At 35.0% G+C, this 72,089-nt stretch overlaps 3 protein-coding genes and 2 pseudogenes across 3 annotated transcripts; 1 reads left to right on the top strand and 4 right to left on the bottom strand.

Annotated features, from left to right (window-relative positions):
• The first annotated feature begins 17,872 nt into the window (after positions 1-17,872).
• On the top strand, positions 17,873-18,783 carry LOC125136724 (olfactory receptor 4F21-like; annotated as a pseudogene).
• Positions 18,784-28,302: 9,519 nt separating this feature from the next.
• LOC125135813 (olfactory receptor 4F4) lies at positions 28,303-29,434 on the bottom strand. Its single transcript, XM_047796254.1, has one exon. The coding sequence runs from the start codon at positions 29,378-29,380 to the stop codon at positions 28,463-28,465; it is 918 nt and encodes a 305-aa protein (XP_047652210.1). The 5' UTR covers positions 29,381-29,434; the 3' UTR covers positions 28,303-28,462.
• A 5,084-nt stretch (positions 29,435-34,518) lies between these two features.
• On the bottom strand, positions 34,519-35,484 carry LOC125136723 (olfactory receptor 4F6-like). The gene has a single exon (XM_047797519.1). It carries the CDS (start codon positions 35,482-35,484, stop codon positions 34,519-34,521), a length of 966 nt encoding a protein of 321 aa, XP_047653475.1.
• Positions 35,485-46,056: 10,572 nt separating this feature from the next.
• Positions 46,057-46,996, bottom strand: LOC125136722 (olfactory receptor 4F21-like; annotated as a pseudogene).
• Positions 46,997-58,457: 11,461 nt separating this feature from the next.
• Positions 58,458-59,393, bottom strand: LOC125134884 (olfactory receptor 4F15-like). The gene has a single exon (XM_047794377.1). It carries the CDS (start codon positions 59,391-59,393, stop codon positions 58,458-58,460), a length of 936 nt encoding a protein of 311 aa, XP_047650333.1.
• Between the last annotated feature and the right edge of the window lie 12,696 nt (positions 59,394-72,089).

Genomic DNA, 72,089 nt, shown 5'->3' with positions numbered 1-72,089 from the left:
TGTTAACATCATGCCTGTTTAAGTGTTCTGTATTTCCCATTTCTCTTGCTCTGCTTGGCTTTCAGTCTTTTGGTGATGGGTAAAAGGTAGAAAACAGCTTTCAAATTTGTGGTTATTTACACAGTCTAATTCACAAATTTTGTTTTCATGCTTTGTTCCATATGTTGAATGAATGTTCTTGACTTTCTTATCTAGCCAAGTAGATCCTGTATGGCAAATCCTTTTGCTGTAAAGTCCCAAATTATAAATAGTTTGGATTTGTGAATATATGGTCTCTGATACAAACACTCACTTCTGCTGTGGTAGTGTCCAAATAGCTGTAGACTACACATAAATGAAGAGGTATTGCTGAGCTCTAATAAATATTCATTTGCAAAAACAAGAGGACAGGCCAAATTCGAGTTATTCCCTATGTGGATCTGGCTTTTTGAGCTATCAGTCTTTGTCTTAAAACGAGTGTCTGAAATAAAGGCAGTATAGCATTACATAAAATTTGCAGTTAAAATTTAGAGATTTTGGTGCTAATAGCACCACTTCACTTGCTGTCTTATCTTCCCTAAGTCACTTAAACTCTCGAATTTCGATTTTTTTCAGAGACCTCCACAGAACTCCACAGAATTTATGGTTATGACTAAGTAATATGATATTGAAAAGATTTTATTAATTTAAAAGTTAGCCTGGGTACCTTTCCTGGCTTATAATTATTTGCTTGACATCTATTAGCTTTAAAATAAAATTTGCTTTTTCCTGTAGTGCACATTAAACTTACCTTTTCTTTGTTCTCTTTCTCTCTCTGTCTCTCTTTCTCTCTCTCTCTCTCTCTCTCTCTCCACACACACACACACACACAATTATCTTTTGATATGTCTCCATTATCTTGTCTTTTATTAGTATTGTGTATGTACTTTGACTTTGTATCTACTGCCAAATTAAAGATTTAATAGTTTACTTCCTTCTTCAGTGTGTTGGTAAAAGTAATAATGGGAAATGTATATAGAGTTCATACTATGTGTCAAGCACTGCTCTTTGCTTTACTTGTATTAACTCATTTAATCCTCTCAGCAGTCTTTGATATAGATGCTATTAACGTCCCTATTTTACAGATTTGTAGATGAAGGTATGGAGAGGCTAAATAACTTGTCATGTTGCTAAATGGTAAATTTGAATTAAATCTGGGCAGTCTGCTTCTGGAGCCTGACTTTTACATCATTATGTTTTTTTTCTTATAAAGTTGGTTTAAAATTGATCCCTGAATAGTGCTAGATTTCCCTTCTTCATTTAGGGCCAATATGATTATATTATGTTTCCCCTCTATTTCTGCAGTTCCTTGTTGATGCAGAACAATTCTAAGTTAAATAAATTATATTATGAATACAGTGGAATTATATATACATATAGGTCAGATATTATATAACAAATGTTTAATAACATGGAAAGTTGCTCAAGATAGATTAATAATTGATTTAAAACTGGATTTAAAACTTGCTCTATTTTTAAAATACTGTATGTATATAAGCCAAAATGTTAGTAGTTATATTTCTTCCTGGGGGTGTGATTTAGGTTGTTTTAGTATCTTCTTATACTTATTTGTAATTTTAAAATTTTTTATAACAAAATATTGTAATAATTAAAGAAGCTACTAAAATAGCCAGATACATTAAAAAAATCTCTTAAACTCTGCACTTTTGTTTACAGATTTTTGATATTGAGCCTTGATAAAAGCATTTTGCTGGCCTATGTAAATCATAATCACCAGTGTTAATTTATCTTCATCATTAGGCTGTAAAAAAGAAATTCTAACAGTCATAATTTTTAGTATCAAAAATTGCATTGCCTTTCTCCTAGTATGTACTCTGGTGAACCTGGAGATCATTGTACATTTATCATCCTTTATGGTAAGAAATTATATCTAAGTGGTTTGCAGAGCCTTCATTCATTGAATGAGTTTGTTACCACTGGAGATACTAGGATGCCTTTACATGCAATTGCTGGACCCTTTAAAAATGGAGTCCATGGCAATTCCTACTTATTTGCAAATTCTTGAGAAAATACACTTTGGACTAACTGATTCCAGTTTTAACTTAGGGTCTTCGTTGTTGAAAATAGGAATGAGACCAACTGGTGTTGTCACTAAGAATGTCCTGCAGCCTGACAGGCATTGAAAGACAGTCACACTAAAGAAAGTTACACTCCTCTTAGCATTTTGCAAAAGTAGTTAAATATGGTAATATTTACATGGGAAACTATAGCAACTTAGTGTATTTGATCTATGTATCTCCTAATGGTATCTGATTGTCTACTTATGCAGTGTTCTAGGAACTATGGATACAGGGTATATAAATGTTACAAACCATCCTTAATTTTGGAAATTTACACTTCAAGATTGAATTGGTTCTTTGTAGATGGAAAGATAGTCTATATTCATTGGAAGTTAATGGAAAGGAGATGGAGAATGAGATGAGAAAATGCTTCCTTGGAGTTCCGTTGTGGTGTAGGAGGTTAAAGATCTGGTATTGCCTCTGCAGTGGCTCTGGTCACTGCTGAGGTGCAGTTTCAATCCCTGGCCTAGTGCAGTGAATAGGAGTGGCTGAGATTCAGTCTCTGGCCCAGGACCTTCCATATGCCACAAGTGTGGCAAAAACTAAAAAAAATTAATAAAATACAAAGTAAAGAAAATGCTTCCTTCATGTGGATGTTTCTGCAAGTTTGAATAACTTTAATTTGAGACTTACATTTGACTTTTTTACTAGGCTAGGAGATTGGAGATGGCACAGATACTGAAGTTTGTGTGTGAGTGACAATGCCCCACTGAAAGGAGTAATAGTATAAAGCCCTCACAAAGGTGTTTGCTGCTATGATTACAGCCACCCCCATAGGACTTTGAAAAATTCAAGGGACTCATTATAGAATGCCAAAATTAGTTACTAACATCAAAGAAAGAATATTGGAATTGACATGGATATAAATTATGTGAAGATAATCTGTCTGACATTTCCAGGCTGTCCATCTTATAGCTCCAGATGTTTTCAAGTAGAATCTTGATTTGAGTCTATGTGAATTCATCCGTGTAAGGACAAATTTGCCACTGTTCAAAATTCAAATTGCCAGGGAAATTTTAGAAGAATCCCTTAGAATTCCCCTAGAACTTGCCACAATAATCTTGGCAAAACTCTAAAGATTTTGTGGAGCCACAGTCTTCCCAAAATGTGAGAGCCCAGTGGAATGCTTCCAAATTGATATCCTAGGGTTACTTCCTGCAATGTGATACCGATTTCTTTTTAAAGGTTTGTTTTTATAATGGTCAAACTCTTTCTCTGCTAAAGATCTGTGGCTCTGACATTGGCAAAAATTTCCTCAGTTTTATGTTCCTTACTTGTGGAATTACAAGGCTCTCATTCAGGAGCTCTGCAAAGCATTATCACTTTCACAAAAACTCCACCATCCATACCATCTCTCATCTTCTGGCCTAATAGAAAAGGCATATAAAATTCTAAAGTTAAAATTAGTAAAATTTCAGAAATGTTTGAGTTTGCCTTGTTCATAGTCTCTCTCCTTGTGGGTTAGTAACTGCTGATCTATGCATCTAAGAATATCATGTGATCATAGACTCTACTCTGTTGCAAGCAGGCATGCCCAAATACTACAAGGAACTCATGTAATACACTTAGTCTTATCATCCGTAAATATGAACATCTTTCCTTATTTGCACAAGGAACCTTTCATGACCTAAAACCTGGAGAATTTTCCAGAGGAATCACTAATTCACTTTTTTCTGGCATCATGCAAGAGGAGGATTATTAATTGGAAAACACAGTTAGAAATTTGTAATTAACATTAGCCAAACTTTAAATGACTCTGTGACAGCTCTTGAGGTTCAATAGGCAAGTCTGAACATTTTAGCCTATATCATAACGGACAACCAAATAGCTTTAACTTTCTATTAGCTAGCCAAGTAAGTTATGCTTATTCGATTGCCAAGACTAGGATAAATGTGTGAGCCAGGCTGAACAATTAATTTCAACTGAAGATGATGGCTTACAAAGGTAGATAAATAGATTCAGGGGTATGTTATTTTAGCCTGTATTTGGTAATTTAAAATTATGTCTCTGATCACTAATGGATTTTGCAAAGTTTAATCATTATTCTGCTCTTGAGTTTCTGTGCATTGCATCTGCAAGTAATTTCCAAAGTTTTAAATGCTGCTGTGCAGACTCGGTCACATTACATGATCCAACACTCATCACTTGACAAAAGGAGCATGGAGCTCAGTCCCTGACTGGACTTGAGACTGTTTTTGTGTTGACAATGCCATCTAGAAATCTTGACAATGATGAGATCAAGAGTGACACTACTTTTATTTCCCACCTTCTGCTTTGGCCAGAGTCATTAGTTTTCTAAGACCGAGAATGGAACAGCAATCTTCATCAATTTTGTAACTACAGCCAGGGAGTATCTTGTGATTCACACAAAGCTTCCTTCTCCACAAATCTCACTTTGCCTGCATTAACTCTTGCCTTGACATCAGCCAATCCAAAGTTTTGCACCTGTTTCTGATCGGCTGCTTTAATAACTTTTGAGATCAACTCATAAGCCATAAGAAGCCTGCCTGTCATTTCCCCTAATCAAGTGCTATTTTGGAATTGGTCTGTTTTCTTCCTTGTTACAGAAATGTTTACTGATATCATAGAAGGTTTTCTTTATTTGAGTAGATTTCTACAAAAATCCTTAAATTTACTAATGAATATTTTAAGTAATTTTATTAAGGAAATTCCTAAACTGAGACTGTAAAATTATTATATCATATATTTCAGTCTTATAAACAAAACCGCTTAGTAAAAAAGTCCTCAGAATGTGAAAAAATTTTTAACACTTGCAATGTGAATTTTGAAATGCATCTTTAAAAAACATAGTTAGGAGGGGAGTTCCCGTCGTGGCGCAGTGGTTAACGAATCCGACTAGGAACCATGAGGTTGCAGGTTCGATCCCTGCCTTTGCTCAGGGGGTTAACGATCCGGCGTGCCGTGAGCTGTGGTGTAGGTTGCAGACGCGGTTCGGATCCCTGCTGTTGCTGTGGCTCTGGCATAGGCCGGCGGATACAGCTCCGATTCGACCCCTAGCCTGGGGAACCTCAATATGCCGCAGGAGCTGACCAAGAAATGGCAAAAAGACAAAAAAAAAGGAGGGTAGGTAGCTATTTCTTTCATTTTCTCAGATTGTAAATTATTGTGCCATTAGCCTCCAACCAAGATTCAAAGGAGTCTAGACAGTTTCTCCTAGTGTGTATCTACACCTTAGTCCTTGCCTCTTATCTTTATTTGATCTGTAACACTAAAGTATCAACTTGAGTCTGGTTGAGATAAAAGTGTACTATTTTATTGAAATTATTTAAATTTTTAAATTTTTATTTTTTTAAATACAATATCCTGAAACTTTCAAGTTAATTATTTTAATGAATAACTCAATTTGTGATAACACAATTCAGTTAGTGGTTAAGGCCCTTAAAATACAGTGTATTCAAAGTCAATTATCCTAGAATGACAAAGGCAACTAGATCATTACAAAGCAAATTAAAAATCTTCTCACAATTTCATAAAGACAGTCTTTCTAGTTTCCTTTCTCTCATGTAATTATCCTTCAAAGACAAGTTCATTGTTTTTATCTAAAGATGTAGTCCCCATCTAAGAAGGAAAAAATGTAGTCAGCATTTTTTCAGCTGCATTCTCACCACTTCTTATCAATAGTCTTGGAATTTACCCAATTGCCTTTGCCAGAAAAGGATTTTTGTTGATTTTAATGATAAACTGAGAAAGATTCTGTCAGTTAGTTTATGTTGTAAGTCAGTCATGCCTAATGACTTACTTAGCAATTTAGTTTTACCCTTTTTGTTTTCCCTCATGTCAGTTATTACCTTCCATATCTTCAAAGTATTTAAATATAGGTCTGTTTATATTATCTTTTTTACATTGTTTCTACATTTTATCTCTATAAATTCTATGTAGTTGGCTGCACCCCTACTGGTTTTTAATTTTTTATAGGTCACTAACTTTGAATGGGAAGAAATAACCCCCAAGTAAGATATCCATTATTTGTGATATTCGAGGCCCATAGGAAAGGAAAGGGGAGAAAACTGTGTTTATAAATAGTTATTCCTATAGCTGTATCAAGCTCCAAAAGACAGAGTATTTCAGTTATTTCTTCTAGGCAAGAGAAAGAGCAAAAGAGGAGAAAAAATAAATTTATCTTTCCATATTACATTTTTACAATTTGTTCTATGGTTTTTGGATAGATTCTTATACTCCCTGTATAATCACTTTTTCTTTATGACTTTTAATAGCATTATTTTTTTCTTAATGATCTGGCAGTTTATAGAAGGGGCATTACTTTACCAAGTAATTATATCCATGTCTGGAGCAAATTATTTCTGCCCTCTCAAGGTGTTGTGACAACTTTTTTATAGGATTGTTCTTCCTAGACCACACTTCAATAATCAACTTCTGCTTGTGCGAGTGTTTGAAGTGAAGGCTCTGTTAAAACAACTTGACAATGTTTCTGTTTATCTCTATTATAAAGGGATCAAGTAAAGAAACCTGGCTCATTCTGGGTCAGCCTCAGGACTCCGTTGAGTATTCATAACTTTATTTCATGAAGAATACACTCAAAGCAAATCACCTGTGGACAAGACTTCCAGTATTTTTGTAGAACTTATTTCTCTGCATGAGTCTATTATATTTGGCCATTGGCTGGCCCAGAGGAAGATTTGTTTCTTCTCCTTTATAAACCCGTCATTTGATTGCATGGGAGGAAAGACTGGGCTTTTAAAATTCAAACTATCAGGTCTTGCTCTGTGTAACGGAAATACTTTCTGTTTGGAAAAATTGAGAATGACTCGGAAGTGGGCAAAGAGATGATTGGGTACCCTTTCAACGGAATACTAGGTATTGTCTAGTGGAACCTATGGGATTACATGTCTCTATAGGAATATGTGTCCTTGTCTTTCACTAGGGTATTTTATAATCCTTTAGAAATAGAATTTAACTTGTAGAAAACTGATGGTAATGCATGTTTGTTTAAGCAGTTAACAAAATGATTTTTTGTTCATGCAATGCAAAATACATTTTCAGTACAGAATATAAAGTTTCTGTAAGTCAAATCCCCACATTTGAACTGGTTTAATATCTTACTATTTCCCGCATTAAATAGTACTTTTATAAGTGTCCTGATTTTACCCTTTTGAAAAGTAGTCTTTTTTACCTCTGGGTTGACTTGGCCAGTTAGTCCTGCAGTCACCTGTGCAGACCTAAATGAGTGACATGACCTACACCTGGCCAGCTTACATGAAGTAGACCACTAAGAGCCTAGCCGTAGGTTAATGTTTTGCCTACGCTTCTACCTGGTACTGCCAACCCAATCAGCAAAATCTCAAAGACTGTTTTCTCAATATTGGGCAGAACCAGATCATGAACTTTTTGACTTCTAACAGACTTCTTCTTGTCTTTAGTCTACTTTTCTCCACTTTTTTTCCCAGAACTACTAGTCTTTGATTCTTATTATGTTGTTGGATGGGATTTAATGCACCTGTTTCCAATCACACTTTTTTTCCTTTTGCCAATTTTTTTTATCTTTACAAACACCAACAAAATGAAATTTGAGACTAGTTAGATGTGAAGACAAATGTTTTTAAGACTTCTGCGGGGAGCCAAGAAAATGAAGGGACTCAAAACAAGGACCTTGCCTGATGGCAAAAAACCCACAAAAACCTGAAGGCAGATTCCTAACCAAGGAAGGGAGCTCACCTGAATGGTTCAAGCCGAAGGTGGGCCTCTAGTCAGGATGAAAGCCTGCCTGCATGGTACAAGCTGAGGGCAGGCCTCAGGTTACACAGCTCTCATTTTGATGTTGATGGTGAAGAATTGGGGCTTTCCTGGGAAAACAATTTCCATGTTTGCGCCAGAGAACGTGGATTGTTTCTAGGGCGACCTAGTCTTTCCTGCTGTTTTGTTTGTTATTCAGTTTTCCTCAGTCTTTCCTGATTATTTGCTTATTATTCTTATTTTCCATTCTTATTTTCCTGTGGTGATTTGTGATTTAACAAAGTTACAACAATACTATAATAGAAATTTCATCCTGAAGGACTTTTCCCTATTCACATCCAACTTAATTAATATATAGTGTTTATCTACTAACTAGTTACAGTAAACTTCAGAGTTAGGGTTTTAATGAGGTTTGTAGAAGTTAGACATATATTATTCTTGATCAAAAGAAACCCAGCTGTGAGTTTTGTCCTTGATTTTAGAAGCTTCTAAGCGGTAGCTAATTAGGTTGATTTATATTTTCTTTATACTGTCCTTCTTGCATAACCGCTTAAAGATCTACATTAGTCTAAAAACAAGATTTGTAAATGCCATATTTTTGTGTCTGTAACCTCTTCAGCTTGTGGAAATTGGCTGGCCATGAGATGGTTTGTGCTGAGTCTCCTCTTTCCCACATGATAGGCTACACCTGTTTGTCCTTGAATTGTACTCATTAAATTTAGTTAAGTTGAAGATTTTAAAATGTGATGTATTGCTACTGTACCATGTGATCAAAAACCAAAGCCTAATAGTTAATCAATGCACTTTTAACACTATGATGTAATCTGTAGTGAAAAACTGTCTATATAATCAAACACTTATGCTAATGAAATTTGAGCAGTGCAGCACCCTGAAAGAAGGGACAAAGAGGCTGTCTCCATATGTACATTCTCTGACACCATGTCCCTCTCCCATAGGGAAAAAGTGTACACTCCCTGGCCACAGGAGCTGGCTTCTGGCAGATTTCTACACTAAGGACTCCCTCAATAAATTTTAGGTTTTTTTAATTATTATTATTCATGCCTTATACAACCTTTGTTAACTTAGAGTAGTGTGGTGGTACAGCTTGTGCACTTTCAACATTCATGCAATTTTTTTTTTTTTCCCCACAATTGGTCACCTATGGTTCAGGGTGGTCATTGCTTAAGATGTAGTTTTACTCCTAAGAATTTATTACTCTTCAGAATTTATTTCTATTTTCTGAGGTGCAATTTTAAAAGGTATTGTATGTTTGTATTCCTTTTCTAACGTTTCTTTGCTGCTATACAGAAATGCGACTGACTTCTGAATGTTAATCTTATATCCTGCTACTTTGCTGAATTTATTAATCAGTTCAAGCAGTTTTTGGGTTGAATCCTTAGGGTTTTCTATGTATAGTATCATGTCGTCTGCATACAGTGACAGTTTTATCTCTTCTCTTCCTATATGGATGCCTTTTATATCTTGTGTTTGTCTAATTGCTGTGGCTAGGACTTCCAAAATGATGTTGAAGAGCAGTGGTGAGAGTGGGCATCCCTGTCTTGTTCCAGATTGATGTGGAAGGCTTTCAGTTTTTCCCCCATTGAGGATTACACTTTGTTGTGGGTTTATCATTAAATGGCTTTGATTATATTCAGGAATGTTCCCTCTATACCCACTTTGGCGAGGGTCTTGATCATGAATGGATGTTGGACTTTGTCAAATGCTTTTTCTGCGTCTTTTGAGACCTATTTTCTTTTCTCAATTCCTGAAACTACTTTTAGATATGGAGAGTTTGATAAAAGTTCATAAGGAAAAAAGGTACTGCTTGTCACAGCATTGTGTGACCTTGGATCCTTCTCTAGTAATTTCATGAATTTCCTTTTCCTTATCTCAATAATGCTTGTGGCAAACTTATGGAAAAAAAATCCAGAACAAAACAAAACAAATCAGCTCTATGCCAAATTCGAGCTTGACTACAGAGGCAGGCAGCTGTAACTGATAATTCCATAGAAGATTCAGTATAGTGGAATACTACTCAGCTGTAAAAATGAATGCCATTTGTAGCAACATGGATGGAACTAGAGCCTCTCATGCTAAGTGAAGTAAGTCAGAAAGGTAAATACCATATGATATCACTTATATCTGGAATCTAATGAGTGGCACAAATAAACCTTTCCACAGAAAAAAAATCATGGACTTGGAGAACAAACTTGTGGTTGCCAAGGGGGAGGGAGAGGGAGTGGGATGAATTGGGAGTCTGGGGTTAATGGATGCAAACTATTGCATTTGGAGTGGATAAGCAATGAGATTTTGCTGTATAGCACAGGGAACTATATCCAGTCACTTGTGATGGAACATGATGGAGGATAATGTGAGAAAAAGAATATAAATATATGTGTGTGTATACACACACGCACACAAACACACACGTGACAGGGTCACTTTGCTGTACAGTAGAAATCGACAGAATACTGTAAACTAACTATAATGGAAAAAAAAAATCATAAAAGAGGTTGCCTCTAAGTTTTCAGTGTACCTGCGGTTCAGTGCTAAAGCGGTATGCTCTATTACCCTCTGTTGGAATTTGCTATCTGAGTTGCAGATGCTGTATTTTGAAAAAAAGGGCTTTTTGGTGTTTGAATTGACTTAACTTTGCAGAACTGCAGTGAGAATAGTGGACTCGGGGGGACTGAAGTTTTCAGGCTAGCAAGAAAACAAAACTTAATGGTTATGGGTTTACTTATCACAGAAGTAGGAAGTAGTTTAACAGCATCAGTGAACAACTTTTTCTCTTTTTCGGCTGCATCTATAGCATTGGAATTTGCAGGCTAGATATCAAATCTGAACCCTAGCTGTGATCTTAGGCCACAGCTGTGGCAGTGCCGGATCCTTAACCCATTGTGTCATAGTGGGAAGTGGGAACTCCCCAAAGTTTACTTCTAATTACAAACAGATTTTATTATAACTTAATTGGAAAACTGCACTTCTTTGTGACAGATGGTTTCCAAGAATAACTGCTTAAATGGTTACATTTATGTCTTACTTCTTTTCAATAACCATCAATAAAGACAGATAATCATAAAATTAAGAAAATAGATTATATATGTATTTTCCAGCTTTATTGATATATCATTAATAACGTAAATTTAATGTATGCAATGTCATGATTAATATACACACAAATCAATATATGTAGTATAGTACATTAATAGAATGGAAGATAAAAATTATGTGATTATCTCAATAAAGAAAAAACATTTGACAATGTTAATGATAGAAACTCTCAACAAATTGGGTATAGAAAGAATGTGCATAAACTTAATGAAGGCCATAAATGACAAACACGCTGTAAAGAATATATAATGATGAAAAGTTGAAATCTTTTCCTCTAAGATCAGGGACAAAACAAGGGTACCCACTCTTGCCAGTCCTATGCAACATAATATTAGAAGTTCTAGGCACAGTAATTGGGCAAGAGAAAGAAACAAAAGGCACCAAATCAGAACAAAGAAGTAAATTGCATTATTTATAGATGGTATAATCTTACTTACAGAAAACCCCAAAGATTCACTCCAAAATACTGAGAATTGATAAATACATTTAGTGAAGTGGAAGGATATACCACTGACATTAAAAAAAAAAAAAACCTTATGTTTCCATACACTAACAATCATCTGGAGTTCCTGTCTTGGCACAGCAGAAACGAATCTGACTAGGAAACATGAGGTTGCAGGTTTGATCCCTGGCATCGCTCAGTGGGTTAAGGACCCAGGGTTGCCATGAGCTGTGGTTAGGTTGCAGATGCGGCTTGGATTTAGCATTGCTGTGGCTCTGGTGTAGGCCAGTGGCTACAGCTCCAATTAGACCCCTAGCCTGGGAACCTCCATATGCTGTGGGTGCGGCCCTAAAAAGACAAAAGACAAAAAAAAAATCTGAAAAATAAAGAAAATAATCTTATTTACAATAGCATCATAAAAATAAGACACTTAGGAAAATTTAACTTACAGAGGTGAAACATCTGTATACTGAAAACTACAATATTTTGAGGAAAGAAATTGAAAAAGACAGATAAATGGAATGATATCTGATGTTCACGGATAGGAAGAATTAATGTTTTAAAATGCCCATCTAAATACTGAATCTATCTATGGATTCGATACAATCTCTATCAAAATTCCAAAGGCATTTTTTAATATAAATAGGAAAACAATTCTAAAATTCATATGGAACCACAAAAGACCCTAAATAGACAAAGCAATCTTGAGAAAGAAGAACAAACCTGGAGATATCATGTTTCCTGATTTTAAATTTTATTACAAATCTATAGTAATAAAAATAGTATGCTCCTGGCATAAAAGCAGATACATGGACTGATGGAACAGAATCAAGAGCCCAGAAATATACCCAGTGCATGTACAGTCAACTAATACCTGACAAGGGAGCCATTGACACTTAAAGGGGAAATGTGGTCTCTTTAATAAATTGTGTTGGTAAAACTGGATATTCACATGCGAAAGAATGAAATTGGACCATTACAGAAGTTAACTCAAAATGGGTTAGAAAGTGAAATGTTAAATCCCAAATGTTAAAACTACTAGAAGAAAATATGGATAAAAATCTTTTTTAACATTGGTCTGGGCAACGATATTTGATATGGCCCCAAATCTACAAGAACCAATTCAAAAATAAACAAATAGGACTACTTCAAATCAAAGAGCTTCTGCACAGCAAAATAAAAAGTCAACCAAAAGGAAAAGTAAGAATTTATAGAATGGGAAAATATTTACTAACTTTCTATCAGATAAAGGGTTAATATTCAAAATATGTAAAGATCTCACACAACCCAATAGCAAAACAAAGAATCCAATCAAAAAATGAGCAAAGCTGCGTCCATGTTGCTGCAAATGGCTTTATTTCATATATATATAATACTGATATGTGTGTGTGTGTGTGTGTGTATACACACTTTTTTGGAATCTTTTCTCTTAAAATTTATTACAAAATATTGAGTATAGTTCCCTGTTTTATACAGTGGGAACTTGATTATCTATTTTATATATAGTGTATATATATATATTATATATAGTATAGTATATATTATATATACTATATCTAGATATACTATATCTTTTCTCCCTTGCTTACAATCTTATGAGACAATTCCCTTGGCCTGATGACCTCAGCCTGAGTATCTCAGAACTAATGCATCACTTGGTCACTACCTTCTCCTAAAGCTAATTAGCTATCTCTGTCAAAACTAAAGTGTTTTATATAGCTTCTTCTCTTAGGGAGAATGTGTGGAAGGATGTGGGCAATACTTGTGCACAAGAGAAAATTTAGTTTGTGGAACTTCTCTGACTCCCTGACCTATGCTGCCATCTGAAATCTTTTGATATATTAGGTAGGTGGTAGTGGAGGGGTTGCTAGACCATAATCCACCACAAGAAGAATCTCCTTCTTAGGTTCCCATACTTCCAGAGAGGGAGGCTATAACAGAATTAGCTGGAGCAGAAATTGTATAAGAATGAAGAGTTGGAAAAAATTGTGTAGAGAAAGGCATATGAAAGAAAATGAGGCTATTTTTTTCCAGTTTATTGAGAAATAATTGAAATACACCATTGTATAGGTTTACACTTTGATTTATATATACTGTGAAATGATTACCACCATAGGTTTAGTTAACAGTTATCATCTCATATAGGTAGAACAAAAAGGAAGGGAAAAAATTCTTGTGCTAAGAATTAACAGCTTTCCTATATATCATTCAGGACTGTTAACTATAGTCATCCTGTTGTAGTGAAGTTGATTTTTCTAATGGGAATTCATATTGGAGAATCAAGATAGAAGAGAAAGAGTAGTTACCATAAGCTTACAATTGCTGTCTCTATTTTAAGATCTCTGATCAGTATTCTGTTTTCTGCATATGTCAGGTCATTTTGACTTCTTTTGCTGTGTTGCCTGGAATGTAATTTGGTTAAACAATTTCATTGTGACCTCTGACCCCCATGGATCTCTCTCTTGTTTGAGACTCTGTTCTTTTTCTTATGCCAAATGAATGTGCTACTCAAAAATTCTATTAAGTTCCTGAGTGTTTCTTAATGATGTCAAACAATATTCCATCTAGCTTTTATCCAAGTTCATGATACCCATCAAAAGAAATTCTCACAGTTGCTTGGAAGTTTTATTTATCTCTTAAATGTTTATAGATTTCTACCACTTTACAGATTTTGTGCACGTAGCATACTGCCTTATTTTCCATATTGACTTCCCTCAAGTTTTTCTCCTATATAAATTGAACTTCTCATTTCTGATTTTTCTTTCTCCTCTTTGTCACCATTTATTACTCTCCCTCTTGATTCTCTCTTTACTGTTTGATTTCATCTGTTCTCTTTAATGGCAGCAAAGATATCTAAATCCATGCCTTTTTCTTAGTCCTTATCTTTTTGATCTCTTTATAGCAATGTGACAGCCATTACTTTCTTTGATGTTCCTTTTCTCCTTTACTTTTTGTTTGTTGTGCACAGAAAGTTTTCCTTTAAAGGTAGATAATATTTAAAAATAGTGATAATAGTATATAACAAGGTATGTTGTTCCTTTTTGGGCCAGTATGTTTCTTCTTCATTAATTTTCTTTTGGTCTCTGTATATGTTATCCTTTAAATGATTTTTTTTCTCATTAGTTCAAATTTTATATGACTTTCAAATTTTTGTCTCTACTGGCATCTTTCTTGCCTGTCCTTATTATGGATTTTTAGTGAATAAATGCCTCCTGACTTTGTGAATCTTTCACTGGAACAAAACCTTCATATATTTTTGGTTCTTTCCCTAGTCTGATAAGCAACAGCCTTTCTTCCTTTTGCTCAACTTATAGCAATAATATATGGATTTAAGTCTAGCTCTGTCACTGGTACCTATAAGATGTTGGTTAATTTAAGTGTGTGTCAAACGTTTATGTATGGAGGATCTGTAGGATCGAATATTCTTCTACGTAAAATAGGATTCTTTTATTACAGCTTTATTGAGATATAATTGGCATATAACATTATGCAAGTTTCAGGTGTACGTATTTTTGAGGGTATTTCTTCTTTAAAATTCATAGTAGTAATTGTTTTAGATCATTAACAGACATATGCATGATGTAGTCAAATAGCAATGAATTTGGAATCAGAAGGCTTGTTTTTTTTTTTTTTTAATCTTCTCCGAACTTGAGATTCCTCACCAGAATGAAAATAATCCCTACTATTTAGATGATATCCATCCAACAGGTCATTATAAAAAGTCAATATATGAAAGTACTTAGTAAATATGTTCCATATAAATAATGTATAATTTTTTCCAGCTCTAAAATTCTATCATTAAATATTTCAGAAACTTTTAAAATATGGCAAAAAAAAATGCCTGTATTTTCTTTTCTGACTTTAAGAATAGCATGGAAGATGACTAAATATATAATGAAGGGTGGAAGATAGAAACTGTAAGTTCATTGTTATGCTGGCTGCTGCTCTTGGAACTATTGCTTCTCTCTCTCTCCTTTTACATGCTCTTATTAATTTCTAGGTTGAATAATGGACGGTTATAAGCCTTGCCAATGAGGCTTCCCTACTTCCCAACTGGAAAATCAATATCAAGAACACCAGACTTCTCTTGGGAGTGATGGGGAAAATGTGTTAAGACTCAGTTTTTGAATTCGGAAACTTCCTTTATACTTGATGGAAAAATATGTTAGGGCTAGAGAAGAAAAGAAACTGTGGAAAGTCATGGTCCTGAAAAAAACGGCTTTACTTCTGGGAAGTGTTATGGACTAAACAATCAAGAAAACATTGCTGCTTATTTCATTCTGTATTTTAGGAAACATACAAATCAGAAGAAATGGTCATTATTCCCTGCAAACTTACAATATATTTAGAGAGAGACAATGTATAAAATTGAAAGAAGAAATAGGTGGCAAAGGATTTGTTCCCTAAGAGAAGCATCATTTATTACTCTTCTAAGAATACCTTCCTCTCTCCTCTCAGCTAATTTTTTTCAAGCTCATATGAAGTTCTTTCTCCTCTATAAGCTTTCTCTGAATTTCCCAGTGGATTCTTTTATGTCCTTCCTGGCCAACAAAAAACCATCTAGAGCTTCTTCTATGAGGCTGTATATTGTTTTTTTTTTTTTTTTTAAATCGGGGAATTATTATTTTTCAGTGAAAATCTAAGTTTTCTGACTTCTGAAATAAGAGATGGGAAGAGACTAATATAAAATTGGAATTACTAAGGAATTTTCATGGAGGAAATAGGATTTTGATTTATCTTTAAAGGCTGATTAGTAATTGGAAATGTTCTGTATTGAACTATCCAATGCATAACCACTACATATACGTGACTATTGCATACTTAAAATGTGGCTAGTACAACTGAGGAAATCAATTTATAGATTTCATTTAATAATGAAACTAGTAGATTAGTGGCTACGTCTTAGCTACATGCACTGTGTGGCTACCTGTTCTGGATTAAATGTAGATATAAGGTTTGGCCTTGATCTTTCTATCTTCATCACTTTATTATTTTCTGGTGTGAATGAATCCAAAGCCATTATGTAGACTAGAAAACCTAGACTCTTGGTCTGTATAATCACTAATGAAGTTTGTAAGATAATAGACTTACGATAATTTCACAAATCATGCACAACAGAGGTATGTATGTGGACATATATAAACACACATATTAAAAGGCATAGCTTTGGGATTAATTTTTTTTCCTATTGTTGGGTTTCTCTTTCCCTGAAAGTTCTAGGTCTGAGGCTGTTTGTATATTTATCACCTTTTTTTCTCTTTTTTTTACCATCCCTTTATTGTTTATGTTGCAACCTCCCATTTTTTACTCAACTCATTTCACCTTTTAGAAGCATATCTAAATATTAGGGGAGCAGGAGGGCTTGAGATATAGAAGTGTTTGACTCACAGGCAAGAGAATATATTTTTTATATGGTAACTGCAAAAATGGGTAAGAACTAGAGACGTTCATGTAATGGCCCAGAGTGAAGGTCAGGAAAGAGTCAGACTTGGCATCTATTCTAGATACGTGGGAAGTTTGAATCAGAGAGATGAGATAAGAAGGAAAAAAGGGGGTAAGGGAGAGGGAGGGAAGGAGAGAAGAGGGACAATGGTTAAATGACAACTATGGCATTAGCGAGCATTTCTTCATCTCCAAAAAAATTCCAAAAGCTTAGGGCTTCAGTAGCTATAACCAAGATTCACAGACCTCAAAGGTCGTGAAGAATCTCATTAGATGGATCAAATTTGCTTCCTTAAATTCCTTGGCCTCTCATAATAGCCCTCCCATAGCACATACACACAACTTTGCACATCCTGGGCCACGTCCTGGCCACTAACCACTCTACTAAGTACTTTCACTTGTACTCCTCGGTGCCCATGCAGATGCCCTGTGCCATGAATATCTCATGGACCCTTTCCTGGGACCTGTCATGCTCTAGAGTCACCTCTGGGCCCCATGCCTGGTTCTCTTATGCTTACCTTTACTCTGTGGGCTTTGTGTGAATTGCAAATGTGATTGTAAGTAGTGGTATAAGATAGATTACAAAAAGCATCATATGCCAGAGATGAGGTGATGTTAAGAAGTGAGACAACTTGAATGGCTAAAGCATTGTTTTATGAACAGATTAAAAGTAGAACCAGTGATTTCTGACAAATGACATCTCCACTCTTCCTTTTTTTTTTCTCTTTGTATTGCACTGTGCAAGGACTGCCCCTTCCAATCCTTGCTATGTACATCTACTATGTTTTCATATATGTTTTGCCCTCTTGTTTGTAGATGTCCTGGAGGATGTGGTGAAAGGCATATAGTATGTGAAAGTGACTCAACTGCTTTAGGTGACCACAGGTAATATATTTATTTAGTGATGATATGGCCCTGAGAAGGATTTGATAAGATATGTAGTCTTCTCAGTGTTGAGATCCTTATATAATTAATCATTATAATATGGAACATCATTAACACTTACTTTAGTTTCTTTCTCATTATCTTTATCTGTACAACATTCCAGCTGATAGAGAAATGGATGGAGCAAGTCATTCTGTTCCTGGGCCTCACCAACTCCTGGGAGAGACAACTTCTTTTTCTGTTCTCCTCCTTTTTGTGTGGTCTGGCATGATGGGAAATGCCTTTATTTTACTTATGTTGACTTCTGACCCTCACTTACACTCCCCCATGTACTTTCTGTTGGCCAATCTCTCCTTTATTGATCTGGGAGTTTCTTCTGCCATTTCTCCCAAGATGATATATGATCTTTTCAGAAAGCGTAAAGTAATTTCCTTCAGTGCTGCATCACTCAAATCTTCTTCATCCATGCTATTGCTGGTGTGGAGATGGTGCTTCTCATAGCCATGGCCTTTGACAGATATGCTTCCATATGCAAGCCTCTTCACTATATGACTATTATGAGCAGAAAATGTGTATTTGCTTCTGGTTGCTGCATGGATAATTGGCTTGACTCATTCTGTGGTTCAACTGACTTTTGTTGTAAAACTGCCATTCTGTGGCCCAAATGTACTAGACAGCTTTTACTGTGACCTTCCTTGGTTCATCAAACTTACCTGCACAGATACCTACAGGCTAGAGTTCATTGTCACAGTCAACAACGGATTTATATCCCTGGGATCACTCTTCATATTGGTTATCTCCTATGTTTTTATCTTGATCATTGTTTGGAAACACTCTTCAGGTGTTTCATTCAAGGCCCTCTCCACTTTGTCAACTCATGTCATGGTAGTGATTTTGTTTTTTGGTCCTTGTATTTTTGTTTATATCTGGCCTCGTCCCACATCCCACCTAGACAAATTCCTTGCTATTTTTGATTCAGTTCTCACTCCTTTTTTAAACTCATTTATCTACACATTCAGGAACAAAGAAATGAAAGTAGCCATGAGGAAAGTATGTAGTCAATTTATTAATTATAGAAGGATTTCTTAAATGCCAAAATATTATGAAGTTTCCTTACTAAATTGGAGTAACATTAAATTTCTATTATTTCAGTATCAGAAGTTTCCAAGTACCATGTTAACATTTAGATGCCCCAGATTAAAATAACATGGTTCTTTAAAAAATATTAACTGAGAACTTGTGTTATAGCCTGTGGTTGGAGGAAGGATGTGGCATGGTAAAAAGTTTCTTCTGGAGAATGCCAATGCTTGTCTCTTAGGAGATATTATTTTGATGAATTTACTATGGTCTGTGCTTCTAAAATCAGTCTTTTCAGTGTCAGAGTAGATTATATAAGGGAATGCTGATTGACAGTAAGTAAATTGATAATAGATGAAATATATACATATTTTATATGTATATACACCTATCTATTTCAATATGCCAATTTATAAATTGACAACAAAAAATCATTTAAGTGGCCTGAACTTCGACATAAGTGTAACTCATTCTTTCACTGCAGGGAAATTTCTGGAAGTCAAGCAATGATATGAACATCAGTGGACAGCTAATCATAACAAGAGGAGTTAGCTGGATTATTCAGATATTTAATCATATCAGATTTTGATACTTAATGCCTATATATTCACACTAGGACTTGCCTGTCATCACATTTGGAAAAATAAGATCCTTAAGCCAGCCCTTTTATCTGGATGATATTGGCTAGTTATCACCAATTTACCATTTGAGTTTTGTCTATACATACAGGCTGTCTAATCCCTATGTACATACAGATGCATTCTTATTTCTACATGTAATTAGCCAGGTTCTTCCTTTTCCTTCAGCTGACATGACCATTCCTGTTGCATTTGAATGATTTGAGTCATTGCAAACTAAATTTTACTTTGGGAGCTGTGTTACATATGACTATATTCTCTTCTATAGGAGTGAGGAATTTCCATCAACAGATTTAGAAATATCAGTTCACATCCATTTCAACAAAGAATGAATGCTTAGGAGTTCCTATCGTGGCATAGCGGAAATGAATCCGAGTAGGAACCGTGAGGTTGAGGGTTCAATCCCTGGCCGTGCTCAGGGGCTAGGGATCCGGTGGTGCCATGAGCCATGGTGTAGGTTGCACATGCGGCTTGGATCTGGCGTTGCTGTGGCTGTGGTGTAGGATGGTGGCTACTGCTCTGATTAGACCCCTAGCCTGGGAGGGAACCTACATGTGCCGTGGGTGTGGCCCTAAAAAGACAAAAAGACAAAAAAAAAAGAAGAAGAATGAATGCTTATTCTCAAAGATGCACTGCAGATATCACTGATCCGAATACATCCGAATACATACTCCATACATCTTAACCAGTTTACCAATACTTCTTTGGTCTTATAAATGGCCCTTATTTACTTCTTAACTTATCTTGCATAAATTTAAGTTGTGGTTCTGTCATTTACAGTCAGAAGGGTATTGACAAATTACATCTTAGATTCTAAGGACACTACATTTTCAGTTACTTCTGATGTGAAATACCTGTTGTTATTTCTTTAAGAAAATACTATGTTTTCTTCAACAATAGAAGATGTACTCATTATGTAAGGTTTATATGGAAATTAGAGATTAGACTGAAAATAACCCATAAAATCACCATCTGGATATAATTATTAGTAATATTTTGGTATATTTATTTCTAGTGTTTTTCTATGCCAAAATGTAAATATATATCTATAAAATTGGGATTTTATAGTCTCTACATTTTTATCCTTTATCTTTTTCTGAGAATTTCCTTCCGATATTAAATATCATAGAACAAAATCATCTTAAATGCATATGTAATATTGCAGTTATGACATTATCATAATTATATTTGTTATTCCTCTTTTGGTCAAGTAATATTATCTTAAATTTTTTGCTCTGCCTCAAAAAGTTTTTTCATATACATCTTTTATAGATTGATGTATTTGGAATTAATAAAGTATAATAATAAACTCTTATCTCCCCAAAGAGTTATAGTGTATATCTATTGCAAAGCAGTGGGTTTGATCATTTAATAAAAAATCTTTATGAATTTAAAAGAAAAAAAGATAAAACATTTAAAAAATTCTTTGTTTTTTAATACTTGTGCTTTTTCACACATTATTAATTTGAACTCTTTGAATTACATGTGTCAGAATCCAATAAAAACAAGCTTAAAATAATTAAAACAAAAGTTTCCAAGTGTCTCATAAATCAGATCTGGACACATGCCCACCCTAGTGGTAGGGGCCAAGGTTACCTGGTTGACAAGTCCAGAGAACTACATGAAATTCAGAAGGGGCATTTTGCAAATGAATGAGGTGGGGTACAGCATCAATGAAAGGGGAAAAGTGATTCTGGTCAGGTAAAAAAAAAAAAAAGTCCGTTATATTTTTTCTTATTGAAATAGAAATTAATAACTGTTGCTGTGGTGTTCCCCTTTTCATCCTCATAGGTGGAATATTAGTTCCATCATATTGTTTTACCCATTCCACATGTATGATAAAGATATCAACACCATTATTATCACATTTGTGTTCAGAATGCTTCCCCCAGTTTGTTGTTTTAATTTTACTTACTGTATTCTGAAGCATTAAAGTTGTACTTTTGTGATTCCAATCCCATGGAGTTTTTAAATTTGACTTTATAGTTTTATTCTTAGTCCTTTTCCATTCCAATATCTAGTGAATATTCATGGATATGTATTTCTTTTTTTAATTTAAAATGATTTTTTGCTTTATTACTTTTTTAACAGACATATGTTTCTGAAATATTTTATTCATCTGGATTTTTTTTGGTGCAAATAATAGGAGATGCCCTTGATGGAAACTGTGAAATAGGTGAGTGAGTTAGCAATGCAGATGTCAAGGGGAAGGGCATCCCAGTCAGAGGTACAGCCAGTACAAAGGCTGGTGTTTTCAAGAAACATCAAGATGCCCAGTGTGACTTCATCAGCATATAAAGTGTGGGAGAATAGTAGGAGAATATTCAAGGAGTTAAAGGGAGGGCAAAGCATGTGGGGTTCTGCAGAATAGTGTAAAGGAGTTAGTTGGCTTTTACTCTGAGGAAGTGGGGTTACCACTGGAGTGTTCTGAGAAGAGAGATGAGATAATATTACTAATATTTAAAATTTTTTTCTGTTTTTTAACTATATATATTTACTTTAAATATTTTTATAATTTTTTGTGAGGAGAACATTTATTATATGAACAATATCAAGTATATTAAAAATAAAAGCACATATAAGGGTATTCAAGTGAAAAGATTATATTATTATAATTATAATCTGTATTATTTTTATGTTAGACAAAAAGCAATCCAATTTTTACTTATTTATTTATTATTATACTTGATTTTAATTTTCTGTCAATTTTACTGTATAGCAAAGTGACATTATATATATATATATATATATATACACACACACACACACACACACACAGATACACACACTCTTTTTTCTTGGGAAGCAACCCACTTTTAATAGTTAATGCAACTATGCTTATTTCTGTACTTTAGGGTTAAACAAACAAAAGTTCTTTAGAGACATTTTTGAAGAGTAACTTCAAAAATGTTTCAAGAATAAGACAGAGGAAAGTTAAAAGAGCTGATTATTGAACTGGACAGATCTCTGATGGTTGCTTGCGTTTAAATGATCTTTCAGTTTATGCTATGCTTTCACACAGGGAACAGAGAGCATGTGTTTCTGACTTTTTTAAACATTTTTTATTCTATTTTATTTTTATTTCCCCAATACATTATTTTTTCCTACTGTACAGCATAATGACCCCAGTTACACATTTATATGCATACATTCTTTTTTCTCACATTATCAATCTCTGTCATAAGTGACTATTCATAGTTCCCAGTGCAACACAGCAGGACCTCATTGCTAATTGATTGCAAAGGCAATAGTCTGCATCTATTAACCCCAAGCTCCCAATCCATATCACTCCCTCCCCCCACCCCCCTGGCAACTGCAAGACACATAATATTGTTAAGCTTTAAAAAAAAAAAAAGTACTTTTATGTTTGGTGTCCTGCTGAGAATAGTCTGGGGAAGGGTGGTGCAGTGGTCTCCACATTAACAAGTTGGTAGTCAGCTGCAGAAATTAAGGGAAGAAAGAGATAGTGCCTTGGGTAGCAATGTGCATGGTAAGATGTCAGTGGTAAGATTTTGAAGAGTTAGCTAATAGGATTCTCCAGTTGATTGGATTTGAGAAAGGACTCCAAGTTGTTTTTACTTAAACAACTGGAAGGATGTTTTGTCATCACTTAAGATGGAGGAGTAGGTAAAAGCAAGACACATTGTACACATTACATCTAGATGGTTATTGGATGTACAAATGGAAATGTAAAGTAGGCATGTGAATAAGTAAGTCTGATATACCTTAGCAAGAGATTGTCATATAGATGTTATTTACAGGTGTGGTACTAGGTGAGATAAACTAGAGTATGAATATGGGTAAAAAGACATGGAATTAATAAAATACCTGAGCCCTGCCATTCTCAAACATTAAGAATTCAGAAAGAAAGTAAATAATAATTAATTAAGACTTCTAAGAAAGAGCATTCAGTGATGCAGAAGAAAAACCTGGGCTTTGTGATGCCTGGGAATCTAAGTAATGAAATAGTGTATGAACATTGGGATAAATAACCAGGTTAAAAGAAGAGGACAAGGAATTCATCTTTAGATTTAGATAAGGAGATCAAGAGATGGCTGATAAAGTGATAATGGTTGTATTAGGGGTAAGTTTTTTTTTTTTTTTTTTTTTATCTTCTTCCAGGGCCACACTCACGGCATATGGAGGTTCCTAGGCTAGGGGTCCGATTGGAGCTATAGCCAATGGCCTACGCCAGAGCCACAGTAATGCCAGAAATTAATATGGAACCACAAAAGACCCAGAATTGCCAAAGCAATTCTGAGGAACCAAAACCAAGCAGGAGGCATCACTCTCCCAGACTTCAGGCAATATTACAAAGCCACAGTCATCAAGACAGTGTGGTACTGGTACCAAAACAGACATACAGACCAATGGAACAGAAGCGAGAACCCAGAAATAAACCCAGACAGCTATGGCCAATTAATCTTTGACAAGGGAGGCAAGAACAGAAAACGGGAAAAAAAGACAGTCTTCAGCAAATGGTGCTGGGAAACCTGGACAGCTGCATGCAAATCAATGAAACTAGGACACACCCTCACACCATGCACCAACATAGACTCAAAATGGCTGAAAGACTTAAGTATAAGACAAGACACCATCAAACTCCTGGAAGAGAACATAGGTAAAAACATTCTCTGACATCAGTACTACAAATGTTTTCCCAGGTCAGTCTTCCAAAGCCACAGAAATAAAAGCAAAAATAAACCAATGGGACGTAATCAAACTGACAAGCTTTGGCGTGGCCCAGAAAACCAAAAAGAAAACAAAAAGACAACTTACAGAATGGGAGAAAATAGTTTCAAATGATGCAACTGACAAGGGCCTAATCTCTAAAATATGCAAGCAACTTATACAGCTCAACAGCAAAAAAGCCAACAACCCAAAGGAAAAATGGGCAAAGGACCTGAATAGACATTTCTCCAAGGAAGATATACAGATGGCCAACAAGCACATGAAAAAATGCACAACATCCTGATTATTAGAGAAATGCAAATCAAAAACTACCATGAGATATCACCTCACACCAGTCAGAATGGCCATCATTAATAAGTCCTCAAATAACAAACGCTGGAGGGGTTGCAGAGAAAAGGGAACCCTCTTGCACTGTTGGTGGGAATGTAAGCTGGTACAACCACTATGGAGATCGGTATGGAGGTACCCTAGATATCTATGCATAGGACTACCATATGACACAGTAATTCCTCTCTTGGGCATACATCTGGACAAAACATTGCTTGAAAAAGGCCCATGTACCCGCATGTTCATTGCAGCACTATTCACAATAGTTCAGACACGGAAACAACCCAAATGTCCATTGACAGATGATTGGATTAGAATAATGTGGTACCTATACACAATGGAATACTACTCGTCCATAAACGAGAACGAAATAATGCCATTTGCAGCAACATGAATGGAACTAGAGACTCTCACCCTGAGTGAAGTAAGTCAGAAAGAGAAAGACAGATAGCATGTGACATCACATATCTGGAATCTAATATACAGGACAAAGTAAACTTTCCACAGAAAGGAAAATCATGGACTTGGAGAATAGACTTGTGCTTGCCAAGGGGGAGGGGGAGGGAGTGGGATGGATTGGGAGCTGGGGGTTGATAGATGCAAACTGTTGCCTTTGGAGTGGATTAGCAATGGGATCCTGCAGTGTAGCACTGGGAAGTATGTCTTGCCACTTATGATGGAGCCTGATAATGTGACAAAAAGTATGTGTACATGTATGTATAACTGGGTCACCATGCTGTATAGTAGAAAGAAAATTGTATTTGGGAAGTAACAATAAAAAAATTAATTGAGTCAAAAATTGAATTTTATTTGTGGTTTGACATGAAATATCTTTTTATTTCCATATTATAGACAACTCACGCACACCGGAGTGCACGCAGACACACACACAGATACCATTAAATCAACTGTTTTGGTTTGAACTGCACTTTTAGAGATTGCTGCTTTTAATTTAATTTAAAATTATGTGAACACATACATGATTTCAAAGTCAAAAGTACAAAATAGGACATCTTCAGAATAGTTTAGCATTTATTCCTGTCCATTACTTGCTTTCCTTCTTCCTTCTAAGAAAACATTTAAAATTTTTTTGTTTCTCATGATGTATATATCTATAATTATATATACATATAAGTCTAAATATATGTATATCAATTTTAACACAAAAATTAGCATGCTAGTGTCATTCTTCCCACTTTAGTGTTTTCACTTTACACATGCCATATAGATTCCTCCAGGGCAGTATTTAGAGGTACTCTTCAACATTTTAGTAGTTGCTTTATGTTCTACAGTGTATAGTTTATGCAATTAATTTAGGTAGTTCTTACTGGTTGTCATTTGAATAATTTCTGTTCTTTTGCTATTAAAAACAATGCTTCAACAATGTAACCTCGTACCTTGGTTATTTGGTATTTTCACAAATGTATCCTTAAGGTAGAATTAGGATTTCTGTGTCAAAAGCTAGTAATATTATAATATTTGTGGATATTATCTTGCTGTGATGTTATATTATTTTGTATACTCATAAATAATACCTATGAGGAGTTCCCCTCCTAACTCAGCAGTTAAGGAACCCGAGTAGCATCCATGAGGACGTGGGTTTGATCCCTGTCCTCGCTTAATGGGTTAAGGATCTGGCATTGCTGTGGGCTGTGATGTAGGTCACAGATGAGGCTCCGATTCTGCGTTGCTTTGGCTGTGTCATAGGCCGGCGGCTACAGCTCCGATTCAACCCCTAGCCTGGGAACCTCCATATGCCACGTGGTGCAGCCCTAAAGAGACAAAAAGACAAATAAATAAATAAAAAATAAAATAATGCATGTGAGCTCCCCTTCTGTACAACTTAACCAATAGGCCTTCTTTAATATTGATATCAGATATTTGATGCTTGAGAAGTCAAAACTGCTATTTCAGCTTAGTTTTACTCTTCATAATATCTTAACATGACAGATTAAACATTTTTTTATATTTGAATTTTATTTTTATCTTCTTGTATATGAAGTGTAAATTCATACATTTTTCCAATTTTTCTATGTACATTGGTGTCTTTTTAGAAGTTTTTTTTAAACTATAGCTCTTTTCCTTGTGATGTGAGTTGTAAATCATTCCTCTAGAATCTGTTTCATCTTTTTTACTTTCTCAGTTTTAGCATGCATTTAAAATATTAATTTTTTGTATTCAATATTATAAGTGTTTATCATTCATAAACTAAGATATAAACTTATATTTTCTTATAATAGATGTATAGTTTTTAAAAATTATTCTTTTATTCACTTAGAAATTGTCCTGGCACATGGTGTAGTGAATAGATACTATATATCTTTTCCCGTATTTCTATCCAGTTATTCCACCAACACATTAATAGGCCCTTTTCCCACTGATTTATTATCTCATGTACTAATTTTCTTATGTGTTTTTAACTTATTTATGGGATTGTTGTTCTTTTTTCCTCCTGCAGTAAACAGTTTTAACTCTCTTATTATCTGATCCTCTTTATCTGTTGCTTCAAGCCACATCTTAAAACACTATATTCATTTTTTACTTAAAATATTTAATCTCCAGTTTTAACTTGGTTGGGTAATTCTATCTAGAGAGAAGAGTTATTTATTAGCATCATTTTTCAAGCTTTTTTCAACTGTATTTTCTTCTACTTCTACCTTGAATTTTTGGCATGTTTTCTTAGGATGGTGGAATATACTGCATGATTACACACTTCAGACTTGCAAATAAATATACAGATTTCCATTACAATTGTTAATATTTTATCGTGTCATATTCCTCAAGAACATTGGGATAAAAGTTGAGAACTCTTGCTTGTTGACATATAGGTTTTATATAATAATAATAGTACTTATATTTATTAAGTCCTGAAAATATGCCATAAAATTCATTATTTATCTGATTAAAATCTATTATCTCATTATCCCTCCTAAGATAAGTATTATTATCTCTCTTCTCCACATGTAGAAACTGAATCTTAGGAAAGCTAATGTACTTAAAGTTATGATTAGCTAAGGTGTAAGTAGAGTTGAACCCATCTCTTTTTGACTTCAAAGCTTATATTCATAAAAGCTAACAATAAAAAATGATATGGATGGATCCAAAGGAAACATTTTGTACCAATAAGTTGAGAGACTCAAATCTCTCTAAATATTTTTTAATGCTTATGGGCTATTGTTGTATACTGCAAGATGTCATGTTGCCTACAAGGCAAATTTTATGCTGGCAGACTCACTCTTCCTGTCATTCTTGATAATATATTCATGGATTATGGGTTGTTACAGTGACAGTAGTGGGGCTGTTATAAATGGGAGGTGTTTCTTTTTTAAACCTCTTAAAAGTTGACATATATATATATATATATATATATATATATATATATATATATATATATATAAAATCTCCTTATTACCAAGCGTGTTTTTTTTTTTTTTAGTTAGGTTTATTGCAGTTGCTTCCATCAGGTTTTTAATGAAAATGAACCAAATACAAATTTAAGAAACAATCATAAGTCAACCTAGTTTCTGTTACCCTTAGAAACATTCAGGAAGGCACAGGAGTATAGGAATACTAAGATATTTATGCATTTCATTGTTCTAAGAATTAGTGAGATCATATTTTGTAAGTATAATATTAACTGCATCTGAATTCAAAAATAGAACAATTACAGAATTCCCACTGTGGTGCAATGGGTTAAAAATCCAACTGTGATGCTCAGGTTGCTACAGAGGCATAGGTTTGATCCTGGACCCAGCACAGTTGGTCAAAGTATCCAGCATTGCTACAGCCATGGCTCATATTCAGTGCCTGGCCTGGGAACTTTCATAAGTTGTGTGGCCATAAAAGGAAAAAAAAAATAACGATTACAGGATTATCAAAGAATACATTGAGGCTGTGTATGTGAATGTGCTTCGACAATTGCTAAGGAATAGGAAAATAGAAGGTATAATTTTCATGAAATTTACGAAGTAATTTACTCACTTCAATATATACAGTGTCATTATCCTAGATTAGTCTTAACAGTTATAGGAGATCTAAGGCTTTATCCTCGAATTCATATTCCATTTTCTGAGCTGTTTCATTGCAGTCTTCATGTCTTTGTTCCTCAGTGTGTATATAATTGGGTTTAAGAGAGGAGTGACCACAGAATAAAACACAGCAAGGAATTTATCTAATGACTTAATGGGGAATGGCCAGGCATAAGTGAAGATACATGGTCCAAAGAACAAAAGAACTACTGTGATATGAGCAGTCAAAGTAGACAGGGCCTTGGATGACTTCTGTGAAGGGAGATGCTGGATGGTCACTAGGATGACAGTGTATGAGATGATTAGGAGAACAAAAGAACACACAGTGAGCACACCACTGTTAGCAATGACCATGATATCCAACCAATAGGTGTCTGTACAAGCAAGTTTGATGACCCTAGGAAGGTCGCAGTAAAAGCTATCAACCTCATTGGGACCACAGAAAGGTAAGTTCACTGCAAAGGCCAGCTGGCTCACTGAGTGGAGGAAGCCAGTTCCCCATGCAGCAGCAACAATGCCAACACATACATTGCCACACATAACTGTGGTGTAGCGAAGGGGTTTACAGATGGCCACATATCTGTCAAAGGCCATGGCTATAAGGATCACCAGCTCACTCCCACCAAAGAAGTGAAGGAGAAATATCTGAGCAAGGCAGCCCTTGAATGAGATAACCTTGCATTTACTGAAGAAGTCAGCAATCATCTTGGGGGCTGTGACTGAAGACAGGCACAGATCAATGAGTGAGAGGTTGGCCAACAGGAAATACATGGGGGAGTGAAGGTGAGAATCAGAAGCCACAGTTAGGACAATAAGAAGGTTTCCAAATACAATTCCTACATAGAATACCAAAAAGAACACAAATAGAAAAGTCTGGAGTTCCTGAGAATTGGAGAGTCCCAGAAAAATGAACTCAGTCACCATGGAGTGATTTGTTTCACTTATTGATTCATGCCAGGAAATAGTTGCTGTAGTTACCTTAGAGAAGGGAGTGAGAAGAAGTGAGAATTACTGTATTTAAATTCAAAGCCTCATTTTGTGTCATTCTGCTCACACTCACAATGACATTCTGTGGTTTGTTATATAAAGGCTTTCAGAGTGCACACCATTTTATCCCACATTCCACATCCAAACGCAGCATTTTATCCCACACTCATTCCCTGAATACAGTTTATAGTCCAGTTATCCAAGTCACAGTGTTTCCACTTATGTTAGGCTTACTCCTCATAAAATATTTTCTTCATGTTACCCTCTCCACCAGATTTGTCCATATCATCACCCTGCATTTATATCCTTTTTCCTTGAACTTCATAACAGTTCATATTCTGTGGACCATATTTTAGCTCTTAAATACATACAAAATTGTATGATATTCATATTTACAAAGGCTTTTTATGCTATACATTTTTGAGAGGGTATTTTAGTGGCTTAGTTGTCCATTACCATAATTTTGTGTACAGTTATTGGAAACTTTTCTATCAAATTAAAACAAATCCTCATTCACAGTTTTGCTGAGTGAGGTACTTGCAGTCTGTGGGTTATGTATGTATCTGTAGATCTTGAATTCATCCTTTTTAATACTTATTTTTACCATTTTTAAAACATGAATACCATTATACTCCTTCTTGTGGTTATTATGAATTTCAAATTAAGTAGTAAATATAAAGTATTTTGCACAGTTTTTTCTATTTAGTAATTGCACATAGATTTATATAATTATTGGTAGTAAAATTTATCACTTCTGATTCATAGAAGAACCCTGGTTCCTCCAGTCATTTAAAAATTTACTTGTATTCTAATAAATAGCAATCATAGCAAGATTTCTCTTTCCTGTATTCCTCTGTTCCCTACTATTCTAATAATCTATAAGTATTGAATGTGGGGCACAATTCCAAAATATTTTTCATAATCTGTCAGAAGCTTGGATAGCAGCATAAGAGCTAAGACAGATGTAAAGATTCAGGCTTATGGAAGTTTAAATTTCTGAGGAGTCTAAAGAGAAGTTATAAGAATTTATATCTGATAGAATTTATAGCTAAGAATGGCAATATGAAAATGCCTAGAAGATAAAGTCAAAATAAAATGAATTAGAGGTGAAAATATAACAAAAATTATATTTAAAAAATGACAGAAAGAGGTTAAAAGGAAAAGAATGAAGAAAAAGTGGAGGAAAATGTTTGCTGAGAGCAACGTGAAGGAGCTTTAATAGGAGATGAAATTGAAAAAGGAATCTGGAATGCCTCTTATAGGATTAGTGTATTATTATGTAGACATTGAAGAACTATGGAGGAATTATGAATAATTGTTTGATATACTTCTAACAAGTGGTAAATAGTTAATACATAATATCCATTATTAAGGTAGTAATATCAGGACATGTCTCAACATGAAGTGGGAAATTAAACAAGAGGATAATGCCAGTATGTTTATTCTGAGTGATTGTGAGCATTGACGTGGCTTTAATTCTGATAATAATAAGCAGAAGAACTAGTATGGCAATTTGTACTATACAGAGAACTTTTAGAAACAAGGATAACATTTGAAGAAGGTAAAGGGTGATGATAATGACATGTAGAGATATTGTTGGGATATCTTTATAAGTTAATATCTGCTATGTCACAGCCTGAAAAGTGGTTGTTGGACATGAGGTGAGAAGGCTGTTACCTTGTATACTGAGGAGAGCAAGTGAGTACTCACTCTGTCTAGAAGTTTTGAAGTAAGTGAAGTAGAAAATGGATTGGTATCCTGAAGGAGAAGCATGGCCACGAGAATACTTGTAGGATGAAGGATAGGAGTTGAAAGGCAAGTAAAGCGTAAAAGAGAGGAGTGGAAATTGATGGGTGTCAGAGAGAGAAGAAGCAATAGAGTGTTACTCATCAAATTTCTTGGGGGAGTCGTACTATTACTCTTCAGTACTTACCTAATTAGTTATCCCATGGCCCTTGCATATTATATTTTTTCTTCCTTATCCATCTCTTAGCCCTATCCATATTAAATATCCGTATAAAACTCCATGTTACTCTTTTTAACGTCCCATAAATATTTAGCAATTCTGACTTTATTTCTGAGTATAAAAAGAAATCTAATAGTAAAACAAGTCATAAACACTCATTTTAGTCCCCCTCTGCTTATTAGCACAGTAATAAATATAGTAATCATCAACAATAAAGAGAATGGGATTTCTATTGTGAGACCATTTCTGACATGACTCGTTGGTGGGCATGTTTCTTTAGAATCAAGGAATGCAATTTAGAAATGAACCTGGATATCTACTGATGTGAAACCATTTCATTTTATTTAAAGAGAACAAACTTGATAGTTCTCTTTCTATATGTTATATAACAAGGATAATGAATTTCCAAAAGATTCTCGTTTGTAGCAAAATGATTTTCTACCATGGTAACAAGTAAGAATTCAGATATGGTATTCTTTAGCAAAAGGAATCCCTTGCTTGCTTAGTTAAGACATCTCATTTCCTAAGTATATGCTACTGAGGATAAAATGATAACATGGAGTCCTCAGAGTGGGACCGTTTGCTACGTAAGCACAGGGTCCCCTTTCTAAGCTTATCTCTGACTCTTCAAAAATTATTTAAGAAATAATTAGAAGAATTGTATTGCTTCTAAGTTACACATTAGGTTTATTGAATAAATCCTACACGTTGGTGTAATCAAAATCTTACACATTGGTGGTAGCAACCAGGAAAAGTCAGCTAAAATTGAACCAAAAAAACCTTCTCCATGCACACTAGATTTAGCTTAGGAAGTCAACCATTAGACTGCTATATGTTTGTCTTAAACATCTTTTCCCCCTTTTTAAAGATAAACACCTTAAGGCTATAAATTTCACTGAGATTGAAGTCATGAGACTTGAAGGTTCTAGCAAAAATCCACTGTGTGAACTTGGGTATGTCATTCAGAATCTCTGGCCTCTAGGTTTCCTGTTTTAAAAATTAGTTCCTTGTATATTGTATGAAAAGCTCTCAAAACAAAAATTGTACCTTTATGTGAAAGAAAAGCCCCCAAACTAGGTTTCACTGCAGTTGTAGGAAGGAGGGTAATAATGTAGAAAATAGAACACCAGATTTGGAGAAATATGGGGAAAAGGACCACCAAAAAAAGGACCATCTGGAGAAGAGCCTTATACTTATAATGCTTGTATAACACTAAGTTGTATAACACAAGAGGGACTATCCTTGTTAATATTATTCGTATTAACTCTTCTACGTATTTAAGCCAACCTCATGATTGTTCCATTTTTCCTGAAAATACACATGCTATTGATAGAAGCATCTCATTGTCCATAAAATGCTATGACTTGGTTAGTTTTGCTAATATATTTCATTTTCACATTCCACCTACCTCCTTCATTACTGGAAAAGACTATAGCAATTTTTAGAGCAAAGAAATGTGCTGATTTTCCTTTTTTTCCCAACTTTCTCATGAAGTGTAAAATTTCAAAGAGAATAAAATCCATATACATTGTCCTGCTTAGTAAATCATTTGGTTAATTTAGAGCCATTTATGAAAATGATCAGAGGCAGGTAAGGAGATCTTGGAAGTAGCCTGAACTTGAGGTACTGAGATCTACTCTTATAGTCTCACAAGTTTTCCCGTGAGGAAATACACAAAACCTTTCTGAGCTAAGGGCTATTGTCACAGTTTGTGGGCTCACTTAGGTATTTGTATGGCCTTCACTGAATCTAAAGGAAAATGATAAAGAATCATAGTAAAACAAGATAAAGCTGTGAAATTAAAATCCATACATGTTAAAACAGTAAACAATAATGCTTTAGATTTTGTAAAAAGGGGATAGCTAAGAATTTGTGGAGAAAATATAGCAAAAATACTTTGACCAATAATGAGAAAGTCCCACTTCTGATCACTTATCATTTTATTGAGCAGCTTCAATTACCATACAGTGGTTAAAACTAAGACGAATTACCACAATTAATGTCCCTTGAATTAGACATAGAAAGACACCCAAGCAATCTCTCAGTTATGCTCTTTAATCACCAGATCTTCCAGATTTTACCTGGAAGGTGTCAATCATCTTCTTTGTCCTAAGCACCTAGTTTAAGAATGAGCACATCAAATAAGATCTGATTGGATTATCCTCCTCTAGGAAATAAATCCCTTCAAATACTTCTAAAATTGTAGTTTTTTTTTTTTTTTTTTTCCTTTCCTAGGGCCACTTCCTGTGGCATATGGAGGTTCCCAGGCTAGGGGGCTAATTGGAACTGTAGCCGCTGGCCTACACCAGAGCCACAGCAATGCAGGATCCAAGCCGTGTCTGCAACCTACACCACAGCTCACAGCAACGTCAGATCCTTAACCCACTGAGCAAGGCCAGGGATTGAACCCACAACCTCACGGTTCCTAGTCAGATTCATTAACCACTGAGCCACGACGGGAACTCCTAAAATTGTAGATTTTTTAAAGACTGAATCAAGGAGTATTTTGAACAATATTGAAAAAATGGAACATAGGCAAATTTTGCTTTATAGAAGGTTTTAGAGTCTATTTATAAAAATAACATTGTGCAAAACACCTTAACAATCAAATCCTGAAAACAGTTCTTAAGATTTTAACATAGTGATAGTGTTGATCTTCCTATTTGTCTAACTTAAAGTACAATTAGGATGGACATTGTTTCCTCCTCAATTTTAATGTCTGCTGGTTTATATAAACCCATATTCTATCCATTGGATTCACATAATTTCCATAAGATATATTAATTAATTTCTATTTATACTTACTATCAGTTGATGGTACTGATGAAGTTAAATTACATGTATATACATATATACATTTATTTGTAAATATAAAATATCCATGTGAAAATCAAATGTAGCCATTGGTGGTAACTACAATTTAGATTTGTAGTTTAGGTAGAAATATAACATTTTATTCTTATGATTAACAAAAATTGTTGCAACTCTATGTAATTAAATTCCTTGATTCAATACTTCCTTTTCCACAGACTTGTCAAAGGCAATAATGAAAATGTACACATTTTATAGTGTTCATAGTGGTCATGAGGGTCGGGATGGACCATGACATTCATCTTCTGCTCTTATCGATGAAATCTGTTGTCATCTCCCTAGAACTTATGACCTGTCGACTTAGCCTTCTCATTGCTACTTTCATATCTCTGTTCCTTAAAGTGTATATGGCAGGATTTAAAACTGGGGTGACAGCAAAGTCCACAATGGCCAAAAATGTATCCAGTGACTTAGTAGGGAAAGGCCACACATAGAGAAACATGCAAGGAAGGAAAAACAAAAACACCACAGTGATGTGAGTTGACAGAGTGAAGAACGCTTTGGATAAATCCTTTGAAGAATGTTGTCGGACAGTGACCAGAATAAAGATGTATGATACAATTAAGAGAAAGAAGGTGCCCATAGATATGAAGCCACTGTTGGCTGTGACCACAAATTCTATTGCATAATTATCTACGCATGCAAGTTTAATAACCCAAGGAAAATCACAGTAAAAGCTCCCCACATTATTAGGTCCACAGAAAGGTAAATTTATGACAAAGGCAAACTGAAAGACAGCATGAGTCACTCCAGTTATCCAAGCAGCCACTACCAAAAGCATGCACATTTGGGGATTCATTATAGTTAGATAATGGAGAGGCTTGCAGATTGCTGTGTATCTGTCATATGCCATGACTATGAGCAGAACCATCTCAACTCCTCCTGTAACATGGATAAAGAACATTTGTATCATGCAGTTGTGGAAGGAAATGGTCTTACAATCACTGAAAAGATCAGAGATCATCCTAGGAAGTGTGGTAGACGAAAGGCCCAGGTCGATGAGTGACAGGTTGGCCAGCAGAATATACATGGGGGAGTGTAAATGAGAATCAGAAATCACTGTGAACACAATAAAGAGGTTTCCCAGAATAATTCCCACATAAAATGTAGAGAATAAGAGAAAAAGTAAAAACTGCATTCCTAAGGATTTTGTAAGTCCCACTAACACAAATTCAGTTACCACAGAACTATTTGTTTGGTCCATTGAATTGTAAAGAAAGGAAGACTCTCAAGTGATCTGAAACAAAAGAAAGAAGGAATCAGTTTGGAGGTACTGAAAATGTTATGTTAAATGTTGATAATTTAAAATTGTACTTTTACTTAATTGATAATAGACTATATACAAAATAATGTGAACCTATGGTATAAATCATTTAGTACAGCAAAACTGCACTCAGAGGCAATATATTGCTTTAAATTCTCCTTTTTATTCAAATGCTTGAAATAATCAGACAGCTTATGGAGTCTGAAAAGAATGTAAAACATAAACTCAAAAAATTCAAGTAAAAAGTAATTTAAAACAAAAATATTCAATTTCAGAAAGTTGGAAGAGTGTATATGACCATTATAAAGTGGTTTAAAAAATAAAAAATAGACAACCTTTTAAAAATATAATCAGGAAAAATTAAAGTTAGAAATGGGTATAGAAATGAAGAATAATAAAGATACCTCTGAAAGCTGTTTCCAGCATGTGCTTAAAACAGTCTACCCCAAACCACCACAAAAATCATACTTGAATTTGAAACACTATAGAAAGACAAAAAGTTGATCTGTTCATAGTATAAAAAGAGAGTTCAAATGATTTAATAAAACCTCTAAAGCCTAATATATAGTGATAATAAATAATAATGATAATAGACAATGGACAAATGATAGGAAGAGGGAATTCAGAAATGTACACTATGCAAGTGTGTGTGTGTGTGTATAATAAGACGAAATATAATACTATAATTTTCCTATTAAGTTAGTAAACATTTTACAATTGTTTTTATCAAAAACCAACAAAGTCTCATTGAAATAGGCACCTTCATACATTGATGGAGAAAATACAGACTGTTTCAAAGGTAAAGAAAATATTTTCAAATCAATTATCGAGAATCTTGAATACCATCTGGTACAATAATACTCCTTATAGTTCTTTTTGTTCAGGAAAAGATTTTTTTTTTTTTTGCGTGAAATGTTCATCACACTTTACAGCTGGTAAAACTTTGACCAATTTAAATGTCAAACATTAGGTTTAATTCTGTTATAAATATGTATGCATATATATATATATAGTGATACGGTTATTAAAATTAGTGTTAATAGAAATGTATAATAACATTAGGAAAAATTTTCTTTGTAATATTAAGGCATAAAAGTAAGCAGTTTGTATAATACATAATTTTAAAACCAATAGTTGATTTTGATTTTTTAGAGCTTTAAAAAAATCCTCTTGATTTTGAAATATATTTTTCAGTACACACGTTAGATTTTTTGATAAAAAAATCAAAGAACATGAAGAGTTAGGGATTGGCTAATTAAAATGTTTGAAAACAAAGATTCACTCATAATTACTGAAGACTAACAGAGCAATTAAAGGACTCAACATTTTTCTCATCCAATCAGTCATTTTCATGAACTGTCAGCATTTGATTCTTAGATATTATTAAAAGGAGGACATAGCTAAATAATTATAGTGTCCTGATTAAGCCTAAAGAAAGAGGAAGACTGAAGATGGATTCAAAAGGAGCAGGAGAATAAAAGGGAGGCAGGGGAGGGAACTAAAAAGAATACAAAAGGAAAAATAAGGAGAATAAAAGAGGCACTGGTGGAACATTGTACACCTTTGCTTAGGTGGCCTCTCATGGTTTAAGTCAACATATATCAATACATTATTAAAAACTTAAGAGTGCTCTATGTAGCTATGGTTTGGTAGAATGGAATGGGTAGGTGGCCATGGTGGTTCAGCTGACAGGTGACTAACCTCTAAAATATTAGGAAATAATCACTCTAAAATATCCCTTAACCTCCAGTCAATATTTTACTTTCCCTAGTTCTAACATTTATAGCTTTTCATACATTGTGTAGGGACTCTTTTTGCTTTGTCCAACACTGTAACCCTTGACAGAAACAGGCTGACACATAGAAAAAGCTCAAGGAATATTTGAAGAATGAATTGTCTAGACATAAGTACTAAATTGTTCCTATAAGAATCAAAATATAGTCCTCACAAATATGTAGAGGAATTGAATTTCATAATACCTTTCCACAATCTTGTGCTTCCTGGTGATAACCCAGTTACATATGTACAAATGCAAGTATTTAGATAAGTAAAAAAGGTCCCACCTTTTCTGCTATAAACATCTGGAATTAGTATATACCGTTGTTGAGGAAGTCCTCCTGTCCATGAGCTTGTTTGAAGAAAAAGACTACACACTTGGTTTCTCTGCTCTCTTAGGAAACGCAGGTGACTTGTGTGAAACCCCAGGAGCTTTTCAGAAGCCAAGTCCCTGTAGAATTTCCCATCTTTCCTGTTGGAGATTTAAAATCTATCCATTATTCAGTGCCTGGAGAGACACATCTTTAAATAAGATTATAATATATATATATATATATATATATATATACACATATATATACATATATATATAATATTTATAAAATATTATTAGATCATATATTTATAAAATATTTATAAAAGTATTAGATTATATATGTATTTATAAAATATTTATTAAAATATTGTTAGAATTATAGGTTTGCATAGCAGTGGGAAACAACTCTGACATTGCTGTGTCCAATGACTTCATTCTACAGATGGAGAACAACCCAGTGGTGTTAAATGGCTAGCCAGTGTATTTACAGCAATACATTTACAGAACCCGCACTAGTAGTCAGCCTGACTTCCAGTCTAATGGTCTTTCTCAGTAATGTTCTATACCTGCATATAGAAAAAGTCATTAAAAAGCTAGAATTATTTATATTTGATAGGATCACTCTAACCTTATTCATCCCTGAGTTCTCTTTTCATTTAAAATAAAATCAGCCTTTCCTTTCTGAACTATCTTTTCTTTTTCATTGGATATTACTCTTCCAAATCCACTTTCCTTTTTCTTCAGACAGCCTGGCCAGTCCTTAAGCAGTTCTCTTGTAGCCATCAGCTCCTCTGTACCATCCCCTGGCACAAGGACAGAATCTTTTTTGAATCTGAGCATAGCCTCCCAGCCTAGGCATTGGCCAGAGCCATCACAACAAGAGGAAAATGATAGTAAAGGAGAGGAAAACACAAGAATCCTAGAGCTTGAGGACTGAGATTTCCTCCTTCTGTTTTAAAATAGAATTTGGTCCTCAAATAGGGTAAGAATAGGTGAGCCCAGATATCTGCTTTACACAGTGGAAAATGAACTTTAAAATGAGTTCGAAGGCACAGTAGTCAGAAATACATGAATCTTGAAAAATCTTTGCATTAAGGAGAAATGTAAAATATTAAATCTTCACATTAAGGAGAATTTAAAATATTAAATGTGTTGTATAATAATTTTTATAAGATAAATAATTCAGTGATTGAAATTTGATAATAGGAAAAAGATGGTGTAGAATAAAAGGACAAAATATTTCAGAATGGAGGAAACTTCTGACAATATTTTACACAGGAGCAAAAATCGAAGGGGAGTTGAAGGATATAGGGAGAGGGAAGAACCCATGACAGGGGCTATTTTGTAATTTAAAAGCATCTTTCCTACCTGCCTGTTCAGTCACAGGATGTACATTTTTAGGAGAAGAGTGGTTCAGGAGGCTTACTCTTCATTTCTATAAACACTCCTGCCCCAAAGACAATGCTGTATATAATATTCTTCATAATGGGAAATAACCTAATTAACTGCACAGGAGAGTGACCCACTGTTGCTGCAGAAATGGCCAATACCCAGCCCATTATTTGTTTCTCTTGGGGACTAAATCTGTTAGTCACATTGATTTCCCCAAGAGAGCAATACTGAAATGATTGTCTGGTGATGAAATAGAGGAAAAGAGGGAAAGTTTTAAGGTAATATGTTGGAATATATTTTAAAAAATCATATTTAGGGTGGATAATCTCAGGCATGAATTGCTTGGAATGACTAAGATGAGGGTGTGAAAATGCATTCCAAACAGACATGATATCTATAGTGCCATGAATGAAGCTTGAATACATAAATCTAAACACTGGATAATTAAAGATAATTCTTATAGTTCATAACAGGAGAATAAATTAATCATTTTTATGTTTTTAATTATAGTAAATGTTTACCTGTGACTGTCTACCTGTGCTCCTAAACTTTGGACTATTGGGGGTGAAAGTCTTCTTGAATGCTTTTGAACTTTATTTTTCCTTAGTTGCCCGGATACAAGTAAATTCTGTATTTTATTGGATAGATTTCTTTTTTTTTGTATTTCTTAATTTATTACATTTATAGTTGTACAAAAATCACCACAATCCAATTTTATAGGATTTCCATCCCACAACCCCAGTGCATCCCCCCACCCTCCATGGATAGATTTCTTAAGAAATTATAGGAGAACAGATACAAACATAAAAGAAAAGAATTGAGTGAGTTATTTTTAGTTGCCTGAATAGGAGCATATTTACCTGAGGGGCAGATGTCATTCAAAAGACCAATAACAAGCCATTGAGACAAGCCTACCGGATCTCTCTGAAGAAGCCTGGCTTTATCTTTGACGTGTACATATAATAAATCTGATCTCCAGGTTTTCATGGAGGCCTCATGGTGTGAAGTCTCTATCTTGATTTAGAGTCGTATTTGTTTTAGTGATGCATTTTGTTTTCTCCTGTTCAGAAACAAGGGAAAACCATATTTCCCAGAAGAGAAGCAGAATGATGACTGGTCTCAAATTAATTTTTGTGGAATAATGACATTCCAAATTGGTGGAAAATTTCTCCAGTTTCCCTCCCTCTCTGCCTACCTAGGACTCATCTATAATATCACCAGCAGTACAAAACTCCATAAATCTTTCTACTATGCCAATATAATCTTGTCTTGATGTGCTTTTGTTCTAAGTAGGAGACTGGGATACAAGGCAAAACAGCATAGTAAGATGAAGGAGGGAGAATGTAGGCAGAAGTAAGGTCCCAGGAAGCTGACCAGCTGACACAGAGCATTTCCTAAAGCTATTTGAGGGGCTGTTTCTTGGATCATGGGTTTGCTTGGCAGTAGAGAAGGCTCCTATGCCAACAGAGAAGCAGGGGTTATTAATGTAGAGTTTATGAGAGCTGGGAGTATCAGAGAGGTCTGAGACCCATGATTTACAGGCTGCCTCAGCAGAGACTGGCTCAAGATTTGAATCACCTGCACCTGCAAAAAGAACACATCAGTAGATTTCAATTCTTTTTTTTTCCCACTGTACAGCAAGGGGATCAAGTTATCCTTACATGTATACATTTTTCCCCCACCCTTTGTTCTGTTGCAACATGAGTATCTAGACATAGTTCTCAATGCTACTCAGCAGGATCTCCTTGTAAATTTATTCTAAGTTGTGTCTGATAACCCCAAGCTCCTGATCCCTCCCACTCCCTCCCTCACCCATCTGGCAGCCACAAGTCTATTTTCCAAGTCCATGATTTTCTTTTCTGAGGAGATGTTCATTTGTGCTGGATATTAGATTCCAGTTCTAAGTGATATCATATGGTATTTGTCTTTGTCTTTCTGACTCATTTCACTCAGTATGAGAGTCTCTAGTTCCATCCATGTTGCTGCAAATGGCATGATGCCATTCTTTTTTATGGCTGAGTAGTATTCCATTGTGTATATATGCCACTTCTTCTGAATCCAATCCTCTGTCGATGGACATTTGGGTTGTTTCCATGTCCTGGCTATTGTGAATAGGGCTGCACTGAACATGCGGGTGCATGTGTCTCTTTTAAGTAGAGTTTTGTCCGGATATATGCCCAAGAGTGGGATTGCGGGGTCATATGGAAGTTCTATGTATATATTTCTAAGGTATCTCCAAACTGTTCTCCATAATGGCTGTACCAGTTTACATTCCCACCAACAGTGTAGGAGGGTTCCCTTTTCTCCACACCCCCTCCAGCACTTGTTATTTGTGGATTTATTAATGATGGCCATTCTGACTGGTGTGAGGTGATATCTCATGGTAGTTTTGATTTTCATTTCTCTTATAATCAATGATGTTGAGCATTTTTTCATGTGTTTGCTGGCCATCTGTATATCGTCCTTGGAGAAATGTCTATTCAAGTCTTTTGCCGATTTGTCCATTGATTGATTGGCTTTTTTGCTGTTGAGTTGTAGAAGTTGCTTATATACTCTAGAGATTAAGCCCTTGTCCATTGCATCATTTGAAACTGTTTTCTCCCATTCTGTAAGTTGTCTTTTTGTTTTCTTTTGGGTTTCCTTTGCTGTGCAAAAGCTTTTCAGTTTGATGAGGTCCCACTAGTTTATTTTTGCTCTTATTTCTATGCTTTGGGAAACTGACCTGAGAAAATATTCATGAGGTTGATGTCAGAGAGTGTTTTGCCTATATTCTCTTCTAGGAGTTTGATGGTGTCCTGTCGTATATTTAAGTCTTTCAGCCATTTTGAGTTTATTTTTGTACATGGTATGAGGGTGTGTCCTAGTTTCATTGCTTTGCATGCAGCTGTCCAGGTTTCCCAGCACCATTTGCTGAAGACTGTCTTTTTTTCCCGTTTTCTGTTCTTGCCTCCCTTGTCAAAGATTAATTGACCATAGGTGTCAGGGTTTATTTCCAGGTTCTCTCTTCTGTTCCATTGGTCTGTCTGTCTGTTTTGATATCAGTACCAAACTGTCTTGATGACTGTGGCTTTGTAATATTTCTTGAAGTCTGGGAGAGTGATGCCTCCTGCTTGGTTTTTGTTTCTCAGAATTGCTTTTGTGATTCTGGGTCTTTTGTTGCTCCATATAAATGTTTGGATTGTTTGTTCTAGTTCTGTGAAAACTGTCATGGGTAATTTGACAGGGATTGCATTGAATCTGTAGATCGCTTTGGGTAGTATGGCCATTTTTACAATATTCATTTTTCCAATCCATGAACATAGAATATCTTTCCATTTCTTTCCATATTCTTTGATTTCTTTGATTATAGTTTTATAGTTCTCAGTCTATAAGTCCTTTATCTCCTTGGTCAGGTGTATTCCGAGGTATTTGATTTTGTGAGGTGCAATTTTAAAAGGTATTGTATGTTTGTATTCCTTTTCTAACGTTTCTTTGCTGGTATACAGAAATGCGACTGACTTCTGAATGTTAATCTTCTATCCTGCTACTTTGCTGATTTTATTAATCAGTTCTAGTAGTTTTTGGGTTGAGTCTTTAGTGTTTTCTATGTATAGTATCACGTCGTCTGCGTACAGTGACAGTTTTATCTCGTCTCTTCCTATATGTATGCCTTTTATGTCTTCTGTTTGCCTAATTGCTGTTGTAGGACTTCCAAAACGATGTTGAAGAGCAGTGGTGAGAGTGGGCATCCCTGTCTTGTTCCATATTTGAGTGAGAAGGCTTTCAGTTTATCCCCATTGAGTATTATATTTGCTGTGGGTTTATCATAAATGGCTTTGATTATGTTCAGGAATTTTCCCTCTATACCCACTTTGGCGAGAGTCTTGATCATGAATGGATGTTGGACTTTGTCAAATTCTACTTGAAGAGATAGAGGTAGAGAAATTAATTAATAAGAGAAAAGAAGACAGAAAGGGGAAGGAATGTCTTTAATTCTGTGACCTTCGATCAAATGTAAAGCAGGAGTTCAAACATTGTGACAAATTAATCATTTGCTAATTTTTAATTCTTTGTTGGGTTTATTATTTATTAATGATAAATGTTTATCGAGCATTTTCTAACTGTTGTTACTGAAGTTATAGCAGTAAAATGATGGATGCAGCATCTCCTCTCATGGAACTTACAATGTAATGAGGAAGACATACATTGGATACAAAATTATGAGTGTAATTAATGTTACAAAAGTGGTCATAGGATGTGTTATAATAATAATACACAATGAAAGGAAATTTCCAAGACCCATGTTCTGGAAATTTGTCCCTGGTAAAATGGTGTTGAAACTGAGATTTGAAGAATGAAGATATTAATGTGAAGCATGATGGACAGTGTTTCGGGTACAATGATTAGCCAGTGCACAGCCTCAGAGATGATAGTTTGAATTTTATGGGCAGGTAAAGCAAACAAACAAACACCACCAAGTTGGCCCTGGAATTTCAGGGACAGAGCATGTTGTTCTCTGAAGCTGGAGAGGGGAATGTGATCTGCTGATAACCTGACCAACTCTGAAAGGAAGTTAGTATTTTAATTTAAGTGATGCCACTGCAAATATGTGAGGGTCTTAGGCAAAAAAATCACATGTTTATAATTTAAAAAGAAATCTGTTATACTGAAGATAATGGGAATTAAAGGAAATAAGATTTGAAGTGTGAAAACAATGCAGTTGACTTAATATTCTGTTCCAAAATGTCATGTGAAGACTTCACAAAATGGAGGCATTGCAGAAGAAAATAAGGGGACATATTTAATAGGTTTTATAAGGTGGAATTAGTAGGACTTGTGGATGTATTGAATACTGAGGATCAGGGGAGAGGCAGGTGTCCATTATTTATTACTCCATATTTGGGGTTGAACAACTGGGTAAGTATTGGTGCCGTTTATTGCGACTGAGGACCTTGAAAGAAAAGATTTGAGGAGACAAATAGTTTATTTTTAGACTTATTGATAGGGAACTAACTCTGAAGCATCCAAGTGAGTAGGCAGTTAGATATATGGATTAGGAACTCAAGAAATAGTACCCTAGCTTTGCGAGCCCCTAGCTAAAAGCTAGACATAGTAATTAAGGCCATGGGAATGGATGCCACCTGGGGACAAAATATAAAGTGAGAAAAGGCCAAAGATGCAATTCTGAGCAATGCTAAGTTTGTTGATTGAGTGGATGAGTGGAATTCAACAAACAGATATTGGAAAGGAATATCCAAGAGGTTGGAGGAAAACCAGGAGATTGTAGTGTTTCAGAAGTCAAGTAAAGTATTTGAACAAGGGAGTTATCAGCAATAATTAAGTAAAAAAGAAGTTCCTGTCCAGATGACTAATAAAACATTAAAAAGAAGTGTTATTGACTTATTTATACAGAGAAAGCCAAAGATATTATTGCAACATTCCTGGAGAAACATAGGCACAAAAAAAAAATAGGCATTAGTTTTTTCAGTTGAGCAGATTTTATTTATAGAGTGGTAGAAACAAATACATGAAAAAGTTACGTGTAACTTTAATAAAGCCTTTGTTCCAGATGTAGAAATCCTCAGTTAAAATGAATATGCCTCAGTTAAAATGAATATCCAAGGCTATCAAACACAAATACGTAAACTCTTGGAGGACCAACTGTATTCAAGAAAAACAAGACCAACTGTATTCAAGAAAAATAAGACCTCTAAACACATAGCCTTGGGTGATTAGTTCCCAAGGAATAATCTATGCCTATTTCTATGCCTTTTAAAAGAACAAATCAGGATGATTGAATATTAGAATGTCTTTTTTTTTTGTAGAGGTGGGGGAAGCAGTTTCTTTTTTTATTTTTAATTTTTTTATTGTTATTTCCCCAATACAGTTTTTTTTTCTACTGTACAGCATGGTGACCCAGTTACATATACCATGTATACATTCTTTTTTCTCACATTATCAGGCTTCATCATAAGTGACTAGATGTAGTTCTCCATGCTACACAGCAGGATCTCATTGCTAATCCCTTCCAAAGTGCAATACTTTGAATCTATTAACCCCAAGCTCCTAATCCATTCCACTCCCTCCTCCTCCTTCATTATCAAAATAACAGAGAAGCAGAAAAATTGCAAAAATATCTTGTCTGTTTTTATCTAAAGTATTGATAGTGTTTAAATAAATTCTTTATGTGCCATCACTCAAGTCTAAACACAAAACTGAAAGCAGCATCCTAAACTGAAAAAAAAAATCAAGGCACAGGCAAGTTTGAGTTCAAGGCTTAACATAAGTAATGCATAGTTGACTTTATTCTTATTCTAATTTAAACTAAAATTAAAATAGAGGGAGCTCCTGCTGTGGCACAGTGGGTTAAGAATCCAACTGCAGTGGCTCAGGTCACTGCAGAGGTGCGTGTTCAATTCCATACCTGGCAGAGTGGGTTGAAGGGTCCACTGTTGCCACAGCTGCATTTTAGATCTCAGCTGCAGCTTGGATTCAATCCCTGACCTAGGAACTTTCATATGCTGGGAATGTGGCCATAAAATTTTAAAAAATAATAAAAATAAAATAAGATTGAAATAGAAAATTTGAAAATATACTTTATTGACATATGATTTACCTATACTCACATCTTATCGATTGAATCCAGAAGCTTACTACGAGACAAGTTTATCAATTTTTGAGGTATTTATTTATAATTGAGAGTAATTATAATTAACAAGTCCCAGAAATGTCACTTAGAAAATAGTATTTGAATATTAAGCTTATACCTAGAAATCAGCTCAGTTTTTCTCTTCTCATCTCTCTTCTCCACGAAGGTAGATGAAGTCAGTTTATTCTGTGTGACTGGCAAAATAAATTCACCTCTGATTTGACAGTTAGTTTCTACAGATGCATTTTTGTTGACCCTCCTCTCCAATAGTAGAGACAAGTACAATGGTACTTCTTACCATAGTAGAGAGAAGTACAGTGGTACTTCTTGTGAAGTCAGTCACATGGCTCTCAGTGTTTTTGGTGAGCCTGAAGCATCTTGTTCTCTAGATCTCCTCCATTTATTGTGAGATCCCCCTGTAACCTAAAATTTGTTTGCCCAGTCTTCTCATGGCAACTCTCATGTCTTTGTTTCTTAATGTATAGATGGCAGGATTCAAGACAGGAGTGATGGCAAAGTCAACAATGAAAAAATACTTATCCAGTGATGTTGTAGGAAAGGCCATACATAGAGAAACATACATGGCATAAAAAACAAAATTACTACAGTGATGTGAGCTGACAGTGTGACAAAAGCTTTGGATAAGTCTCCTGAAGAACGTTTCCAGACAGTAACCAAAATGAAAATGTAGGATATAATTAAGAGAAGAAGGTAGCCATTGATATAAACCCACTGTTAGCAATTATTACAAACTCTAGCTTGTAAGTGTCTACACAAGCAAGTTTCATAATCCGAGGAAAATCACAATAAAAACTATCTACTTTATCAGGCCCACAAAAAGGCAAGTTTATAACAATAACAAACTGAGATACAGCATGGATTATTCCCACCATCCAGGCAGCCACTACAAAAGAAACACACATTTGCGGCTCATAACTGACAGGTAGTGGAGAGGCTTACAGATTGCAGTATACCTGTCATATGCCATGGCTATAAGCAGCACCATCTCAACTCCACCCATGACATGAATAAAAAATATCTGTGTCATGCATTTTGGAAAAGAAATAACACTGCAGTTGGTTGAAAGATCAGAGATCATTTTGGGCACTGTGGTAGAGGAAAGACCTAGATCAAGAAGAGAGAGATTGGCCAATAGGAAAGTACATGGGAGAGTGTAAGTGAGAGTCAATAATTACCATGAACACAATGAAGAGGTTTCCCAGGATAATTCCCACGTAGAACACGAGGAAGAACCAAAAGAGAAAAAGATTCATCTCCCATGAATTTGAAAGTCCAATTAATACAAATTCAGATACCACAGAGTAATTTACTCTGTCCATTGACTCAACCAGCAGAAAAGAAGCCTGAACTTCTCTGAAGGCAGAAATAAGAAGGAATGGAAAAATACATTTATCAAACTTTATTACAATCGTTTGCCCATAAATGATTCTGTGGAAAATATGTTGCAAGTGCCAAAATGTGAAGTTAGAAAACATACAGAGAGGGCAAAGTGAAAATATAAATGAATAAAATAAGTGAAATAATCAAAGTTAGACCAGAGAGATAAGGAAAGAATTCATGTGGGAATATGGCAGGTAAGGTGGAGGAATTAGGAACAAAGAGTAACATTTTCCTATCAGAAAGTTCCTTTACCAAGCTTGTGCAATAATTCTGGCTTCTTCAGTCTTGTTTGTATAAATTTAAAGTAACATCTTCCATATCATGAATAATCAGCCATATTTGGAGTGTTCAAATTCTTAATCACATTTGTCCACATATACTCTAGGAGAATGTACTCTTTGATTATTCTTTTATTTCATGCTTGAGAACTCTTGGGCATTAATCACAGATAGAGCACCAACTGATGAGGGAATGAATGTTGAACCTAAGAGGAATGGTAGCATAAGATGAAATGGCTTACTTCTCTGATTGTTTCCAATACTTATGATTGCAACCAGTCACTTGGGGACTTAAGATGCACTTAAATCAAGGGAAGGTCCAAATTCCAAAGAAGGAGGATCAGCAGACTCCAGAAGAGGGGTTCTCAGTATTCTGCTAGAATTGAGAGAGATTTTATTCATTGAGAACTCTGTTCTAGCATTAATGTCTGGCAGTTTGAACATGAAAGTGAGAAATCAATGATGTCTTCACTGAAACAAAACATTAATTGTAACACACTAAGAGCATGAAAAAGTTACAGGCCATGAAGGTCATGAGAGCTTGTCTTCAAATAATTGAAGCTTAGTTCCACTGAAATGCTATTTTAGCATTTTAGATGAGTAAAATTGCTGCCAACAATTTTTTTTTTTTTTGCTACCAACAGGTTTTTAGGAGAGAATATGTATTATCTCTATAAATAAATAGAATGTTTGAAAATGTCTATCCATAACATATATTTGAATCCATTCATTATCTAATCTAAAGAGGAAAAATAGAAGTACATTTAAGAGAAGATATGAACAGGTATGTAAAAAGAGGAAGTTGATAAAATTGGTACCAAAATGAATGTGGTCATTAAAAATGATGCAAATTTAGACTTGTTGACATGTCCACTAAATTATTAAGTGACAAAAGTTGGTAATAAGTGAGTGTCTTATGTGATGTACTCTTGATATGCATACACTGCAAAAATGTCTAAGTATATGTATTAACATCTCAAGAAAATCCCTTTGGATAATGACATTTTAGGTAATTTTAATATTAAAAAGTTTGAACATTTATATTTTTTATTTTTCTTTTTCGGCCATACATTTGCAATAAAAAATGTGGAAAGCAAATGAAAGGAAAACAGCAGGAGAGAAAGATGGGGAAGAAAAAGAAAATCACTGTGAGATTTATGGAGAGAGTGAAGTACATCTATATGTGATAATTAGGGGTAAATTATTATTTTTAACACTAGTTTCAGTTTTATTAGCCCTGGCTAAACAACCATTTCTTTGTGAATGAATGACAATTACCAGGTGTACTATGAAGAAAACCTGGGTGATTTTTGCCAAACTTGGACCAGATGTGTACATAATTCCTCGCCTAGGGAATAATTAATATATGTGACATTTTGTAGATCCTGCCGTGTCTGTTATTTGGAATAGACAAATCAGACTCTGAGACTAGTAGGAAAACACTGATAGAAGCCACCCCTTTAGCTTACCAGCTAAATTTTACTCTTTATAGTATTCCCTAATATTTTCTAAGACAGATAAGACTGATCTAAGAAATATGTCTAAAGAGAAAAGCTAAACTTATGTGATGAAATCAGACTTATAATTCTGTGTACTGCTGTGTTGTGCTGATTAATCCCTGAACGAGATCCTGTCTTCTGTTCAAGGCTTATCAGGAATTGGTTCTGGCATTTAGAACTCTGAAATACTGATTTCATATGTAGAACAGGAGGAAAGATTGTTTTCAAACCAGTGAAAAATATTTAGTTCTTTTGCTTTCTCAAAAAAACATTAAGGAAACAGAAATTCTCCAGAGGCCGAGTCTCATAAGAGTTGCTATCCCTCCTGGATATTTTGGCTTTAACATTTAGAACATGGGGACCTTTTCAAGTAGGTAATGCAAAAAACAGATAGAATGTTGGTCTTCTGAATTTAGTGATTGAAAATTCCTTCTCCTCTAAGGGGCCAATTGCAATTATAACCACCTTAAGACTGAAAACACAAAGTAGAGATATTCAAAACTCATTTTGCTAATGTCCTCTTCACTGATGTGCCATATTCATTAATTTTTCTTTTAATTTATAATCTTAACCACATTAGCTCCCTGGTTATAGAGGTCTTTTTCAGAACTAACAGGTACCAGTTCTATGAAGCTGTGTTCATTCTTCTCCTTTTAATTCTTGAGCCATTCATTGGTTAATATCATCAAATGCTTTATCAAATACACCAAGTGGAGGGAATTGACAGACCCCAGTATTCCCTATATGAGGACAGAGAATCATTGCCGTTGAAGCATGTATGGGAATGGAGTGGGCATCATAATTTTCAGTCCTTTCAGTAATATCTCTGTCTTCAGGTATAAAATATAATGTAATGATTTAAATCATGAGAATAGTATCAAAAGCATTGGAATAATTGGAGACAGAAAGAAAAAAAGTGGGAGAAAAATATGAGAGCGATTGCTGTGATAATGCTCAACATTACAAGAATTTTTATGACCTACCTCTTCTCTTTGAAGTTGTACAGCAGCATTTGTAGAAACTCAATAATTTTGATGTCTAGTTTGTAGTGTAATAACCTTTAGAACAGAAATATATAAGTTTCTTCCCAGTGAGAATACAGGTAATTAGTAGTACTAGGTGTTGGTGACCCACTGACACTAATATCTCTAATAACCAGCCTTTTATTGATTTCTCCTGGGAACCAGGTCTACAAATCATGCTAATTTTCTCAAGAGAAAAAAAAAACAGAAGTTACTGGATGATGAGAAGTATCAAAAGAAAGAAGATGTAAGAATATCTCCTATATATTGGGAGAAATAATGTGCTGGGTGGGTAAGAAATAAATACCATTTAGAACAGAAAATGTCAAACTATGAGCTTGCTTAGAATTACTGAGGTGAGAAAGAGACGTCATTCATAATTGTTGCTGATATTCTCATTGATGGAGTGGGAAGGAATGAGTCCTATGTATCAATATTTTTTTTTCCAGAAACAAGCAAGAGGCTTTATGTAAGGGAGGCATTCCTATAAGCTTTCTTGATTTATTTTCATTCAATACTTTGTATTAAATGACATACGGATGGATAACAAGCATAAGGAAAAATGATCAAGATTACTAATCATCAGGGAAATGCAAATCAAAACCACAAAGATAATCACTTCACACTTGTCAGAATGTCTATCATCAAAAAGACATGAAATAGCAAATGTTGGCAAGAATGTGGAGGAGAGGGAATTCATGTGCACTGTTTGTGGGGCGTAAGTTTGTGCACCCTCTATGAAAAATGTTATGGAATTTCCTCAAAAAATTAAAACCAGAATTAATGTATAATCAATCCATCAGTTTCATTTTGGGGAATATAACCAAAGGAAACAAAAACACTAATTCAAAGTTATCTGCACCCTCACATTCATAAGTAGCATTTTTTATAGTAATGAAGACATGGAAACAACCTAAGTATCCATTGATGGATGGATGGATAAAGAAGTTGTGGTACATATAGTTGGCTCTTCATATCTGGGGTTTCAACTCTGTGGATTCAACCAACCACAGATAAAAATATTGAAACAAATTCTAGAGACTTCTATAGAACAAAACTTCAGTTTGCCATATACTGGCACCTATTTACATAGCATATACATCCTATTAGCTATAAGCAATCTAAAAGATTTAAATACAGAAGATTTAAAGTGTATAAAAGAACATGCATAGGTTATATACAAATACTGCCCCGTTTGTATAAGAGACTTGAGCATCGTTGGGTTTGGGGATCTGTAGCGGAATCCTGGAACTAATCCCCTGTGGATGCCAAGATACAAGTATTGCTGAAACCCTACCAATTAAGTCTCAGAGGCAGAGTTTTGGGTGAAGCAGAACAACTTTATTGCTTTGCCAGGCAAAGCAGGCTAATGTCCTCAAAACCGTGTCCTCCTTTGAGAGGGACTATTAAGGGGTCTTATAGATTTAGCTTGAAAAACAGGGCTGTTGATAAGGAATAGGGCTCCTGCATTCTTCTCCCTCCATAGAGCATCTCAAAGTCATCAAGGCGAGCATCAGGTGGTCCAGTGATGGTTTCTGGTGATCTTCAGGGTTACCACACTTTGACCTTTTCTCTTGGGTGAAGGCTTCTTACAAAGGAAGGGACTGTTAGGGAGTGTTGGAAAGGAAAATACGAGGCACACAATATAACTCCAACTAGAAAATAGTCATTAGTAAACACACAAACAACAAAACAATTAAGCAAGGAAGAAATTATTTGTGAAAAGCCAGTTTAAGTTAGTGGGGCAAGGAAAGGCTTAATTTAATGGAGACAGTTTTAACAAGTTTTTAGCTTAACAGTATTCCTTAATCATTCACTCTTGAGTCAGCCTTTTGAACTAAGGAGAGGCTTGGGAGGCTAAAGGAGAGGCTATTTGGGTTAACGGATGCAAACTGTTCCTCTTGGAATGGATTTACAATGAGATCCTGCTGTGTAGCACTCAGAACTATGTCTAGATACTTACTTGGCAGCACGACAATGGGAGAAAAAATTGTGTATACATGTATGTGTAACTGGGTCCCTATGCTGTACAGTGGAGAAAAAAACAATAAAATAAAATAAAATCTGAAAAAAAAAAACCGCACTCACAAGGACACAGGGACTTGTAGACAGTTTCACAAAGTGTATATACAATGGGGTATCATTCAACCATGAAACACAAGAAAAATTTATCACTTGAAACAACATGTATGGAAGTTAAAGGCATTATACTGGGTGAAATAAGAGAAGACACATATTGTATGATCTCACTTATATGTGAAATCTAAAAGAAAAAATCAAGTTAATAACAAAAGAGACCAGATTTGTGGTTACCATAGTTAGCGGAGTGATGGGAGGAGAGAACTGGAGAAACATGGTTAAAAAGCCAAAACTTCCAATATATGATTAGTAAGTAGTAGGGGTATAATGTAAAACATTATGACTATAGGTAACTGTTTTATGGTATATAGAAAAGCTAACAGAGTAAATCCTGAGTTTTCATCACAAGGAGAAATTAGTTTTTCTTTTTGTTTTGTTGTGTCTAGATGAGATGATAGAAGTTAACTAAACCTACTATGGAAATCATTTCAAAAATGCATAAATCAAACCATCATGCTATACACTAGTGATGTATGTTAAATATTTCTGGAAAAATATTTTGTATTTTACTTTTAATAATACATGTATTTTAATTATTTTTAGAAGTTAACATTGGCTTATAAGATCATATATTTTGTGTGTAAAAAATATATTTCTACCTTTGTATACTCCACAGCATGCTCAGCACCAAAGATTTAGTCTTCATCCATCACCATAAACTTGATCCCATTCACCCATTTTGCCCTCCTGATAACCTTTCCCTTTTGATAATCACTACTTTGTTCTTTTTACCTAAGTGTTAGTTTTTGTGTGGTTTGTCTTGTTCACTTAAAAATTTTATTATTATTATTATTATTTTTAATATCCCACATATGAGTGAAATCCTATGGTATTTGTCCTTCTTTGTCTTTGTTATTTTACTGAGCATAATACCCTCAAGGTCCAAAGTCCATCCGTGTCATCACAAATGGCTGGGGAGTATCACATTGTGTGTATATATATTGTGTCTTCTTTATCCATTCTTCTATTAATGGACACTTGAGTTGCTTCCATATCTTGGTTATTATATTTAAAACTGCAGTGAACATTGAGAGGATTTTCTTCTTTTTTCTGTTTAATCTTTTTCCATTGTAGCTGGTTTACAATGGTCTGTCAATTTTCAACTGTACGGAAAGGTGACGCAGTCACACATACGTAGATACATTCTTTTTTCTCACATTATCACGCTCCATCATAAGTGACTAGATATCCCAGTGCTAGAGAGGCTTTTCTAATTAGTGTCCTTTTTTCCCTTTGGATACATACTTGTAAGTAGAATTGATAGATCATGTGACCTGAAGAATTTTGTATTGTTAGATTATTAAGTATTAGTTCAGTTTCCATTTATTATATATAGGCCTACTGGATTGTCTATTTCTTCTTGTGTGAGTTTGGCCAATTGTGACTTTCATGAAATTTGGTCCATTTCTACTAGGCTATCAAAGTTGTGGGCATAGTATTTATTATTTGTTAATGTCTGTGGGATCTATAGTGATATTCTCTTTTAAATTGAGGATATTAGTAATTTGTGTACTCTCCCTTTCTTAGTTAGCATTACTAGAAACTTATCAATTTCATTGATCTTTTTAAGGAACAAATTTTGGTTTCATCAAGTTTTCTCTATTTTCAATTTCATTGATTTTTGCTCTTATATTTATTTATTTTATTATGTTTTTGTTAGGTTTGCCTTGCTTCTCCCTCCTTCAGTTTCTTAAGGTGGAAACTTTGATTTTAGATATTTCTTCTTTTCTAATACATTTATTCAATGCCATAAATTTCCTTGTAATCACTGCTCTCACTGTCTCATGAATTTTTGATAAGTTGTATTTTTATTTTCATTTTGTTGAAATATTTTTAAAACATTATCTTGAGGCTTATTCTTTGTCTATGTGTTATTTAGAAATGTGTTGTATAATATCCATATATTTTGGGATTTTTAAGTTATCTCTCTGTTATTGAATTTTAGTTTCATTCCTTATGATCTGAAAGCAGACAGTGTATGATTTCTCTAATTTAAAATTTGCTAGAGTATGTTCTATGGACCAAATTGTGGTCTATCTTTGTAATGCTTCAAGTGATCTTGAGAAGAATTGACAATCTACAGATGTCAATTATATCCATTTAATTGACAGTGTTTCTTTTTTTTTTGTCTTTTGTGTTTTTAGGGCTACACCCGCGGCATATGAGGGTTCCCAGGCTAGGGGTGTAATAGGAGCTGTAGCTGCTGGCCTGTACCACAGCCACAGCAATGCCAGATCCGAGCCACATTTGTGACCTACACCACGCTCATGGTAATGCCGGATCTTTAACCCACTAAGCGAGGCCAGGGATCGAACCCGGCAACCTCAGGATTCCTAGTCAGATTCATTTCCACTGCTCCATGACGGGAACTCCCTGACGGTGTTTTTAAAGTTCAATTCTATCCTTACTGTTTTTCTGCCTGTTAGATCTGTCCATTTCTGAGAGAGGGGTATTAAAGTCTCCAACTATGATAGTGGATTCATCTATTTTTCCTTGCAGTTCTATCAGTTCCTGCCTCATGTAGATTCATGCTCTGTTTTTAGTTTCACACATTTTAAAAATTGTTACAAAATCTTGAAGAATGGACTCCCTTATCTTTATGTAATACCTTTTTTTATCCCTGATAACTTTCCTTACTTTACAGTCTACTCTTTCTGAAATTAATAGAACTACTCCTGCTTTCCTTTGATATGTGCTAGTGTGGTATATTTTTCTCCATCCATTTGTTTTTAATCTATATGTGTTTTTATATTTAAAGTGGACTTCTTGTAGTCAACATACAGTTGGATTGTGTTTTTTGATCCACTCTGACAATCTCTGTCTTTTAATTAATGCATTTAAACTATGACATTCAAAGTGTTTATTTATATAATAGATTAATATCTGCCATATTTGTTATAGTTTTCTATTTTTGGCCCTTGTTCTTTGTTTTTACTTTTGTCTTCCACCTTTTATTCTCCTATCTTTGTTTTAATTGAGCATTTTATATGATTCCATTTACCTTCTTTCTTAGTATACCATTTATACCTCTTTTTTGGTTTGTTCAAATGAATAATTACTTGTAATTATTTTTATCCACCTTTGTTTTGAGAATCAACCTTTATTATAAGATAAAACATAGATCTCTTGTGGGCTTACTTTACCATTCCAATGATTGTATCATTATTATGAATATACATTTAATATCACAGATTTCCTGCCTTAAATCCTTCCTAGTTGCTAATTTATTAGTTTCTGGAGCTGATATTTGATTTCCTTCCTCCATTTCATAACATGTGGGTTAGTTTTTCTATCTTCTGTTTTATGTATTTAGGAAAAGCAAAAATAACAATTAAACTAGCACTTTGCTGGTAATTGTCAAATGACTATAGTCTGTGATATTTATATTCACAAGTGTGGGTCAGTTTTATAATTGCTGTATAACTGTGACATTGTCACTTAAAATGGATAGTGGTTAGTTACACTCGGGGCCATGGTGAGATGTGATATCATTGTTCCTTTAACCAGAAGAAAGCAAGAAGAAGGCGCATATACTTCTTATTTATGTTCCTTATCTTACTGTATTCCAAGATTAGTATTAAATAGCAGAGTTGATAATCTGGATCAGGGACTTCAGTGCTTCCACAAATGATCCATGAATGAAGAAGTTTTAAATAGCAAATAGGAAGTCTCTCTGTGGTTTTTCTCTTGTACAGTGGGCCCACGAATTAAATAATTTTAAATGGCCAGAATGAGGCCATTCCCTGGGTTCTTTCAGCATGGTCTCTTCTCACTAAGGCAGTTATAGCTACAGTCACTGTTAAATGTTTGAGCTTTCAGAACCACGTATGAGTGGATGCTCAGTGCTCGATATAGTTTCATACATTTAGGCATTTATTCAGCAACTTGATGGCAAGTTATTTACATTGAATCCCTCCAATGCTGGAAAAACAGCAAGTTGTTCTTGCCAGGATAAATATCTTTTCCAGGTATGGCTTTAGTGATTCTTACCGCAGCACCTTGGCTGTCAGATAATCCAAAAACATAGAGCATACCTAATGCCCTTCATAACATTGCTTAGGGCAAAAGAATATCTTTACAATAAATAAAGTACAAATGAGCATACAACCAAGTGATCTACTGAGGTTTCAATAAACAGAAGCTGTTAGCTGATAGAACATGGGGATAATTTTTAAAGGTGCAAATAAAGGTGCAAGTTAATACCAGTTTAGGGACGATACTTTGTGTTTTAACATGTGATATATACTTTAAACCAACGGACATTGTAAGGTTTGTGTCCCAGAATGCATAGGTTTGGAAAACAGTGGTAAATGGTGAGAGTGGCTTGATTCACCATCACTTCCTTGGAGAATTTGAGCTTTCAGGACCTATTAACTTTAACCTCTGCTGGGTGGGGAGAATGCGTTTTTCTGGGGACAGAGTAAATATTCCAATTTACCTGAAGTTTTAGTTTCTCCCCAGTCATTTTTATTTCCTTGTGTTTGACGACCATCAGACAAGAAATACATTTGTATTATGCCAGGTATAATTAACCTTCATTATCATGAAGAAATAGAGTTGCTGTTACACTTCCATCAATAGCGATTTATGACAATTGTAAATGGGCAGTTGCAAAAAGTACAGTCTGACAGAAGCATGGTATTCCTGGACTCAGACTGCTCAGATAGGAAGAGATGGATCTGGGCAGGTGATCTTGATGAGCAGAAGTGTTGGATAAATGTGAGGGGAATCTAGAGCAGGCTGTGGAAGAGAAAGATGATGGATACCAGATACAAACTTCTATGAATAAAATAGATAAGCAACAGAGATGTATTGTATAGCACAGGAATTATAGCCATTATCTTACAATAACCTAAAATGGAATATAATCTACAAAAATACTGAATCACTATGCTGTACATCTGAAACTAATATTGTAAATAAATTATATCTCAATAAAAATAAAAACATGAAGATGATAAATATCATCTTAGGTACATGCAGTATATGCAGTGACCTATAAACACTTGTACCATTCACACTCCCATGTTTGAAAAATTAATGATGGTGTAAACTTACATGGAACATGAACTCATCTAAGTATGGAAATATGTGGAGTGTATCTGAGACCCTTGGTGCCTCACACATGTCACCCTGCACTTAATATTCCCACAAATATAGGTTGTTTTATAACATAAGTTCCAGAGACTTTCTGCCTGAGGATTTTTTTTTTTTTTGGATGTTAGAAGTACTCAGGAATTCTCGTTGTGGCTCAGTGGAAATGAACCCAACTCATATCCATGAGGATGCAGTTTTGATACCTAGCCTCACTTAGTGGGTTAAGGATCTAGCCTTGCTGTGAGCTGTGGTGTAGGTCACAGACACAGCTTGGATCTGGTGTTGCTGTGGCTGTGGTGTAGGCCAGCAGCTGTAGCTCTGATTTGACCCCTAACCTGGGAATTTCCATATGTTGCAGGAGCAGCCTTAAATAAATAAATAAATAAATAAGTGCTCAACCCACTTTGTGGGGAAGCCCAGAACTGCCATGGAGTTAATGCCTTAGAGCTGCACCAATACAGAAACACACAGCTTCCTTGCTTCTCAAGTAGGATAGCTGCAAGTTACAGAATCTATACAGTTTCTTAAAGGGTCATAGTGTCCTTCATTTTTTCATAGTAGTATGATACCAATTAACATACCCTTTATTGCCATCCTTCCCTTCTCTGTCTCATGTCCTCATTTCTGAACCAATGTCTTCTAGGAAAACTTTCCAAATAAAAACTTGCATTCAGAGTTTGTCTATTTAAAATAACAGTAAAGCCATTGGGACTACACATTTATTTGTTTGTTTATTTATTTATTTATATCTTTTTAGAGCCGTACCCATGGCATATGGAAGGTCCCACGCGAGGGGTCAAATCAGAGCTACAGCTGCCGGCCTACACCACACCACAGTAACGCCAGATCCAAGCTGTGTCTGCAGCCTACACCACAGCCTATAGCAATGCTGGATCCTAAACCGACTGAGCGAGGCCAGGGATTGAACCTGTGTCCCCATGGATACTAGTCAGATTTGTTTCCACTGAGCCACTAAGGGCACTCTGGGACCACATATTTAATAATACAATAATTCAATGTGATGATTCTTGACATTCATCACAACAAATTTAAAGTTTACTTTTAGTCCGTATGAATAACATAAACTGTGCTAGTATATATCTCTTTATTTGAAAAATAACCCAAAGTTTAAAATTAAAATGTTCTCTGTCAGACCATGCTGTTCTCTGTAAGAATATCAGTTCTTAATATGATGCGTTTACATTCCCCATGATGGTAGTGCTAACAGTCTTAAACTCCACAGGTAAAGTAGTAGCAGGTTACGATGGCAGATAATGCACTTGTTCTGGATTTGATGAATTTGAGGTGCCTCCTGGAGATGGACCTACTTGATACACAATTTTGAAGCTTCAGAAAAAGATGTGATTAACAAAATCTAGAGTAAGATATCTTTTTGCACAATCTTTTTATTGCTACCTTAATGTCTTTGTTCCTCAATGTGTAGATGGCAGGATTCAAGACAGGAGTAATAGCAAAGTCAACAATGAACAGATTTTTATCAAGTGATGGTGGAGCAGAAGGCCAGACATAGAGAAACATGCATGGAGTGAAAAGCAAAAAGACCACAGTGATGTGAGATGACAAAGTGACAAATGCCTTGGATAGGTCTCTTGAAGAACGTTTCCAGACAGTGATCAAAATGAAGGAATAGGAAAGGATTAGCAGGAAGAAGGTGCCCATACTCATGAAGCCACTGTTGGCAGTAACGATAAACTCAAGTTCGGCTCCATTTGTGCATGCAAGTTTTATAATCTTAGGAAAGTCGCAATAAAAGCTGTCCACTTTATTAGGCCCACAAAATGGCAACTTTATAACAAATAAGAACTGAGACATAGCATGGATCACCCCAGTTACCCAGCCAGTGATTACAAATGAAACATATGTTTTAGGATTCATGATTTTCAAGTAGTGAAGAGGCTTACAGATTGCTGTGCACCTGTCAAATGCCATGGCTATGAGTAATACCATCTCCACTCCTCCTATCGTATGAATGAAACATATCTGTGTCATACAACTTTGGAAGGAGATTACTTTGTCTTCATTTAAAAGGTCTGTGATGATCTTGGGGACGGTGGTAGAGGAAAGACCCACATCAATGAGGGACAGATTCGCAAGTAGGAAGTACATAGGAGAATGTAAGTGAGAGTCAAAAATTACCAAAAACAAAATAAAAAGGTTTCCCAAGATGACCCCTAAATAGAGCAAAGAACATATCAATGTGAGAAAAACTTTTTTCTCCCAAGAACAAGAAAGGGCCAGTAATACAAACTCAGTGACCACAGAATCATTTAGTCCACCCATTGGCTGGGACTGAAGAGCTGATTTTCAAGTGACCTGAGGATAAAAATTAAAAAGAATAAGCATCACTGGCAAAAATATGTATTTTCTATTTTCTTTGCTAATTAAGTTAGATATAATCAATGAGAAGAGAGAAATGAAGATTTTGTAACAAATAGGCTTGGCAACAAATTTATTGTACTGTTGGGGATATATGGGCAAAATGTGACTGTAAAGATGTGCAGATAGAGCCAAAAAGAGTTACTTTAATTTTCCTCCCACAGTTAAATCTCTTTTTAAATTTCTTTTTCTCAAAAATTTTGGATCATTTTTCTGACATTTGCCCCAAGTGTCCTCACACCAAATGATTATCATCTCTTCGGTCACACTGCTATTAATAGTGCTTTTACACCAATTCTACATGATCTTATCTGGACCTTTCTTACCCCATTAATATTCCTTTACTTCACTGAGCTTATAGAGATCACCAGAACAAAAGTACTTGAACATATTCCCAAACTCCTTACCTTAGGCTTTTAAAATTTAAGTGGAACTCAGATGACAAGATTTATTTATTTTTTATTTTTTATTTTTTAAATGAGAGTTGCAACGTTTATTTCAGGTTCTCTCTTGTTTTTTTTTTTTTTTTTTTGGTATTCTTTTTTTCTTTTTTGCCACACAGGCAGTATGTGGAAATTCCTGGGCCAGGGATTGAACCTATGCCGCACAGCAGCAACCAGAGCCACAGCGGTGAGAACACAGGAGCCTCAACCCGCTAGGCCATCAGAGAACTCCCAAGATTTAATAATTATAACACTTGGTTCATGGCATGTTTCATCTTTGGTCCATGATAACTTTTAGTAAATGTATTAATTAGAAACTAAAATAAAGTAAAATTTTATGGAGTTCCCGTCGTGGCGCAGTGGTTAACAAATCCGACTAGGAACCATGAGGTTGCGGGTTCGGTCCCTGCCCTTGCTCAGTGGGTTAATGATCCGGCGTTGCTGTGACTGTGGTGTAGGTTGCAGACGCGGCTCGATCCCGCATTGCTGTGGCTCTGGTGTAGGCCAGTGGCTATAGCTCCACTTGGACCCCTAGCCTGGAACCTCCAGAGGCCGCAAGAGCGGCCCAAGAAAATGGCAAAAAGACAAAAAAAAAAAAGTAAAATTTTAGGTACCTGATTGTAACTATTAGTAAATATAATGACAATTAATAATTAAGAATCAATTATAATGATCACAGATAATTTGAGTGTCTTCTACACTCAGAGAATTGTGTTAAGTACATTTCTTTCAAATCTCCTAGTGACTCCATAAGAGAGGTTCAGTTTTATTATACCCATTTCACCAATGAAGAAACTGAGTCTCGGATAAAGTGGCAAAGCCAGGACTTGGATTAAGAACTGTAGGGTTTCAGAGTGCATGCTCCAAACATTATTCAAGTCCAGCACCACCAAATATACTTTAAATCGTCCCAAGGGTCTAGAAGCATCAATTAACCTGTTTCCTTTACCCCAACTTCTCACATCCCTCAATCAATTACACATAGAAACTCTCCTTCAAAAATCAAATCTGTCAAGGACAGAATGGTGGTAATTCCTTCTGATTTTCCCTTTATCTATCAAACCCCTCACAAGTAAGTTCATTTTAACTTATATTTCCAATTTATTGAAGCAAACCAAGGCTAGCTTCCACACCAGAAAATCTTCAGCATACAGTAGTCTGTAAAAATATCATATATAGTAATCACTTTTCAGTCTTTATCCTGCTTACTCCTTCTTCAAATTTGATACTATTAATCATCCATTTTAAAAAAATTTCTTCTGTAATTGGTTGCTATTTATGTTTCCTATCCCCAAGTCTTTTTCATCATTGTTTCTGGATAAGAATACCTACGTATTTAGATATTTGGTAGAGACTTCTCAGATTCAGAGGAAGGTAAGTCCTTATCCTTGCCACCAGATGAAACATGATACTCCAGTGTCATTGGCCATGGATTGGTTTAAGAAGGGCATGTAACCTAGATTTGATTGATGAGATAGAGAACAATGTATTAGGTGAAAAGTTTTCTTTCCTAAATTAAAATAAAAATCTCAAAGTGGAGAAGGCTTTTTTCCCTGCTTTCAATGTTAATGTGATAGATGCCAACATGTTAAAAATGATAGTATGAACAGCAAAAAATGATAGTATGCACAGTCTAAAAAATCTTTAACTGATGTTAGCAATGCTGTACCTTCTGACATCTTATAATGTGAACAAACATAAAACCTTGTTTGTTTATGGGACTATAAATAAGGAATTGTTACTTAAAGCTGAATGCATTCCTAATAAATGTGTAACAAAGCTCTCACCTTTTCTCCTATACTTCGCTCTTCTTTGTCTTTTACTAATACACGGATCCCCCACCACCCACATTCTTTGATAGTTGATGGGACTGCAGAGTCTATGCTAATTTTTTTATCATAAATATGCTTTATTATTTTAAACAACCTCCATTTATTGAGGATTTCTATATCTGTAATTCTAGCCTTAGACCTCAGAATAGTATATCCAAGACTATACTGTAGTACATAAATAGATATCCCTTAAGAATCTCAAAGTTAAAATGCCCAAGGCTGAACTCACAAATGATTTTACCACTTTTAAAATATCTATGAAATATATGACCATTCATTTAGATGCCCAATCCAGGAATCTACATAGCACCCTTGTTGCCTCCTTTGCCTCATATCCTGGGTGGAAAATTACACCTCCTGAATATTTCTCAGATTTTTTTTCCTTTTCTTCATTTCCACTGTCAGTTCTTCATTCTGGTTTATTTATATTCTCACTTAACGACTGAAAAGCCTTCCAAATGATCTCTCTGCCTCCAGTATTACCTAAGGTTATTTCTCTATATACTGTGCCTTCAGATCTATATCTAAAAATCAAGTATAATCATGTTATTCTATTATTTGAACTTTTGGGTTTACCATTAAGAATACTGAAAATGCAGTAGTATATCACATAAGACCCTTTATGAACTGAACATATTATATATATTTTCAAATTTCTCTGCCTTTACATATGCTTTAATTTTGTGCTATTTCATCACAAAGGGGAAGCATCTTTGGCTCTAAGACCTGATAGACTTCAGTTGCCATTCCATCTCTGCCACTAATGGGCTATAGTAACCAGAACAAGCAATCCAATAATGCTGATGAAATTTATTTGCCCGTAAAATGGGAAAAGAATAACTTATTTCTCCTGATGTTTTGAGGACCTGAGAGGATAAATATGGGTAAAACTATCTGGCACAAATGTTATTTCCCTTTTTTCCTTCCTCCTTCAAGACATAGGCTGGAGTGCCTGTTGTGGCCCAGAGGGTTAAGAACCCAATATAATGTCCATCAGAATGTGGGTTCAATTCCTGGCTTGCTCAGTGGGTTCAGGATCCGGCTTTTACAAGCTGCTATGTAAGTCTCAGATGCAGCTTGGATCTGGCATTGCTGTGGCTGTGCTGTGGGCTGGCAGCTGCAGTTCTGATTCGACCCTGAGGCCTGGAACTTCCCTCTGCCACAGGTGTGGCCATAAAAAAGAAAAAAAAAAGAGATAGGTTAAATGTCACTCACTACTCTGAAGTATTTATTGAAGACCCTAGGAAGATTAATAGCTTCTATATCTAAATTATTGTTATATCCTGGGCATTCTTTATAATAATTATAGTATAGTTTTTGCATATTAGTTTTTTATTTTCAACTATGATTTCTGAGAAAAGGAACTTCTAGCTGACTTTGTATATTCCAATACTTAGCACAAATTCTGGCACAATGTAGGCAAGACTAAAGGATAGTCTTCACTAACATTCATATGATAAGGAATGTTAAACAAATTCAGAAGCCTAAAGCCCCTCTGGGGCATTTGGAGTAAATCTCCACCAAATGACTTTGGAATTGAACTCATTCACTCACTCACTTGCACACTGAGGGGCAAAAATCTAGAAGTCAGCCACTTCCCCACCATGTGCCTTTCAAAGTGACCTCAATACCCTGCATTTCCAACTAGATCCTAAATCTAAGATAATAAAAGTAGAAAAGTACAAATTTCCCCCCTTTTACTTTTTCCTCAAACAAAATGTGTAATAGGTGCTGCAGAATATCTGCCAATTTCCCCTGAGCTACAGTGGAGTATTAGCATAAAGCATGCTATAGAAATATTGCTGAACAGAAAAACATTCCCACTTGGGAAAATTCAGTCTAAAATCAAAGTCCCTATAAAAAGCAATTTGCTACATGAATAAAGAAGAGAGCTTTTAAATATCCTTGAATTCATATTCTTAAGATATTTGATGTGCATAAACTAAATTAGAAGTTCAGATAAACCAACCTGAAAAAATAATGACATTTGCCATTAAGGTAAAAAGATTATGAAATACAAAACACTACCAATGAAGTAAATATGTATATGGAAATATTTAGATTTTACACTGCAATGTCTCTAGTTTGTGGAATTTTTATAATTTTATATTTTTCCTAAATATTAATTCTTAATTCCTATATTTTACAAGTAATATTTATGAATTTTCTCATTTCAAAGGAAAGTGTGAAAATAGTGTAGGAAATAGGAAAAATGATATAAGAGCAATTTCAAAAATAGTATAATTTCAAAATAAGAGCACAGATTCAGGAGCCAGACTACCTGAGTTTGAATCTCCATCTCCTTGATTTATGAGCTATGTGTCCTTGGATGAGTTGCTTCATCCCTGTCCCTCAGTTTCCTCACCTGTAGAATAAGGATGACAGTCATATACACCTTATAGTGTTGTTGTGAGGATTAAATGAATTAAGACATAGAAAGCATCAGAGCATGCTCTGGCACATATTAAATACCTAAAAAGTTTGTTTTTCAAGTAATTATAATGGTTTTTAAGGTTTGGTCATTCAGTTTTTTCCAAACATAGGGATAGCTTTCTCTACCAGATTGTGCTCAGTTGGAATGTAATAGCCAAGACATAATTTTTTACTTCCACCAATCTAAGTGAGAAAAAAGGAAGGAAAATTGAAGTTCCTTCAAACATCAATTTAATAAAGATCTCTTTGAAAAGAAATTCACCTCATAATACAAGTGAAATTATGAAAGTGAGACCAGAATGATATACAACAAGACAATTGAAGATGATTCAACTAAAGAGTGGAAGCAAAAGGAACCTGGAGATAGAAGGAGAAAAGATAGAGGAATAAACTGTAACCAGTTGCTAGGATTTGGAGACTAGGTTTTCTAGGTACCTGCTCAGGTGCATGTTTCACTCAGCATAAGCTTCAAGAGATTGAGACATAGGAAGTTAACAACACCCTTTGTGGGTTGCCATTATTTCTCAAAACAAAGAGTTAAAAATAGTTCATATCATTAGGAAGGACATCAATTAGCAGGACTGGATATTGTCCATACTTTTTTGTCTAATGGAAATCCGGTCTTCTGTGTACACTGATTTTCCCAAAGGTAGATTTTCGGAGTTACAGGGAAATTGAGCAGTTCAATATGATGTTGATCAGCCATTTTTTTGCTCAATGTTGTGTTCTTTTTTGTCACAATTGGAGACTTTCAGGTTTACCTTAGATGTGCCTTGAGTTATTGCATGCTAAATGAACGAGTATTTGGCACCAATATAAAGTGTAAGAAAGTTATCACTGCACACCCTTAGCTGCTTGTCACACTTGGAATTTAAAGAAATAATGGATTGATATTTGAGCAAATGAGGGGCGTTTCAAAAGTAGTGCCAAATTACACTAAGAAAAATCTCACTTATGACTTTTTAAAACTAATTTTTTTCAAGCAGTTTTAGGTCTACAGAAAAACGGATCAGAAAGTGTAGAGTTCCCACATTCTTCCTCACACACACTCTACAAGTTCTTCTTAACAGCTTGCTTTAGGATGATGTATTTGCTACAGTTGATGAGCCAGTAGCGATACACATTTATTAGCTGAAGTCTGTAGTTTACATTACAGTACACTCTTTGTTTTGTACATTCAGTGGGTACTGAGAAATGTATATTGAAATGTATGCATCATTATATAATCCTACAGAATAGCTTCACTGCTTAAAAATCCTCTGTGCTCAGCCTATTCATTCCTGTCCCTTAACCCACCCCTGGGAACCGCTGATGTTTTTACTGTGTTCCTAGTCTTGTCTTTTCCAGACTGTCCTATAGTTGGAATCATATAATTTGTAGCCTTTTTATTTAAAATTGTTTATTTTACTTGGTAGCCTTTTTAAGACTAGCGTAGCACTATTCATTGGAAGTTCTGCCATTTCTTTGTTTTCCCCTCACACATGCTGCATGCAGACGTTCTCAGGCCAGACATCAAATATTTGCCATAGCAGTGACCCAAGCTACAGAAGTGACAATGAATAATATTCCATTGTGTGTATGTACCAGTGTATTTATTCACTCACCTTCTGAAGGACATCTTGGTTGCTCCCAAATTTTGGCAATAATGAATAAAACTGCTATAAACATTCCCTAGGTTATAAACATATGATAATGGTTTTTGTTATATATGGTAGGAGTATGTCTAGTTTTGTATGAAACTGCCTCGCTGTCTTTTAAGGGTTGTTTGCCTTTTTAAGTTTTAACTTTAGGGTTATATATATGTTCGTATATTCTTGAAATATGTGTTCTGTTTATATACTCTAAAATATATTCCAATTGTATATATTAGCCCTTGGTATATATAGGTGTTCAGTGGCTTGCCCATTCATTTTCTTAACAGTATTCCTTTTTAAGTTGAAGTATGACTGACATACAATATCGTTTATGTTGCAAAATGATCATTGCGTTAAATCAGGTTAACATCTATCACCATATGTATTTATAGAAATTTTTTTTCTTGTGATGGTAACTTTTGAGTTTTACTGCCTTAGCAACTTTCAAATATTCAATGCAGTAATTAACTATAGCCACCATGCTTTATGTTATAACTCCATGACCTAATTTATTTTACATCTAGAAGTTTGTTCCATTAGGCGTCCTTCACCCATTTTCCCACCTCTCAACCTTCATGTCTGGCAATAAAAAAATCTCTTCTCTATCTCTGTGAGCTTGGGTGTTTATTTATTTAGTTTTAGATTCCACATATAAGTTAGTTCCTATGACATTTGCCCTTCTTTGTCTGAGTTATTTAACTTAACCTAATGCCTTCAGGGTCCATCCATTTTGTCACAAACAGCAAGGTTTCATTCTTTTTGTGGTTGAATAATATTTAATTATATAGTATATATTATATGTAATATATATGGCTGAGTATATATGCAATCATCTCACATCTCACAATTTCTTTATCTATTCATCCATCAAGGGACACTTGGGTTTTTTCCTCATTTTGGTTATTGTAAATTATACCACTGAACATATCTTTTAGAGATAGTGTTTTTGTATTCTTCAGATAAATAGACAGAAGTAGAATTGCTGGATTTATTTTCAACTTTTTGAGGGAACTCCATACTGTTTTTGACAGTGGCTACAACAACTTACCTTCCCACCAATGGTGCACATTATTCCCATCCTCTCTGACACTTGATATTTCTTATCTTTTTGTTAATAGCCAGTCTAACAGGTGTGAGGAGATACTGCGATTTTGATTTGTATTTTCCTTATGATTAGTAATGTTGAGTCTTTTCATACAGCTGTTGGCAATCTGTATACCTTCTCTGGAAAAATGTCTATTCTAATCTTTTGCTCATTTTTAATTGGATTTTTTTGCCATTAAATCATGTGAGTTCTTTTCATATTTTGAATATTAACTGCTTATGAGATATATGGTTAGAAAATATTTTCTCCTTTCAGTAGGTTGCCTTTTCATTTTTTGATGTTCTGCATCTTTGATGTTTGATGTACTAACACTTGCTGATTATTGCTTCTAATGCTTCTAATTTCAGTGTCATATCCAGAAAAATCACAGCTAAGACCAATGCCAAGAAGCTTCTAAGTTTTCTTCTAGAAGTTTTAAAGGTTCCATCTTACATGTAAGTCCTTAATCCATTTCGCATTAACTTTTTAATATGGTGTAAGATAGTGGTCCAATTTAATTCTTTTGCATGTGGCTATCCAGTTTTCTCAACACCACTTATTGAAGAGCCTGTGATTCTCCTATTAAGTATTTTTAGCTGCTTTGTCATAAATTAATTGAACAGATACACATGGGCTTATTTCTGGGCTCTCTAATTTGTTCCATTGATCTATGCCTCAACACCATAACTGTTTTGATTACTATAGCTTTGTAATAGAGTTTGAAATCAGTGCACATGATGCCCTCAGCTTTGTTCTTTCTCTAGATTTCTTTGGCTAGTTGGGGTTTTTTGGGAGGGTCCTGTACAAATTTTATAACTTTTTAAAATTTTATTTTGGTAAAAACTCCACTGGAATTCTGATAAGGATTGCATTGAATCTTTATATGCTTCCTGTCATATGGATATTTTAACAGTATTCTTTCAATCCACTTGCATAGATCTTTCAAATTATTTATGTCATCTTCACTGTCTTTCATTACTGTCTTATAGTTTTCAATGTGTAGATCTTTTACCTCCTTGGTTACATTTTTTCTCAGGATTTTATTCTTTTTGATATAATTGTAAATGGGATTTTTCTTAATCTCTCTTTCTGATATATTGTTATTAGTGTATAGAACACAGAGAATTTTCTGCATATTGATTTTGTATTCTGAAATTTTACTGAATTCATTTATTGGTTTGATCAATATTTTAGTGGGTCTTTAATGTTTTCTATAAATAGTAACATGTTATCTGAAAATAATGACAGTTTTGCTTGTTCTTTTCCAGTTCTTATTGATTTATTTCTTTTTCTGGTCTGTTTCTCTGGCTGGAACTTGTAGTACTGTGTTGAGTAAAACGATTGTGAGTGGGTATCCTTACCTTGATCCTGAACTTAGAGAAAAAGCTTTCATCTTTTCACCATTGACTATGATGTTAACTTTGGGATTTTCATCAATAAACTTTATTATGTTTATGTAAAATCTTTATATTTTGTTTGTGGAGAGGTTTTATCATGGAAATGTGTTTAATGTTTTTAAATTCTTTTCTGCATCTATTGAAATAATCTTGTGGTGTTTATTCTTCATTCTGTTAATCATCTATATTATATTAATTGATTTGCATGTGATGAACTGTTCTTGACTCCCAGGGATAAGTTCCACTTGGCCATGTTGTATGATCATTTTAATGTGCTAATGAATTCCATTTGCTAATAATTGTGTTGAGGATTTTTGCATCTATGTTGCTCAAAGGTATTGGCCTGTATTTTCCTTTATATGGTCTTTGTCTAATTTTGATATAAGGGCTTCCTAAATATTGGTGCTGGCTTCATAAAATGAATTTAGAAGTAATCTTTCCTATTTAACTTTATGAAAAAGTTTGAGATGGATTTTTATTATTTCTTCTTTAAATGTCTTTTAGAATTCACCAGTGAATCCATCTAGTCCTGGGTTTTGTTAGGGGATTTGGATTACTGATGTGATCTCCTTACTTCTTATAGTTTTGCTTAGATTTTCTGTTTTTTTTTTTTTATGATTCTATCTTGATAAGTTGCATGTGTCTAGAAGTTTATCCTTTTCTTATAGGTTATCCAATTTGTTGGCATGTAGTATTCATAGTAACTCTTATGCTCTTTTAAATTTGTATCTGTTTTAATATCTCTTCTTTCATTTGATTTTGTCTCCTCTTTTTCTTTGTCTAGATAAAAGTTTGTTGTTTTCATTTATATTTAAAAAATACTATTCTTAGATTAATTTGTTTATTTTTTTAATCTTTCATTTGTTTTTTTCAGGAAGCCACCTGCCCATTTCCTTTGTTTTTGTTGCCCCCAGGGGTCCAAATTTCACTGGTTCTATCAGTGCTTGTGTGATGCAAGATAGAAACTGGCCTCTTGGGTGGTTACCATAACACGGTAGTCCTTGCAACAGCTCCACCTTCTCTTTTTCCATGGGAGAAACTTAGGGATGATGTGATCTTTCAAGGTACTGAGCTGTGTTGGCTTGGGAGAAGTGCTTTTGCAGGTGGAGAAACTGCTCTTTCCCAAGTCAATGAGGCTATTCTCAGTGTTTCACTCATTTGGTCCATTGCAGCTTCTTTACTGGGTTCTGGACATCTCATAAAGGTATTTTAGCATGCATAGCATTGTTAAGTGTTTCCCTGGAGTAATAAGAGCTGGGATTTTCTGTTCCACCATCGGACTGGTGTCACTCTCCCAAATCTGTACTTTGGATTTCTGCCATATTCACTTTCAACTTGGCTATTTGATTTGTAAAGAAGACTAGTAGATCTTTAAGAATGACAATATATTATGCTAAAATTAATCAGGTGGTAATATCAATCGTATCTGTTGTTCCAGATATGAATTATTGTTAGATTAAATCAGTATTCATCTCATTGCTCACGCATAATTATCAGTCTAGTAAATGCTTTCCTCCCTCTATATTTTTTAGTAAAAATGTTCAGAAAAATTTCGCGAAATTCATGTGGTGGCGCAGTAGTTAACAAATCCGACTAGGAAGCATGAGGTTGCAGGTTTGGTCCCTGGCCTTGCTCAGTGGGTTAAGGATCTGGTGTTGCGGTGAGCTGTGGTGTAGGTTGCAGACACGGCTCGGATTCCACGTTGCTGTGGCTCTGGCATAGGCCAGTGGCTACAGCTCCAATTAGACCCCTAGCCTGGGAACCTCCATATGTCGTGGGAGCGGTCCAAGAAATGGCAAAAAGACAAAAAAAAAAAAAAGACAAAAAAAAATTTGCCTTCGGTGGGCAGGTCCATCCAGCAAAATACGTTCATTGTTTTATATCAGGCCTCTATTCTTTCTCTAGTTATCTATTCTATAGGATATCATTCAGGTCCATTACACTTCTCATATAATGCTGATTGGGCCTGACAAGCAGGAAATATCAACACTTTAGACAACTTTGAAAGACAGGATGCTAGAGAGTGTGAAATCTCCCAAATTCACAGATTTATCTCTTTATGATACTTTCTGGTGGGGGCCTACTATTTTAGAGTAGATACTATGGTACTTGAAGTTTCTAAGACAAATTCGAATACTGTATGGAGATTTCGGTGGACCCCTATAGGTGAATCACACTGTAGATTTTTCATATAGAATGTCTTTTTTTAAAAAAATACTCAGAAACCTTGTGTGGTTTGCTGCTTGGGCAGTGTGGACTGGACACTTGGAGTTAGCATGTGACTTGAGCTCCATAAGAATGAACTGAGTAAAATTCCTATAAGACCTTTAAATAATTGATTCTCAAGTCAGAATGATTTTGTCCGTCAGGTGACATTTTGAAATGCCTGCAAATATTTTTGGTTGTCACAATTTGGAAGGAAGGGTTTGCTGTTACTGGCATCTATAGACCCTGTTACTGGTGTAGACCCTGGAGACTGCCCCAAATTCTACAATATATAGAACATCTCCCCACAACAAAGACGTAGACTTCCTAAAGTATCAGTACAGCTGAGGCTGAGATACCCTGCCTTACACCAGTGGGTCCTCTTCCTAGAGTTTTGTAAATCACATAATACTTTGTGATACAAAACTATGTGATTCCCATATATCTCCTTTGTGTTACATAGTACTTTCAATTGATTTCAAAACTTGTATGTAGTCTGACAATCCTGTGATTTTGGTTTTGCTTTAATAGAAGCTCAACTGTCTTTGCTTTTATCTCTTTACTTTGAAAACAGTATGAAGAATATGTTTATATTTTGATGTACTCCCCAGTAATTCCTGAACTCATTTATTTTATCATCTATGGAAAGATACAGGAAGAAAATAAGCAGTAGTGTACTAAGTTCAGTTTCTAAAATTTTATCTTTATAGGTGTATAGTTGATTTACAGTTTTATGCCAATTTCTGCTGTATAGCATAGTGACCCAGTCATGCACATTTATACATTCTTTTTCTCATACTAACTTCCATCATGTTCTATCCCAAGAAATTGGATATAGTTCCCTGTGCTGTACAGTAGGACCTCATTGCTTATCCACTTAAATGTTAATAGTTTGCATCAACCAACCCCAAAATCCCTTCCATTCTCCTTCCTCCCTTTCCACCATGGCAACCACAAGTCTGTTCTCTATGTCCATGAGTCTGCTTCTGTTTTGTAGATCAGATCACTTACTATTATGAAGAGGTAGGGTATGCTATAGAAGACTGTGGGAAAGATAACTAATTTGTACATGACAGTGTGGTCTGTGAAGAGTATCAGTTTTATTTATAATTTCCATATTTATACATTTTATTTAGTGTTCTTTCCTTATTTTACTCACAAGACCCTGCATTGAAATGCAAAATAGAATTAGTTATGGAAAGAATGTGGGCATATTTTTGATCTCAGGGGTAAAGCTGTCCATGTTTCACATTACCTGCAACATAAACTGTAACTGTTGTGTAAATATCATGTATCAGAATTAGTTTTCTTCTAGGTTAGTTTTCTAGGGCTGCTGTAACGAATTACCACAGACTTGGTGGTTCAAAAAAAAAAAAAAAAAAACCCTAGGAATTTAAGCTTTCAAAGTTCTGGAGGACCAATGTCCAAAATTAAGGTGTTGATAGAGCCATGCTTCTGTTGAAGACTCTGGGAGATAATTTTTCTTTACCTCTTCCAGCTCCTAGTGGCTTCTGATATTCTTTGGCTTGTGGCAGCAAAACTCCAATCTCTGCCTCTGTCTTCACTGAGCCT

This window comes from Phacochoerus africanus, chromosome 9 (assembly GCF_016906955.1).
Source record: "Phacochoerus africanus isolate WHEZ1 chromosome 9, ROS_Pafr_v1, whole genome shotgun sequence".
NCBI classification, from domain to species: Eukaryota; Metazoa; Chordata; class Mammalia; order Artiodactyla; family Suidae; genus Phacochoerus; species Phacochoerus africanus.
This window is presented reverse-complemented; position numbering and strand designations above follow the sequence as displayed.

Bases quoted from the DNA above. Each gene is read 5' to 3' on its own strand.
- LOC125134884 (XM_047794377.1), bottom strand. From the start codon at position 59,393: ATGGGTGGACTAAATGATTCTGTGGTCACTGAGTTTGTATTACTGGCC.
- LOC125136723 (XM_047797519.1), bottom strand. From the start codon at position 35,484: ATGGACCAAACAAATAGTTCTGTGGTAACTGAATTTGTGTTAGTGGGA.
- LOC125135813 (XM_047796254.1), bottom strand. From the start codon at position 29,380: ATGGTGACTGAGTTCATTTTTCTGGGACTCTCCAATTCTCAGGAACTC.